Consider the following 72,089-nt stretch of genomic DNA (forward strand, 5'->3'; position numbering starts at 1 on the left):
GTATATTATACTGGAACTTTCCGCATGTTGGAGTTCCAGCATAATATGCTGGAAGTTCATACACAAGTGCACCGATCTCCAATATATTATGCTGGAACTTTTCGTATTGCAGCAAAATAGTGGCTATTTTTTAATGACTTTGCAAACGCTGACTATTTTTGAATGATCAGGCCGAAAACTGGCTAGCCCGTGCTATTTTTACGGAAAATTCTATCAAATTCAAAAAATTGCAATTTCTTTCTGGAAAGACCAAAAATACTAAAAAATGCACCTTAGAAAGCTTCACCAGACATTAAAAGACTCAAAATAGCAAACTCCAAATGTGAGTTCGCATTAAATATTTTTTATTTTATTTTATAATTTGAATTAAATTTAACAAGACCAAAATATTTCAATTTTGACAAACTTAAAGGAACAAAACTACTTAGGGTATATCTGGGGGGCTATTTTATACCGACCTCAAATTTATGGGACATAATATTAGACCAAACTCCAAAGGGATGTAGATTGTATTTTTGGACACATGAGAAGACAGTGTCCCTAAAGTATAATTCATTATTCCTTCTTATTTTTTGCGCATTAAAACTTAAAAATTTGTTGAAATGACTTCCAAGAGCAAATCAAAAGCCACAATCGAAACAACTATGCAAATCTGTTCAGTCTTGCGATAGATGTATTCGTTTGGTTGTGTACTTGTGTTACCCGGCAGGACTGTTGCAGTAAACATTGCTGCTTCCCCAGGTAAGAAATTCTTTGTTATGCAAGTATACACTTGAGATCGTTGTTGACTCCCAACTGTTTGTTAAAATGTCTCTGTTAAATTTGCGGCAGAAACACTCTTTTTTTTTTATGCATCCAATTCAGAATTTATCTCTCAGGTGAGATTTGTTTCAGGGCAAGTGACAGCAGCATTTACTTAGGTTCTAATAAGGATGTTGGTGTTTGACTTGACGTTAGTTCAGAATTTAGAGTCAGAGACTTTCAGAATGAGGGTGTATTTATTTATACACACATATATGCGCATTGTTGATGTGTATTTGAGATCCTTATTGTCGCCCAACTGTTTGATAAAATGTCTGTGTTAAATTTACGTCAGAAAGACTCCTTTTTTATGCATCCGATTCAGAATTTCTCTCAGGTGTGATTTATATTAGGGCATGTGATAGCAGCCTTTACTTGGGCTACTAATAAGGGTGTTGGTGTTAGACTTTACAGTCAATTCAGAATTTAGAGTGAGTGAGGGTCAAAATAAGTAAATATTTATATACAGATGTAGGTTCCGTTTAGCTATGTAATATTTTATAGTGCTAATGGTATGTATTTTTTTGAAGCAAAGTTGGAGGTTGTTCCTGCATGAGATAGGATTAGAAGTTGTAATGGTTAATTTGGATTAATCTTCTTGATGGTCACTCAACTTTCACTTTATTACACCAAAATCACTAAACTATTTTTTGTAATGAAAAAGTCACTCAACTTTACCTAAGATTAATGAAAATCACTAAACTATTTTTAAAAGTCACTCAACTTGGTTTAATGTATCATGGAAGGTCATTAGGAGGAAACAATGGGAACATTTTCTGGGATACTTAGGTAAAAATGAGGGACCTTTTGGTTACAAAAATTTGTTTAGTGATTTTGGTGATACTCATGTAAAGTTGAGTGACTTGCTTGTTACAAAAAATAATGTAGTGACTTTGGTGCAATAAAATAAAAGTTGAGTGACCACTCGCGAAATTACCCATGGTCAATATGTTTCGTCTAAATTATTTATTTTTTTAAAATTTATTTCAGGATTGCAAGATCCTCGGTGCAAAACATTGCAGACTCTTTCGGTTGTTCAGTACTATAATGGTAGGTGGAAACTTACTACTTTGAGGAATGAGAATAGGAAAAGGAATTCCAAAGGTGTATTTTGTATGATAGAAATTGGTTAACTTATATTATGGAACACCTTTTCTCAAGGGGAAGAAAAGATTTTCTTATTTGTGGGAGAAGTCATTTTTCCTTATCAATATCAAACTCCAACCCTATACCACTCACATCTGTTAACACTTAGACATTATTAGCAAACTTTTAGTGCTCTGTAATATCGTCAGAACATGATTTTTATAATATTCCTACAATTTGTATGATTACATGTCTTAACAACTTCTCATATCCGGCCGAGCACTTGAAAATGAATTTTAAGAAACACGATCTTATAAGGTAAAACATTTTCGAGGACAATTATTTTAAACATTTTCCTCCACGCCGACACACCTATGGTTGGTTGGGTAGTTAGTTTTGATATTTCAATAAGGGAAATGAACTAGTCTGACATATCAGAGATTTAGAATGCTAGTTGATCATCTGGCATATCACTGATATTTCAATAAGATGTTTAGTATACTTATTCTTTAAAGAGATTTTACAAGTTCTAATACTCCTTTCTGTGGGAGCGTTGGCATAACTGGTAGAGTTGCTACCATGTGACCAGGAGGTCACGAGATCGAGCTGAGGAAACAGCCTCTTGCAGAAATGCAGGGTAAGGCTGCTTACAATAGACCTTTGTGGTCCGGCCCTTCCCTGGACTCCGCGCATAGCGGGAGCTTAGTGCACCGGGCTGCCCTTTTTAATACTCCTTTCTGTAATTTTTATTTCTTTTGTTTTTCCAGCTAACAGCAGATTGGTCGAAGTTGCCAGTGGATCTTTTGGGTTTAATTGCTAGTCGTCTGCATTTTGCCGAAGACTGGGTTCGGTTTGGTGGAGTCTGTAAGTCATGGAGAACTGGTATTCTACAAAATGGCAATTCTTTGTGCTCTTTCCTTCCTTGGCTGATGCTTCCTCAGAGGACACATGAAAGCTCGCGCACGTTCTATAGTCCTTTCAAATGTAAGAGTTATGATATCTGTTTGTCAGGTGTTCTAGATAAACGCTGTTGGGGTTCTTCTCATGGTTGGTTGGTCACTCTAGGTGCCAATTTTGATATGCACTTGCTAAATCCACTATCAGGGGTCCAAATTTCACTTCCACCACTGAATAAGTGCCAAAATTTGAATACTCTGATATGTACAGGAAAGAGCTTTCGCGACTCGTTTGTTTCCAAAGTTATCTTATCTGCTAGTCCGTCTTCATCAGATTGTGTAATTTTTGCTCTCTATTCTGATAATTGGAAGATGGCATTTGCAAAGCCAGGTGACGTTGCTTGGACTCCCTTGAGTTCCATCCGTGGCCATGTTGATGATGCCATATGTCATGATGGAAAGTTTTATGCTATCGACACTTTTGGCGAAGTTCTGATTTGGGACTTCGCTGGCTTTTTCCTGAAGAAAATAGCTTTCACACCATCTCGCGATATGGATAATTTGGTGTATGTTACTACATATCTTGTCGAGCTAGAAGGTCAAATATATGCCGTAATGAGGCTTTTGTTTGATACACGAATCACAGATACTCCTTGCCTAAGCACTTGGAGTTTCAAAATTTACAAGTTGGATGTCTACAATGAGAAGTGGGAAGAAGTGAAATCTTTGGGTGATTGGTCTATTTTTGTAGGAAGCAATCATTCCTTCTCAATTTCTTGCTGTGCTTACCCAGAATGTGAGAGTAATTGCATATTCTTCACAGATGACTTCTCTGGAGTTTATTACAATGCAGTACATGGCTATGATATGGGTACTTACAATATTCAGAATGGCGGGATGCAACCTCTTATTCAGGAAAATGTATCTGCCTTTGCATTCTCTCAGCCACTTTGGATAATACCAAGTTTATCTTAAGGATTTCCAGTTGAGTGAGACGGTAATGTACATCATGTATCTGATTTTCTGTTAAATCTGATTTTTCGTAGCGATACTGCTAGATTAGTTCTTGTCCGGCCAATACAATGTGTTTTATTTGTATTTATAGTGTGAGCAAATGTTTGTTATGCTCTTAAATTGTAAATGCCTTGTAAGTTGAGATTTAACAATGGGCCGGCTCATGATAATACAAAATCTTCTCTCATTCGTTACCAAATCTTTCAAATTTCACTAGGTTGTAGGAAGTTTTACGCTGTTGAAAGTGTTAGCGGACACTGGGCACATTTTGGTTTGTCATTTCACTGGGTTTTTCGTTGTTGAAGAAAACAACTTTTATGCATTGCAGATATTGTGCGAGCTAGTTATGTTATAACATACCTAGTTGAGTTAGGGGTTCATATAGAGCAGTCTTTAGACTTTTGTATTGATACAAGAGTCTCAGATGTTCCTTGCCTAAGAACAAGGAAAGTCTACAAGGTGGAAATGTGCAATGATTACTGGGAGAAAGTAAAATCTTTGGTTAATGTTCTACCCTTGTCTCTACCAATAATTCCTTTCCAATCCTCAGGTCTGTTTGTAAAGTTTAAGCAAAGAATTGCCTTTGCCTCAAGGAGACATTCTTGAGTGTCTTATTATGCAATAAGTAGCTATTGGATTATCATATACAACCTCTTCTTCAGAACATTACACGTTGCCTTCGCGCAGCCAAGTATGACCGATCATTGTGAGTATATTGGTAGATGGCCGGGACCAAGTTATTGTTATTTTTTTCTGCTTTTATGTTAAGCTTATCAATTTTAAAATAAATTATTGGCTACAAAGAGATTTTTTTTAATGAACGTGTCACAAGCTTACTCTTTTTTTTTTTTTTTGTGAAGTTTTTGTAAAAACGTCTTAATTTTAAGGCTTTTAGAGTGAGCGAAACTGTATTGTTAAGGCATCATAAATGTAGTTTCTTGTTAGTATATCCGTCAACAGAATATACACATCTACTTTGTTTTGCTTTTATTCCTCTTCTCTGTACACTAATGGCATAAATATAAGACTTTTGGTAGGAATCATATAACTTTTTCTTTAAAGTAGAATGGCATGAGTTATTGTAGTGGCATATCTTAGTAGTTAGTACTGATGAATTTTAAGTGTCAGCCACTGTACAAAGGAAGGATGTTTTAATCCTTTGTTAAAGTTTTCTAACAATGTCCAGTACAGTACCTTGCAGTTGGCGAAATTGAAGATAACAACAAGAACAACAACATACTCAGTGTATTTCTATAGTGTAGAGTTTAGAGAGGGTAGTGTGTACACAACTTTACCCCTACCTTATGAAGATACAAATGTTGTTTCCAATAGATCCTCGACTCAAAAAAAGTAATTTTTGAAAATAAAAAATACTAGTGAAGAGGTCATGTCGATACTAATGAAAACAAGAACGGTAACAAAAGAAAAATAACAGAGCAATAAATTAAAATAATCGAAGCAAGGGAACAACATGTACTAATAGAAATTCGAAGAAATTTTTGCTATCGTCCAGCACTTTTACGAGGCAAAACAATTAATATCTGTTTACTCGACCATTCCATAGCAACATATTTTTGGTTAAAATAGTTGATTAGTGTAAAAACTTTTCAAAACCCATAAATATAAGTTAATACATGAGTTTAACTTTACATAGTTGTAGTGCAATTTTATATTATTAGGTCATTTTAAAGATAACTAAAAGTTAATATATTAAACTTTGGTAACTATTACAACGACTAAAATTGAAACTATTTTAACATGAGAAAGAAATAATTTTGTAATTTTACTACAATAATATATATAACGTTAAGTTCAGTCAATTTCGTGACTTTTAAGAGCATACGAATAGACTCATCGTTTGCTTGTGTTCCTTGTATGCTACAAAGGCAGCGATGATGAAAATTCCTCCAAAAAAGCCTCACTTCTTTAAGCCTATTTTGCCAGGTTTTAAGCATGGAATTGTGAGTATTAATTCTTTTTTTTCTTCCATTGTTTTACTTTCTTGTTTCTTGGTTTACATCTTTTTTTTCCATCTCATATGTCTACGTACAAAAAGCTCCATATTTCTCTCTCTTTATTTGTTACTTACTCTTTTCCTAGGATATAGCATGAACTTTTTAGTTTCCCCATTACCGCAAAAGTCCTCTTAAAGAAAGTTTAAAGGAAAAAATCCTACGTATGCATACTATAAGAGCTGGCAAGAAAAAGATTTGATTTTTTGGGGGTTGCTGTTGATTGTTGTTATTGTTATTTTATATAACTGGGGATTGTGGGATAAAGGGAAAAAGAATTTTTGAAATCTATCTTGTCAAAGCACTGTACAAGCAACGCAGAGAAGGTCAAAAGATGTGGTGGGATAGCGACGGAGTCGGGATTTTGGTTAAAGGGTGCTAAAATATAAAATATTGAACATTAAAATATTCCACATATGTATATATACATAAAAAATAAAATTTATCTAATTATATAGTGCAATTTTACATGTTCGAGTTACGGGAATAGAGAATTTTTTTGATATATAGTGATTTGGTAGGATGTGTGTGATCCTTCCACTGTTAAAATGTCTTGTGTTCAAGGCTTGTGAATGAAGAAATTCCTCTAGAGAGTGCGACTTCTTTTAATGGACCTTATACGGTGTGAATTTCGACAAAAAAGTAAAAGAAAAAAGAAAACACAGAGAAGGTGAAATTGAAAAGATGCCTTGACGGGATTCAAGTTATTAAAGTTAGAGTTGATAGAACTGATTTGTAAAAATCTTTGTTAGGGATTTGAATATTATTGTTAATAGCTTCAATCATTAGTTGCATAGGTTTTTTCAAGAGTGATAAAATACTAGTACTACTAAACTCTGTATTGAAATGCTTTAAATACTTAATAGTACTAATACTCCACTTTTGCAGAAAATCCCCATACCTTTTTCCAAGTATCTGAATGGATGTAATCAAGAACATGCAATACTGAGAAGGGCAGGTAAGAAGTCGGTGGTAAAAGTGAACGGACGGCTATTGGAAGAGGGTTGGGGAAAATTTGCAGAGGAACATGATTTGCAGTTGGGAGATTGTTTGGTGTTCAAACATGAAGGAAACATGGAGTTTGAAGTTTCAAACTTTGGTTCAAGTAAGTGTGAAAGAGAATATGAACAGCCTCTGCAAGGAGTTAGTGAAGGAGAAGAGGAGAGGGATCATTCTTGCAAGAAAATCACACCACTAAGGTTTGGTATTTGGTTTCTATTTCATGTCTCTTCTTATTTTCATTCTTAATTTCTTAAATTTTACCTTATGCCAAGAGAGTCAATAGTATTCGCACTCAGTGGCGAAGCTAGGAATTTTCCCAAGGGTGTTCAAATTTAAAAGAAGTAAAAATAATTTCCGACAAAGGGTATTCGATATGTGTTATATACCTCTAAAACGTAATATTTTACCTATATACACAGTACCCTTATCACTATGTGGCTTCGCCACTGTTCGCACTTAATAGACTCTAATATTTTTATGATGGTGGCGTCAGTGCTATCTTTCGTGCACCTCTACTATTTCAGTGGTTACCTGCTACCTCCCATCAACACAAGTACCAGATAACTCTACTCGTCAAAACTTAGGCAGATGGAAAAAAATCACTTTAGTGTTTTTTGGCCTCCGTTAGGATTTGAACGTGAGATCTGATGGTCATGTTTCTACTCCAACTTCATTGATCACTAGGCCATGTCTTTGGGCATTATAAACTCCGATTTCTAACATATTGATTGGCGGTGGAAGTGTTCTATCCCAATTTCTGATTGTAATACAAAAGCTAATACAGTCTCTTTTGAGGTTTCCTATAGATCTGATAGACTATGTGGATGATAATATGTTCTACAAGAAGGAGACTGCTCTAACACCACTAACAACAACCCAGTAAAATCCCACTAGTGGGGTCTGGGGAGGGTAGTGTGTACGCAGACCTTACCCTACCCCGAAGAAGTAGAGAGGCTGTTTTCGGAAGACCCTCGGCTCAAGAAAACAAAAAGACAAAAATGAGACAATATTAGTATCACCACAGAAATCGTAGGAAAAATTAGTACTCTAACACCACTAATTGAGTGTATATTGTGAATAAAGTAATAATCATAAAGTTAAGCACAATGAAAGTAACACAAATATAACAGAAGAAAAAGTAAAGATTTAGAGGTCTTCTTCAAGCTCCTTCGAGTCCAAGGCCTTTGGGCCTAAGGCAAAGAAAGAAGAGACTAACAAGATAAAAGCCGCGAAGCATGTGAAAAATTAGAAAAGGGAGGTGTAAGTTGCAGGGTGTGGCTAGCTTTAATTATATTAGCTCGTACCTAGTCATATTAGATTAGATTAGATCATATTTGATGCCCTCCCTCGAGGCGGAGGTGTTGCGGAAGCCAAATGTATAGAGTGTGAATAAGTCACAACTACTATACCAAAAATTATGACAGCCACCAAATAATAAATAAGACAATAAAGCAACAATAAAGGGAACACCAGAATTTACGAGGTTCGGCTAATTTTGCCTACTCCTCGGAGACAACCAAATATTTTATTCCACTCCAAAAATACAAGTGAAATAATACTAAAGAGAGAAGATACAAATGCCTTAAACAGATGAGAAGGCAAATGAGAGGTGTGTATAAATCCTAAACATTAGGCCTTCTTTTATAGGGGAAAATCCCCCCAAAATTCAAGAGCCCACCGATGTGGGACAAATTTGCCAAACTTCAACAAATCTCCACCTTGGCAAAATTCCACATCTTCAATTTTCTCTCAATAACAAATTTTGATTGTGTCTTCATCTTTAATCTTCAGTTTTCAACAATGTTGATCAAATCCAAACAATGTTGAAACTTGACCGCAGTCACCACCTTTGTCAGCATATCAGCAGGATTCTCTGTAGTATGAATTTTCTTCACCGTGACTCCACCTTCTTCTATGATTTCTCGTACGAAATGATACCGAACATCAATGTGCTTCGTCCTTGCATGATACACTTGGTTCTTCGCTAATTGAATAGCACTTTGACTATCACAAAAAATTGTGATACCTTTTTGTTCAACACCAAGCTCCTTTAGCAATCCTTGAAGCCAAATTGCCTCTTTCACAGCCTCTGTAATAGCCATGTACTCTGCCTCTGTTGTAGACAAAGCAACTGTTGACTGCAAAGTAGACTTCCAACTAACTGGTGCCTTTGCAAAAGTAAACACATAACCAGTAGTTGATCTTCGTTTGTCCAGATCACCCGCAAAATCTGAGTCACAATATCCAACTACAGACTGATTGTCTTCCTGCTCAAAAACTAACCCGACATCTACAGTATTATGAATATACCGTAGAATCCACTTCACAGCTTGCCAATGCTCCTTCCCTGGATTGTGCATATATCTGCTAATAACTCCAACAGCTTGTGAAATGTCAGGCCTTGTGCAAACCATTGCATACATCAAGCTACCAACAGCATTTGCGTATGGTACCTTTGACATATACTTTCGTTCAGCTTCATCCATTGGCGACATAGTAGTACTTAGCTTAAAATGGGAAGCAAGTGGAGTACTAACTGGCTTAGTCTTGTCATCTATGCCAAAACGTTGAAGTACTCTCTTCAAATATTCCTTTTGAGATAAACAGAGTTTCTTTGAACGTCTATCTCTAATTATCTCCATGCCAAGAATTTTCTTTGCCTCACCCAAATCCTTCATCTCGAACTCCTTCTTCAGTTGAATCTTCAACTTATCAATTTCTTCCAAATTCTTGGAAGCTATCAACATATCATCAACATATAGGAGAAGATATACAAAGGAACCATCTTTAAGCTTGTGCAAATACACACAATGATCGTATTTGCTTCTCTTGTACCCTTGCCGCAACATAAACTCGTCAAATCGCTTGTACCATTGTCTAGAAGATTGTTTCAATCCGTACAACGATTTTTCAAGTTTGCACACCATATTTTCTTTTCCAGCAACTTTGAATCCTTCTGGCTGAGTCATGTAGATTTCCTCCTCCAAGTTTCCATGTAAAAACGCAGTTTTTACATCCATCTGAACTAGTTCCAAATCCAATTGTGCTACCAAAGCCAACATAATTCTAATGGAGGAATGTTTTACAACTGGAGAAAACACTTCATTGTAATCAATTCCCTCCTTTTGAGCATATCCTTTGGCCACCAATCTTGCTTTGTAGCGAACATCTACTTGGTTAGGAAATCCTTCTTTCTTTGCAAATACCCATTTGCACCCAATTGCTTTCTTTCCCTTCGGGAGATTGGCCAATCTCCATGTATGATTCTGATGAAGGGACTGTATTTCATCATTCATGGCAATCCTCCACTTATCTTCTTCTGAACTTTGGACAACATCTTTATAAGTGGTAGGAACATCATCAGCTACAATTGAGGTTGCACAAGCAACTGTCTCTATGAGACGAACAGGTTTCGTTATTGTTCTTTTTGGCCTGCTGGTTGCTATTGATTCAAGTTGTTGTTGAGGTTCCTGAGTTGGAATCTCCTCTACTGGCTCTCCTTCCAGAGGGTAATCTTCATTTGTTTCCTCCTCTGCTTCTTGTGTAGGAAAAATAAATTTTCCCTCAAACTCCACCTGCTTAGAAGCACCTTTATTTTGTTTGGTGTCTTCTGTTACCTTATTTACCATAGCAGATTCATCAAAGGTAACATCTCTGCTGAATATTACTTTCTTTGTCATAGGACACCATAAGCGATATCCTTTGACTCCAGAAGTAATTCCCATAAAAATAGCCTTCTTTGCCCTTGGATCCAATTTTGACTCCGTCACATGATAATATGCAGTTGAGCCAAACACGTGCAAAGAGTTATAATCTACAGCAGGTTTTCCATACCATTTTTCAAGTGAAATAATACTAAAGAGAGAAGATACAAATGCCTTAAACAGATGAGAAGGCAAATGAGAGGTGAATACAAAAATGATCATTTCAATAAGGTCTGTGAAAATGATGGCATCGTCCGACACTTCACTGTTAGACATACACCACAACAGAATGGAGTGGCAGAACGTATGAACCGGACCTTGCTGGAGAAGGTACGGTGTATGTTGTCCAATGCTGGCTTGGGCAAAGAATTTTGGGCTGAGGCAATTACATATGCATGCCACCTCATTAATCGTCTACCATCTGCTGCTATTGATGGCAAAACACCATTTGAAAAATGGTACGGAAAACCTGCTGTAGATTATAACTCTTTGCACGTGTTTGGCTCAACTGCATATTATCATGTGACGGAGTCAAAATTGGATCCAAGGGCAAAGAAGACTATTTTTATGGGAATTACTTCTGGAGTCAAAGGATATCGCTTATGGTGTCCTATGACAAAGAAAGTAATATTCAGCAGAGATGTTACCTTTGATGAATCTGCTATGGTAAATAAGGTAACAGAAGACACCAAACAAAATAAAGGTGCTTCTAAGCAGGTGGAGTTTGAGGGAAAATTTATTTTTCCTACACAAGAAGCAGAGGAGGAAACAAATGAAGATTACCCTCTGGAAGGAGAGCCAGTAGAGGAGATTCCAACTCAGGAACCTCAACAACAACTTGAATCAATAGCAACCAGCAGGCCAAAAAGAACAATAACGAAACCTGTTCGTCTCATAGAGACAGTTGCTTGTGCAACCTCAATTGTAGCTGATGATGTTCCTACCACTTATAAAGATGCTGTCCAAAGTTCAGAAGAAGATAAGTGGAGGATTGCCATGAATGATGAAATACAGTCCCTTCATCAGAATCATACATGGAGATTGGCCAATCTCCCGAAGGGAAAGAAAGCAATTGGGTGCAAATGGGTATTTGCAAAGAAAGAAGGATTTCCTAACCAAGTAGATGTTCGCTACAAAGCAAGATTGGTGGCCAAAGGATATGCTCAAAAGGAGGGAATTGATTACAATGAAGTGTTTTCTCCAGTTGTAAAACATTCCTCCATTAGAATTATGTTGGCTTTGGTAGCACAATTGGATTTGGAACTAGTTCAGATGGATGTAAAAACTGCGTTTTTACATGGAAACTTGGAGGAGGAAATCTACATGACTCAGCCAGAAGGATTCAAAGTTGCTGGAAAAGAAAATATGGTGTGCAAACTTGAAAAATCATTGTACGGATTGAAACAATCTTCTAGACAATGGTACCTCTTTTATAGAGGCACAGATAGTAACGGCCAACAAGTAATGCAGAAATGGATCCTTGGTTCAAGGAATCTGTCGAAAGACGTGAAAGTTAAGGCCATTACATTTGACATAGTCAGAAGTGGTGGGGATGAAGTTGAGCGAGGTGGGTATGAAAGTCGCTTGTAAGGTAAGTCTGTCGAGTGCTGGGCACACGAGCTGCTAAGGCTGTCAGTCTTGTGGACTTTCGTGTCTAAGTCTTGTGGACTCGAGTGCTGGGCACACGGTGAAAAATATTATGCTAAGATCTGCTACATGCTGAAGCGCAATAAATAATATAGAGAACGGTACAAGGACTTTCCTCTTTTCATGAATGTTGTGTTACACAAGGAATGCTATGCACCTTGAATTTAATTAACACATGATCATGTAGTGTATTAGAATTTGAAAATAGTAGATTAATCAACCTCATAGATTGAAAAGCAACTTTACTAAGCAAAAATCTGCATATAGTAGGCAAGATGGACCTCAACACAGGTTTCGTCATTGAACTATTAATATGTCCTATTGTTACAATAGACCCTTGTGGTCCGGCCCTTCCCCGGACCCCGCACATAGCGGAAGATTAGTGCACTGAGCTGCCTTTTTTTACTGATAAACAAATATGTCCTTTTGTTCATAAATTATATCTAGTATTTTTCCGTATCTTTTACATATTCTTTTTGTGTAACTAGTCAATACAACAGAAAAATCAAAGCTCAACATCAAGTCGTCACACAAGGCTTTCCCCAATGTAGAAGCTGCACAGGACATGCCTCTTGATCGCCCTTATTTCATTTACACAATCAAACCATATTGCCTTTCAAAGAGTTTTCTGGTAAGTTCAAAGCTAATATATAATTCATTCGTTTCACTTGAAAAGATGAACTCATTTTGCTATGGTGAACTACTTTTTCTATAATAATATCAAAATGTGAAGCATGAAGATGAACTGTTTTTGTGCAATTGATTATAAACTGTTTCAGCAACTTCCGGGACCATTTGCACGAGAAAACGATCTTAGGAACAGGAAATGCACGATAAAAATAAGGGATGAACAAATGTCTTGGACGTTTAGTCTATATTCTTCTGGCTCACATACCTTCATTGGAGGTGTATGGAGTAAATTCTGCATCGCGAATGGCTTGAAGGAAGGAGATCAGATAATGCTCGAGATAGTTGCAAATGGAAAGAACCCTATACTGAAAGTTGACGGCAAGTTTCTTATCTAATCACTTCTCTTAAACTTAGTTCAACTTTCCCCTTTTTTTTTAATTTCATTATTTTATCATTTCTTTACCCTTTGAAATTTATCTTTTTTCTTGAATTATGCCTATAACGATTCTGTTTTGTTTCAATAATGTTCTTCTTTTGGTTTTAAATCCTCTTCATTTTCAGTGTCTGACATTTTATTTCATTTTAAAAACTAGATTTGATGGGAAATGCATCACTCCAGCCCAAAGGAAAGAAGACTAATTTTGATACTAAAAGAGTTTCCACTGAAGGTCTGAATTTCAAGAGCAAATCCTTGTTGCTATATGTTGTCTTTTAAATTCATCTCCAGTTTCAGTTCTGAAATTGTTGTTCCAATTTTTAAAACTAGATTTGAGAGCAAATGCATCACGTCAGCGCGAAGGAAAGAAGCCTAAGTTGGATGCTAGAAGAGTTTCCACTCGAGGTTTGGTTACAAGAGCAAATCCTTGTTTCTGTATCAAACACCCTATCTTTTCTTTTCATTTTTCTGATTCTAATGTTTCTTCTTTCTTTTCTTTTCTTGTGCTTTTTATTAAAGGAATAACAGGCCTAAGGATTAAGACCTCAGATATGCCTGCTACAAAAGCACGAGTCCGTGCTTTAACATCTGCTAATGCTAACCCTCATTTTATTTCTACTATTAGGCCTTATTTTATCAGCAGACCTTCCCTCGAAAGTAATTTGAATTAACTTTAGTTAAGCCCTTAATAGTTAAGATCTTCGGTAGTAGTTTTAGCAGAGGCGGAGCTAGGATTTTAATCTTTTAGGTTCGGGATTCTAATCCTTTTAAGTTACTCGATTCTAAATTAATAATTTGTACATATTCGATTAATTTTTGAAGATAAATACAAGGTTTAAATCAAAGCTATTGGATTCGGACGAACCCGCTCCCGGTACTCTAGCTCAGCCCCTGAGTTTAGAAGGGGAGCCTTGGAGTAACTGGTAAAATTGCTGTCTTGTGACTAGGAGGTCACGGGTTCAAGCCGTGGAAACAGCCTCTTGCAGAAATGCAGGGTAATGCTGCGTATTATAGACCCTTGTGGTCCAGCCCTTTCCCGGATCCCGCTCATAGCGGGAGCTTAGTACACCAGGTTGCCCTTTTTTCAGTAGTAGTTTCTCTTTTTTGTGATAACGCGGCATTGATCCATAACATACTGGGATAAATGTGAGCAGTATCTTCCAGCGGCTTTTGCAAAATCAAATGGCTTGGCGAATAAATGTCGTCAGATGATTCTCAGAGATGAGAAACAGAGATTATGGCCAGTGCAGGTAGGACCGCTGGGACATCACTTTGCAATTACCAGGGGATGGCGACAGTTCAGAGAAGCAAATAATGTCCAAGTAGGAGATACTTATAAATTTGAACTCATCGACAATGGCACAATACCTGTAGCGCATTTCTACTGTGAGTATATGTATTAGTTCCCTTTCATTTCATTACCCTCCTCCAACTTATACATGTCTTTTCTTCTTCTTTGCCACTTCGCCTATAAGGAATAGGTAGATATTATGGAACCATAAACAAGTTTATCTATAATAGTGATGGTATCATACTGTTGTGCCACTTATTGTTAGTGCTATTGAAATTCTTGAAAATGTTATTCAACTCTACTTTTGAACTTAAACAATGACAACAACAACAGCGGACCCAGTGTAATCCCACATGTGGGGTCTGGGGAGGGTAGTGGGTAGGCAGACCTTACCCTACCTTTAATAAGACAGAGGGGCTGTTTTCGGGAGACGAACTTGAACGAAAGCTTGAATATTTTTAATTGTCGGGATGTATTGCTTAATGAAGAAAATTTGCTTTAGATTGCAATGATCCTATAGTGGTTTTGTACAACGATTGAGTTTTCAAGATTTAAATTCACAGCAGAAAATGCCTTGGGTTGTTATAACATTCTGCAGGTAAATATTCTGGGAAGGATGCCAAGCATCAGAGAAGTCATTGACAATGTAAAGAAGCAGTTGGTGATTGGCAAGGAAAACGAGCATCGAAGAATATAATGTTCTTGGATCTAGTGTATATATTTAGTTAATATATCAACAAAAAATTCTGCAGACATTTTTGTTATAGTCAAATGCATTGTACAGTTCCAGCACCATCTGTGCTGGTTATGATGAATTGAGAAAAAACTTACTTTTGTGTGGAGGGGAAGATCTCTTTATATATAGTTCAAGAAAGAGTTGTATTTCTTTTTAATAGAATTTTCTTATCTGAAAGAGCCGAGAGTCTATTAATAACAACCTCTTTACCTTCACAAGATAAGGGTAATGTCAGAGGCGGATCCAGGATTTGAAGTTTATGGGTTCCTGTCGCAATCTCAAATTAATATACCATAATAACTGAGTTCATAGTTAGATATTTAGTAAATTTTTTAATAAAAATATAGGGTCTACGCAAAAGTTACTGGCTTTGCGGGAACCCATACACTATACTGTAGATACGCCCATGGGTAAGGTCTGTGTATACACTATCATTCCAAGACTCCAGTTGTGAGATTTCACTAGGTATGTTGTTTTTGTATCAAAGGGGAGCCCGGTGCACTAAGCTCCCACTATGCGCGGGGTCCGGGGAAAGATCAGACTATAAGGGTCTATTGTACGCAGTCTTACCCTGCATTTTTGCAAGAGACTATTTTCACGACTCAAACCCGTGATCTCCTAGTCACATGACAGCAACTTTACCGGTTACGCCAAGACTCCCTTCATTGTTGTTATATCAGAAGAAAAAAAAAACAAAACAAAAAAACACATGTACATTTGGTTTTTGATTATTCAAAAAAGAAACCTACTTTTGTATGATGCATTCTACTTCAGTTTCAAATGTTAACCTTTTCGTTTTGGATTTATAGTTAGATACATTGATAGTACAAAATTGTTTTGCACTATTCATGTAGGTTAATAGTGATGTCAAGTTAGCTAACACTGTTACCATGTTACTAATTAATACTACTTATTATCGAAATTTACTCGTACTTACCTCAAAAGTTAGCTGTTTGTGTAAGTATTTGTCATATCGACAGCCCATAAAACTTAGACTTGTTAATACTAGTTTAATATGACACCAGAAAGGTATATTTGGTATTTTCCCAGTAATATAGCACAAGCAACACACATCTCTCGCTTTTATTTCTCCCCCTCTCTCTCGGTTTTATTCTCTTTCTTCCCCAAATTTTACTCCCAATTTTTTCAATCCCCCAAATCTCTCTCTCAATTTTTCTTCTCTGGTAATTACTCTATTAGGTTTCCACTATCTTTTTCTTGGGTAATTTACATTGTATCTATAATCTTTTATAGCAGATTAGTGATTTTTCTAACTTGAAAGATGGGGGAAAAATCAACCTCTAAGAAATCAAAATCTAAAGTTACAGTGGTCAAATCTTTATCGCTTCATGTAGATGAGGACTCTGATTTCGAAGTTTTGATGTTAACGGATCGAATTCACCACATGCAATAGTATTCGACACCAAAATCAAAGCAAAAAGGGTTGATTCTGTGTGTACAAAAGGTAAAGGGAACAAATGGCAAATGAGACTGGTTTACAGCGAAATGTTATTGTTAAACACAAAAATAAAGAGTTTTCGCAAGGAGGAGGTCGAACGTGATAAACATCCTTTGAAGGTATTTTTTCATCTCATTCGATTTAATGTATCTTTTTGCATCCAAGTAATCATATTTATAGGGTTAGCATCAACTTTCATATTATACCTGATTCTAACTGATGATCGTTAGAATATGTGATAAGTATTAAAAGTTGGCTTGGTAATACAGTTTAAATTAAAATTTAGACTAAAACTATTTTGATAACTATCAAGAAAACGAATAAAAATAAATTAACTCTTAGTAGCGGTGAGATTTCAACTACTAGAGTGTCAATTGGGTTGATTAGAGTGGGCTAGTGCTATTCAATAGCACAAAATAATACCTTTTTATTTGTCAGTCAATCTTTTGTTAAACCAGGCTATTGCCCTATCTAGGCAAGTTAAATAATTTCACTGTGAATGCATCAAATATTTGTAACATATACATATTATTGAGTAGCGAAATCGAGTATTTCGTCATATTTTTATATCACGCAATTATAATTGTATATTACAATGTATATCATACAATGCTTATGGTTCTTTAAAGTTTTGACATGTTATTGAGTAGAGTAATCTAAGTAAAAGGCTAAATAATTACATGCCTTGTTTATATATCACGAACTTACAATCGTAAATCATATTGTATATCATATTGTAACTATGGTTCTTTTAAATTTTGAATGAGTTATTTTTACTGGAAACATATATCGCTTAGGATTATTCCTGTTTATTTTTATGTTATGTAAAATGGGATTTTTATGTTGCATTGGATACAAAATTATCCACTTCTCGTTGGATCTCACATACCAATATTCATATTGTTAGATGACTTAAAGTTAAAATTGACTGATAGACAGATTCAAAAGTTTGAAAAAATATGTTTCGGATATTTTCTCGATTTGCATTATGTTATGGTTTAGAACTAAGTCATACGGTTCTTAATGTCGTGGGGGTTGGTTCAAGATAGGGATCATGAGTTTTATGTTAAAGATTAATCATAGTACCCTAGTACCCTGTGTTTTGGGATAAGAAAATTTGCAAATATCTGGTCAAAGGTGTATTGGTGAGGTCAAGGATGAGGACACTCATAGTAGATCGAATAAGCTCAAGGATGCTTATTTTTCCAATCGTGCTAGAGTATCAAAGGACGACCTAATTGATTGTTTTATGAAAAAGAGATGGCAGTCTAATAATAACGCTCTAAAGATTACATTATTGTACTTCTTATACACTTTTTTATTTTTCGTAATTAGTGAAAGATCCTTTACAAGTAATCAAGATTTTTATTTGATTAGGATTGGGAAATACGAGTATTTTCTATGGGAGAATACTATATTTGAAGCGTTGATTGTTTCGGTGAGAAATAAGTTTAGATTCGTGAAGACGTTTCATAGGTTTGGTGGTACACCACTTGTGCTGTAGATTCAGATTTACGAGTGTTGTTCTGAAGCAAATCCAAATATTATCACTCGTGTTGCGAACAGAGTGCCATGGATACTAAATTAGAAAGCAACCAAAAGGCATAGCTTTGAGAAATTACGTAACGGCATACAAGGAGAATCAGGGAACAAGGTAACATTTTAAAGTTTAAATTTGCATTGACAAGTATTTGTATATATGCTCAAATAACTGTGATGGTTCTAGACATAAAAAGACAATAGTTTATGATGGTAACTAAATAGATGCTGCAAAAAAATTATATATCAATGATCATACCATGCATACTATTGTATATAGGAATGTATATCATTACAAGTTATTATAAGTCTAAAATCATCACAATTATTTTAGCATAAGTACAAAATACTTGACAATGCAAATTTAATTTTTAAAACGTTACCTTGTTCCCTGATTCTCCCAATATGCCGTTGCGTAATTTCCTAATGCTAGGCCTTTTGTTGCTTTCCAATTTAGTATTTGTGGCACTCTATTTGCGACATGAGTGGAAATATTTTGGTTTGTTTCAGAACAACACTCACAAATATAAATATGTAGCGCAAGTGGTAAACTACCAAACTTATGAAACGTCTTTACGAATCTAAACTTATTTCTCGCTGAAACGATCAAGGGTTCAAATACAATATTTTTTCATGGAAAATACTCGTATTCCCCACTCTCAATCACATAAAAATCCTGATGACTTATAAAGGAACTTTCATTTATTGTGAAAAATAAGGTGTATATGAAGTACAATAACGTAATTTTCAGAGCGTCATACTGCCTTCTCATTTTATAAAACAATCAATAAAGTAGTTCTTTGATACTCTAGCACAACTGGAAAAGTAGGCATCATTGAGCCTATTTGATCAGCTATAAGTGTTCTCGTCCTTGACCCCATCAACACACCATAGACCAGAATAATTGCAAATTCTCTAATCTCAAAACACAGGGTATTATGATTGATCTTAACGTAAAACTCATGATCCCTATCTTGAACCAACTCCCTCGACATTAAGAACTGTATGACTCGGTTCTGAACTATACATGGGGCAAATCGAGGAAATACCCGAAACATATTTTCTAAACTTTTAAATTTGTCCATCAGTCAATTTTGACTTTAAGTCATAACAATATGAGCATTGGTATGTGAGCTTTGATGAGAGGTGGATAATTTTGTATCCAATTCGACATAGAAATCCCATTTCTATATTACACTCCAGAAAAATAGAAATTATACTAAGCCATATATTTATCCAGTTAAAATGATCCATCCAAAACTTAAAGGAACCATAATAATATGATATACAATTGTCAGTTCGTGATATATAAACATGGCGTGTACTTATTTGGTCCCTACTCAATAACATGTCAAAACTTTAGAGAACCATAAGTATATGACATAAATATTATAAATATACAATATATCACAATGTCAAATCACACAAAACCAACATGGTTCGATCTAGCCATTTAGACTATGATGCCTCTCTAGTCACTAGTAAGTTCGATTCCATCTTTTTTTAAGGAAGCAGTCATTCCATGTCAGAGTGAATATTATTAGCTCTGAACAAAATAACCACTTTAACTATTGTGAAGAGTCTATATGAGAAGTCAATCAAACAAAATAAGGTTCCACAATTTCATAGATAAGCTTCAAAACGCGCAGATGTCTCACTAAATTGTACTCATAGTTCAACGTAAATTATCTTGACAGTGAAAAATGCAGAAATACTTCTCAAACTTATTTCAAAAATAAACTAGCAACAGTTAGACTAAAGAACCAATATCATGTCGCCTACAGAAGCATATTGGTATACATTCGAGCAGGAATAATAACTATATTACCAAATTAACTAAGAATTAGCTAAAATCAGCACATAAAAGGGCAAACTTGGTACCATAAAAAGCAATAAGAATGTATTTGAAAGAGCACCAACCAGCTTTAACCTAAAGAATGGCAAAAGAACAGAAGGAAAAGAGATCATTCGCAAATTCTGGATATATGTGCTTAACTTTTTGCCACGTGAAGTTTCAGTTGCATAATGGAGTGTGAAGCTTGACAAGAATCAATCTTGTTAACAGCATCGAGAGCTTCAAGAAGGCACTCTATTAGTCTAATATGCTTTTCCAGACTGAGCTCTATTGACAAAAGATAGAATAACATTTTCTTTTTGATAACCAAGAAATCCCCGAGAACACGTAGTGCATGTTTCAAAACTCGGTGGACAACCCCCCCCCCCCCCCAAGCCCACCTTCTCCACTTAAATAACCAGTATTTTTTTTATTTGCGGCAAGGATCAAACCCGTATGGCACCCCTAACCCAAGCTGAGCTCTATTAATAAAAGATAGAATAACATTTTTGGTGATAACTGAGAAAGTCTCGAGGACCTGGGGCGCAAGGTTCGGTACTCGATGGATAACTGGGCCCGTCCCTCTTAATACCAGGCGTTTGTCTGTGGCAAGGATCAAACCCGTGACATGAACCTAATCCACACAGTAGCAACACTCTTACCAGTAGACCAAAGCCCGGGGGCGTAAAAGATACAATCACATTAGACCAATTTCCTCACAAGTTGTTAAAAGACTTGCGCACCTAAGAGTGTATCCTATTGGTCAATAAAGTGGGCGGAGAACCATGAGTTCTCAAGTTCAAATTCCTCAAAGACAAAAAACACTAGTTGATTTCTTCTCATCTGTCTAAGCCCCGGTACATGTGCTGAAGGGAAGTACCAGATACCCGGTGAAAATAGTCGAAGTGGGCACAAGCTGGCCCCGAACAGTAAAAAAAAGCTCTCTTAAGCTTAATGATTATATTTCATTTCGGAATGGAAATGCATTTTTATTCATCAATTTCACAGAGGAAGAGAGAAGATTCATTTCAGTTAAACCCATCGTGAAATCCCTGCTATTACACGGTAGGTCGAAATTGCAAAAACCCAACTCAATATAGTTACAGATTTCAATCTAAAGGTGACAAAATTGGAACAATAAAGGCCAACAAAATAGAGGATAAAACTAAACTTTGAACTACGCCAATACCTTGAATGATAAGATTCAGGTGGGAAATTCGGTCGCCAAAACCTCAAAATCTCCGACTTCTTCGAGTTTCCAGCACATATTGAAGCTGTATTAGGTTGTCGAAATAACTACGAATGGAACAAAGCCAAATGACTTTGGGTAACCTCTTCTCAGAATGACATAATCAGCAAAAATAAGGGCATAATAGGAATTTGTCAGAGGTGGTAAGAAATTCTGTTTGCAATATTAATTATTAAGGCCATTCTAACTTTAATCAATAGAGCAGGCTTATAAGTAACATTGTGAAACATTTGCCAGAAATCTTCTTAAGGCGTAACAAAGAATGTATTTCGTTCTTAAAAACATTGCAAGTATACAGAGAATCAACTCAATACAAATACAATTAGCAATAATATATACAAGTAAAAAAATTTTGAAAGATCAATTTATAGAGCCACAAGAAGTTCTTATGATCCCATTTTGACCAGTTAAGAGCCCGTTTGGATTAGCTGATTTGAAGTAGCCGATAAGTATTAGGTGCTGAAAAGTACTTTAAAGTGCTGAAACTGATTTAATAAATAAGCAGTTATGTGTTTGAATACAAGTGCTCAAATTGATAAGAAATTGTTGCAGTATTTGATAAAAAAAAGTGTTGATAAGCTCTTTTTATGTTAAAATGACTTAAATAACCTTAGAACGGTTTATACTTATAAGGGCATAATTTCTTCAAAATTTTAGATTCCATATCGATTCAAATACAAAATATTCTATTTGTCATTTTATTTTAAATACAATTGTGATTAGATAAGATAATTTTTATGATAAATATAATTTATTTTATAATAAGCATATAATCATAAGTTATAATAATTAATAAATTGACAAAAATTTCTCAGTAAAAAAATAAACCTAAATAAGATAACATATTTGAAGAGAAACAAACATTGTCTTCATTACCACAATACTTAAAAAGTAATACACCAAAAATTTGATATATCTTTGTTTAATACACAATCATATAAATACAAATATGCAAAGGAATAGAGAATTTGCTTACCTTAAATAGTCAATGAGAATTGCAGGCTTAAAAAGGCGGGGAGTTTAGGTTGAAAGAATATGTGAGGCAGTGAGTATCAATGTAGGAATTTTGTTGTAAAATGGAATATTTTAGGGATAAAATAGTTAAATTTTGGTCAAACTTAAAGTGCTTATAAGCTAAAAATCATAAGTTGGGGGTGACTAGCTTATGATTTTTTGGCTTATTTTTGACTTATAAGCACTTTTAACTTTATCAAACGCGTACAAGCCGAAAAGTGCTAATAAGCTGGTTTGACCAGTATTTACCCTAAACACAGATAACAATTGAATTTATATTGTAGTTTTAAGGACGCGTGATTTTGCTCATAAACTGAGAAAAAAATGCAAATTGATATTGAAATTAACTGCAAATAAAGATAAAGTAAGCTTTGATCCTCAAGCTAGGTTGCCTTCGAATCAAACAAGTATTTCACTGAAAAATATAAACAGAGTATTGAGAGTTTAAGAGAAAGATAGTATATTGCTTTATGTAGCGTGCATGATCCTGTTTACAAATGATCAGACCCCCTTTATATAGTAGGGGAGTCCTACTCTTGATACAATTCTAAATACAGTAAGAAATCCCATGATTGGCTAATTAATCGACATCTTCTTGATACGTGCTGAGATTCGCGTCGTGATCCTCGCCTGATCGCGGATATTTTGTCTTTTCGTTATTCGACTCAGTAAGCTTCCCTCGGTCTCCAGCTTATTCGGTCTCGATCTTGGTCGATCTCGATCTTGGTTGATTTTGATTTTGGTCTGCCTCGATCATAATCAGTCTCAGGGTCTCGAGCTCGATGATCTATCTTTACACCGCGGTTCGATATAGCATGAGATCGAACCTTGTCCTATCACATTCCAGGGCAAGCCCGATTTTGGCAGTATACAGATAGTCCCCTTATTTTTTGGAAAGTAATGACAAGAAACGATATGAGATCTCGATCTTTACTCCGATAAATAATGACGTAAGCAGCTAAAGGTCATCGAAACGCCCCGTCGGTGCAGTTTCTCGATCGGGAGAAGCTAGTCACAGAGCTTGAAGCGGCCAAATCAGAGGTCGAAGCGACCAAGGCCAATGCTGATGCAGTGGTGGCTATCTACTGGGTTGATGCTGAAGCTACTCAGGTTCGAGCAGAGGGGATTGCCAAGCACCCCAAATGTCAATCTCGAGGGGAGACCCTTTGAGGAAATCCATGTTCGGGGCTTTGATCTTTCAACCGAGATCGAGAACGTTAAGAAGGTTGAAGCTTGAAGCTTGAAGCTGAAGCTGGGAAATTAGCTTATCCCGATGATGATGACGAATTTGAAAGCTTGAGCAAACCCGAAAGTGGAGAAGACCCCGAGGGTTGAGATGCCACTCCCCGAGATGACCAGGCCACTTAGGATTTTAAATAGTTTATGTATTTCTGTTGAGGCCGTTTTGGCCTTTTGTAAAGAACTTCCATCGGGTCGTGTTGCCTTTGTAAAAACGTTTTGATGAATATATAAAACTTTTTCCCTTCCATGGCTTCTGAATCTGTTGTCTTTTTTTTCTAAATTTATGTAAGGGTCAAAGTGCCTTAGCATGAAATTATGAAGTTGTATTTGAAGGTCCAAGGTTTGAGATGGTAGGGACCGATAGTAGGTACTGCCCTTGACCGTTTCTGACCGGTAATCCCTGAGTGAATGTTCGAAATAGGGTAGCCCTTAGGCTTAACAGTCGAGTGAGGATTTGCTCAAACTCAAAGTAAAAGTAGCCCATAGGCTTTATGGTCGAGTGAGGACTTGCTCGAACTCGAGATAAGGTAGCCTTTAGGCTTTGTAGTCGAGTGAGGATTTGCTCGAACTCGAATTAAAAGTAGCCCTTAGGCTTTATGGTCGAGTGAGGACTTGCTCGAACTCGAGATAAGGTGGCCTTTGGGATCGATAAATAGCCCCCAAGCGAGAATTTGCTCGAACTCGGGTTAAGGTAGCCCTTGGGCTTTGTAGTCGAGTGAGGACTTGCTCGAACTCGAAGTAAAAGTAGCCCTTAGGCTTTATGGTCTAGTAAGGACTCGCTCGAACTCGAGATAAGGTGGCCCTTGGGCTTTGGAGTCGAGTGAGGATTTTTTCAAACTCGAAGTAAAAATAGCCCTTAGGCTTTATGGTCGAGTGAGGACTTGCTCGAACTCGAGATAAGGTGGCCCTTGGGCTTTGTAGTCGAGTGAGTATTTGCTCGAACTAGAAGTAAAAGTAGTCGTTAGGCTTTATGGTCGAGTGAGGACTTGCTCGAACTCGAGATAAAGTGGCTCTTGGGCTCGATAGATAGTCCCCGAGTGAGAATTTGCTCGAACTCGGGTTAAGGTAGCCCTTGGGCTTCGTAGTCGAGTGAGGATGATTTCTCGAACTCAAAGTAAAAGTAGCCCTTAGGCCTTTGTATTTTTGCTTTCTTTTGTGTCTTTTCCGAGGCCATTTGGCCGTTGTAAATTTTGTATTTGGCCGATCTAGCCTTTGTACAAGGATTATATATATATATATAGTAAATTTTGTATTTGGCCGATCTAGCCTTTGTACAAGGATTATAAGTCAAAAATAAGCCAAAAAATCATAAGCTAGTCACCCCCAACTTATGATTTTTAGCTTATAAGCACTTTAAGTTTGACCAAAATTTAACTATTTTATCCCTAAAATATTCCATTTTACAACAAAATTCCTACATTGATACTCACTGCCTCACATATTCTTTCAACCTAAACTCCCCGCCTTTTTAAGCCTGCAATTCTCATTGACTATTTAAGGTAAGCAAATTCTCTATTCCTTTGCATATTTGTATTTATATGATTGTGTATTAAACAAAGATATATCAAATTTTTGGTGTATTACTTTTTAAGTATTGTGGTAATGAAGACAATGTTTGTTTCTCTTCAAATATGTTATCTTATTTAGGTTTATTTTTTTACTGAGAAATTTTTGTCAATTTATTAATTATTATAACTTATGATTATATGCTTATTATAAAATAAATTATATTTATCATAAAAATTATATTATCTAATCACAATTGTATTTAAAATAAAATGACAAATAGAATATTTTGTATTTGAATCGATATGGAATCTAAAATTTTGAAGAAATTATGCCCTTATAAGTATAAACCGTTCTAAGGTTATTTAAGTCATTTTAACATAAAAAGAGCTTATCAACACTTTTTTTTATCAAATACTGCAACAATTTCTTATCAATTTGAGCACTTGTATTCAAACACATAACTGCTTATTTATTAAATCAGTTTCAGCACTTTAAAGTACTTTTCAGCACCTAATACTTATCGGCTACTTCAAATCAGCTAATCCAAACGGGCTCTTAACTGGTCAAAATGGGATCATAAGAACTTCTTGTGGCTCTATAAATTGATCTTTCAAAATTTTTTTACTTGTATATATTATTGCTAATTGTATTTGTATTGAGTTGATTCTCTGTATACTTGCAATGTTTTTAAGAACGAAATACATTCTTTGTTACGCCTTAAGAAGATTTCTGGCAAATGTTTCACAATGTTACTTATAAGCCTGCTCTATTGATTAAAGTTAGAATGGCCTTAATAATTAATATTGCAAACAGAATTTCTTACCACCTCTGACAAATTCCTATTATGCCCTTATTTTTGCTGATTATGTCATTCTGAGAAGAGGTTACCCAAAGTCATTTGGCTTTGTTCCATTCGTAGTTATTTCGACAACCTAATACAGCTTCAATATGTGCTGGAAACTCGAAGAAGTCGGAGATTTTGAGGTTTTGGCGACCGAATTTCCCACCTGAATCTTATCATTCAAGGTATTGGCGTAGTTCAAAGTTTAGTTTTATCCTCTATTTTGTTGGCCTTTATTGTTCCAATTTTGTCACCTTTAGATTGAAATCTGTAACTATATTGAGTTGGGTTTTTGCAATTTCGACCTACCGTGTAATAGCAGGGATTTCACGATGGGTTTAACTGAAATGAATCTTCTCTCTTCCTCTGTGAAATTGATGAATAAAAATGCATTTCCATTCCGAAATGAAATATAATCATTAAGCTTAAGAGAGCTTTTTTTTACTGTTCGGGGCCAGCTTGTGCCCACTTCGACTATTTTCACCGGGTATCTGGTACTTCCCTTCAGCACATGTACCGGGGCTTAGACAGATGAGAAGAAATCAACTAGTGTTTTTTGTCTTTGAGGAATTTGAACTTGAGAACTCATGGTTCTCCGCCCACTTTATTGACCAATAGGATACACTCTTAGGTGCGCAAGTCTTTTAACAACTTGTGAGGAAATTGGTCTAATGTGATTGTATCTTTTACGCCCCCGGGCTTTGGTCTACTGGTAAGAGTGTTGCTACTGTGTGGATTAGGTTCATGTCACGGGTTTGATCCTTGCCACAGACAAACGCCTGGTATTAAGAGGGACGGGCCCAGTTATCCATCGAGTACCGAACCTTGCGCCCCAGGTCCTCGAGACTTTCTCGGTTATCACCAAAAATGTTATTCTATCTTTTATTAATAGAGCTCAGCTTGGGTTAGGGGTGCCATACGGGTTTGATCCTTGCCGCAAATAAAAAAAATACTGGTTATTTAAGTGGAGAATGTGGGCTTGGGGGGGGGGTTGTCCACCGAGTTTTGAAACATGCACTACGTGTTCTCGGGGATTTCTTGGTTATCAAAAAGAAAATGTTATTCTATCTTTTGTCAATAGAGCTCAGTCTGGAAAAGCATATTAGACTAATAGAGTGCCTTCTTGAAGCTCTCGATGCTGTTAACAAGATTGATTCTTGTCAAGCTTCACACTCCATTATGCAACAGAAACTTCACGTGGCAAAAAGTTAAGCACATATATCCAGAATTTGCGAATGATCTCTTTTCCTTCTCTTCTTTTGCCATTCTTTAGGTTAAAGCTGGTTGGTGCTCTTTCAAATACATTCTTATTGCTTTTTATGGTACCAAGTTTGCCCTTTTATGTGCTGATTTTAGCTAATTCTTAGTTAATTTGGTAATATAGTTATTATTCCTGCTCGAATGTATACCAATATGCTTCTGTAGGCGACATGATATTGGTTCTTTAGTCTAACTGTTGCTAGTTTATTTTTGAAATAAGTTTGAGAAGTATTTCTGCATTTTTCACTGTCAAGATAATTTACGTTGAACTATGAGTACAATTTAGTGAGACATCTGCGCGTTTTGAAGCTTATCTATGAAATTGTGGAACCTTATTTTGTTTGATTGACTTCTCATATAGACTCTTCACAATAGTTAAAGTGGTTATTTTGTTCAGAGCTAATAATATTCACTCTGACATGGAATGACTGCTTCCTTAAAAAAAGATGGAATCGAACTTACTAGTGACTAGAGAGGCATCATAGTCTAAATGGCTAGATCGAACCATGTTGGTTTTGTGTGATTTGACATTGTGATATATTGTATATTTATAATATTTATGTCATATACTTGGGACCATGTGTTGATCACAATGATGTTGTTTCTAGGTTCACCAAATTTGATATTTTTGCTTTGATTGCTTCGTTTGGGCCTTTTGAAGTTCTAACATGTAGCAGAAGTGGGTCAATATTAGTTGTTTTTTGTTGTTGTTGATGAAGTAATAATAGATTTCATTGCTGGCATCAAGAAGATGCATAATAATACAAAAGTTATGGAAGCAAAAAAGACTTTGTTAGCTCATTTACAAAGAGACTATTCTAGTACTAGGGAGCTAACGAAGTTCAAAAAGTTGTCAGGAGAATCTAAGGGGGAAAGGTAATGCCAATTATAAAGATACAAAAGACATCTAGCCTCGAGGGAATGATTTGGAGTTGATAAACCTTCAAATACCGTAGTAATTTGTTTTCTCTTAGAGATCTAGCTAATGCAATCTCCACATCAAAGTAACTAATTGTTATATTGATATTAGAATGACATAATTTCATTTTACAGGGTTTACATGAAAAGTTAGCTACTGGAGAAGTGAAGGACGGTAAATTCAGCCAAGGGACGCAGCACAAACAGAAAAATGGGATTTCAGAAATTTCTCAGATCCATTCCAAAACAAACCGCTTCTGATCGGACTTCACTGTTACCTCTTGCATTGCGAACTATAGATTCCTCAGTGTGCACCACCAACAACCTCACCCCTGTTGCCCAAAACCAACTGAACCAACTCATGGAAATCCACCTTAAACCTTCTTTCACAGCCAAAGATTTTCTCTCTTTCCTCAAGAATCATGTCCATTACCACCCTGTCCTCGCTAACCTTGACTTCTACCTCTTTAACTATGCTGCTTCTGTTGATTCTTTCCGCCATGATCACTCCACCTTCGAGTGGATGGTCCGCACGCTGGCCATCACCCACCGCCTCCAATTTCTTACTTCTCTCCTCCAATTTGTTGCTTCTAATCCCTGCCCGTGTGCTGATGGTATTTTCTCTTGCCCCAAAACTGAACCTATTTTTCGTTTTGCCATTAATGCTTATTGCAAAGCTGGTAGAATTGATGATGCATTGTTAGCTTTTGACACAATGAGAAGATCGATTGATGGGAAGCCTGATGTTGCTGTTTACAATATAATAATTCATGGATTTGTGAAGTTTAAGCATTTTGATAAGGCTCTGGAGTTCTATCATAGGATGATAAGAGAACGAGTGAAGCCTGATGTAATTACGTTCAATACTCTGATTGCTGGGTACTGTAAGAACTCGCAATTGGGCTTGGCTTTGCAAATGTTTAAGGAGATGAAAACTCATGGATGTGCACCAAATGTAGTCAGTTTTAATACTTTAATTAAATGGTTTCTTTTGGATGATAAGTTTGAAGAGGGGATTGGGATGGCCTATGAGATGACTGAGATGGGATGGGAGATTTCGGCAGTGACTTGTGAGATTTTGGTTGATGGTCTTTGCAGGAAGGGAATGATGTTGAAAGCGTGCGATTTATTGGTTGACTTTTCAAGGAAAGGGTTGCTGCCAAGAACATTTGATTATTTTGGGTTACTTGAGAGGCTTTGTAGTGAAGGGAATGTGGCTAGAGCAATGGAATTGGTGAATGACTTATGGAGGAACAGGAATTCTCCAAGCTTAATCGCTTGTACAACCTTGATTGAAGGTTTAAGGAGAACAAGAAGGATTGATGAAGCATATGAAATTATGGAGAAAATGCTACAGGAATGTATGCTTCCGGATAGTGTAACCTTTAATTGTCTACTTAGTGACATGTGTGATGCACAAAGAGCGAAGGAAGCGAATAAGATGAGGTTATTGGGTTTAAACAAGGGTTTGGATCCGGAGGCTGTGACGTACAATATTTTGATATCAGGTTTTAAGAGGGAGGGTAAAAAGAAGGAATCGGAAGCTCTGGTGGAAGAGATGTTGGATTTGGGGTTTATACCTGATATTGCTACTTATAACAGGTTGATTGATAGACAAGCTAAATCAAAAAGTTAATTTTCCTTGCACCTATTATCATCAAGTCGAGAAAACTTGTAAGGTTGCAATTTATCGGTCCATGTAGAAACAGGAGACATGCATATTAGGGAGTGCCAATGGATAAAGTCAATGATTTTCCTTCTTTTACTTCCAATCATCTCCAAAGAATATTGGTGAGTTATGTATTGTCTATATCTTTTTGAGAGTGAGTCGACTGAAGCAGCAGCTTGGAGTTCTCATGGATTGTAATGACACAAAATTTTGTCACCAGCAACTCTTCTATTTCTGAATTGCAACACATCATAGCAGATATGCTGGTTATTTTCTTAACTAACATGGATACAGTAAACTCTTCTGTGCACATTGAAGGAAGCTCTGCTATGCTGGAAAGAGATTCAACAAATGAAAAAAAAAGATTGGTTCTTTTGGATCCTTCCTTTCTTCAAACAAAACGAAAGAAGATAGAATCAGGCCGATTCACGAAATGCCTTTCTGTATATTTCTCAATGTCCCAGCTATTCATTGAATGCGAGATGCAGATGATTAGAATCAGGCCGATTCCTGAAACGCCTTTCTGGATATTCTTCAATGCCTCGGCTATTCGCGGAAAATGAGAAAACAGACGATTAATCATATTTTTCAGAAGAAATCGAATAATTTCTTGGGTATCCTACAAGATCTATTCGTTCATTTTTCTCTGATAGATGGCTAGTACTTCATCTAGGTTCCCTACTGTAAAGAAGCAACTTAAGAGAATATGGAGAACAGTACTCTTGTGTATTCCATGGTCAGTTTATCGGAGAGGAAACACACATGTTTTGGAGCCACTGAAGAAGCAATTCTTTAACTGAAATAACAGAGAATCTGTGATGGATCTGATAGGCCCTGTACATGCTAATGGAGTCTTGCCCTGTACCTGTACATAATTATTGAGCACCTACCTGGTGTTTTCATCTAATGAAACCTAGCTACGTATAAAAAGTTTGTTCGTCGTCATATTAATTACTTGGGATTCTTGTCTTTTATTTTGGTTGCATGAGTTACAAGCTACAGATTTCACGAACCGTTTAATTTCTCAGCATCTTCTCTCTTTGAGTTGAGGAAACTTAAATGGTTGCAATCTATTGATCCCGCTGTAGACAGGTGATTGTTATGAACAATGTACAGATCATTGTGTGATTAATCCTCCTTTTTACTAATGACAAAAAAGGGGAGAGAAGTGGACACATTATCTAATGTCCAGGATAGACACAGTTTATACATCAACAGAAAAAGTCAGAGACACATGTATATATTTAGGGGGAGAAGCATCAACTCAGAGCAAAGTTTCGTCAACTGCTCTCACCAATCACCACTCCTCAATTGTTTCTGAAGAAGTTTTGTCATCATAAAAAAGGTGTAGATTGTTAACCTCTGAAGTATTTTGATAATGATAAAAAGAGATATTCTAATATTTCGAAAAGACTAACATTATTTTCTCTTGACAGGAAAATCTGTTTGGATAACAAGCTAACTCACAAAGGAACATGAATCACTTGGATAGATGATGAAAATATGTCGAGCTGAATGAGAGACTCTGTAAACCACGTCAGATGACAAGAAAAGAAGATTGGTTCGAATAGTTTGGTAAGGACGAGCAAGATGCAGCTTCATTAATTACTCGAAAGAAATAATCAAGGGAATATATGAAGATACAATCAGCACGTGACAAAGAACATTACTAAGGCACCCAGACAACAGTACAGCCAAGTCAGCAAGAAGACCCAAGAGAAGGACTGTTCACATGCAAACCTAGTTCAGATATGCAGGTTGTAATCAAAGTGCATTCAATGATGCCGTTAGAGCTTAAGAAGTTCACGACACGAGAAGGCATGCAAGAAAGCAAGAGTTTAAATTTCATTAATGAAGAGGAGCATGTTTACAAGTTATGAAGGAAGAGAATATTGTCAACTAAGCTGATTCCAAGAAAAAATGCCCGAAGGACGAGGAAGACATTTCAAAAGCTGCAGAGAGAGATTGAAGGCTTTCGAGTATAAAAGGGAGCAGATCAAACTCTGTAGTTACTTTTGCAGATATGAAAGGTTTCTTTCTATCCTCTTGTATATCTTTGTAGAGATTGTACATTCTGAGTTTATTCACAATGTTCACCATAACCTTAATGTTGTAATGCTGTAAGATCGAAACTCGGTTGTTGAATTTAACTGGCTGTGAAACTCCCCTTCTTCTTTCTACTTCTTGTAATTGTTGGGTGCTGAGCGAGTTAAAACTGTCAGAGAATTTCGTTGTTGGTGAGCAAGTACAAACCAACTTGTAATCGTTCTGGTGTGCAAGTAAAAACCACACATTTGTGGTGACCATGTGAAACCACTTGTTTCTTGTGACTGAGTAAAACAGAGGAGTAATACAACTCCCATGGGAGTCAAAGGAACTGGAATAGGCACCACATTGGTGATCCGAACCAGTATAAAATTTCTGGTGTCACCTTTATTTTATTTCTGCATTTCTGATATTGGTCTTTATCTATAAATCAAATCTTATTGAACTATCCCTCTGAAAATTATTGGAAAAAGATTTAGAAAGAAGTGTTTTTTAAAACTTCGTCAAAGTGGTCCACTGAGACCTTATAGAAAACCGGTGACACTGAATAAGAATTTGTTTGTCATATATATATATATATAGAAGAAAAAGCATATTTGCAAAGTAAGAAAAGCATTCAATATAAAGAAAGTGGTGTGTGAACACATAGACTCTATGTATTGCATATTTGCCTCCTCTTTTGTTTGTTTTTGTTATTTTCTTTTGCCATGTCCACACTGTGCCAATGACTTGCAGAAAGCTTCATTTAGGACATAAGATTCTCAAGTCTTCAGCTTTTGAAATGAAAGATCAAAACCAAGAAAAAGTCACTGCCCAGCTCTAGGAAACTTAACAATTGTTTTGAAAAACCACCTATATTGACTACAATGTAATTAGTAGTACGGGTCTCCTCCTATTTATTATACTTTAGTGTTTCCAGTGTGAAAATTGCTTCCATAATAGAAAACTAGAGTAAAATTTTCAAGAAGTATTTAACAATTACTGACCACCTCTTGATATACTTAGCTGTAGTCAAACTTATCATTTTTGAGAGCCAATTTTCTGCAAATTTCTTCATTCAAAATCTTGTGAAGATCTCTGAAGGTACGTCCCAGAGTAGCAAGAGAGATGGCTGCTTATGCTGCTGTAACTTCTCTGTTGGGAACAATACACCTGATTTCACAATCCAGCTTAAAGCTTCAAGAGGGTCACAAAGAGCATTTGAGATTACTCTACAAGAAGGTTAGATCTTTGCAAGAGCTTCTTGACAATAGTGATGATGAACCAACAAAGGATTTGCAAGAAAAAGTAAAAGATTTAGCACAAGAAGTAGAAGACAAAGTTGAGTCGCGCATTCAAAGAGAGGCCCAGAAGACGCTTCTTAAAATGTTGCAACGAGTCTTCAACCTTCCAACAAAGGCCCATGGGAGGCTTCTTAAGATCATGCAACAAGCTATAAAAGACATTGATTCTGTTAAGGAGTGGTTCATCAAGCAGCGGGAAAATAATATTTCAGCTGGTGCTTCCAGTTCAGCACAATATCATGTTTCAACCATCGAAAATGATATGGTGGGGTACAACATTGAACAAGAGCTCATGCGGGATCAACTTAGGGGACACTCGTCTCAACTGGAAGTCATCTCCATTGTTGGTATGGGTGGCATAGGTAAGTCAACTTTTGCCAAAAAGATGTTTTCTGATCCCTCAATTATGAGCTTTTTTGATGTTCGAGGATGGATTACTGTGTCCAAGGACTACAGTTTAAGAAGGATACTTCTAGGCCTCCTTCAAGATGCTATTGGGGTGAAAGAAATGCTTGATAAGGTAAGCGATGATGCACTTGCAGATCGCTTGCAGAAAAGCTTAAAGGGTAGGAGGTATTTGATTGTTGTGGATGACATATGGAGCAGGGAAGCCTGGGATGGGATTAGACTATGCTTTCCAGAATATAGTAATAAAAGTAGGATATTGTTGACTACTCGAGACATGAAGGTTGCTCAGTATGCTAGCTTTCCTAAGGATCCTTTTCCAATGCGTTTCCTGGAGCTAGAGGAAAGTTGGAATTTGTTTTGCCAAAAGGCGTTTGACCAAAAAGTCTGTCCGATTGGATTTGAAGATGTCGCAAAGGAAGTTGTGGAAAATTGCAAAGGATTACCACTAATGATTTCTGTGGTTGCAGGGACTCTCTCTAGCAAGAGGACACTGGACGAGTGGTGGAAAGTAGCTCAAAGCGTCAGCTCATTAGTAAACCTTGATGATTATCAACGTTGCTCAGGAGTGCTTTCTTTGAGCTACAATCATCTTCTGTCTCATTTGAGAGCTTGTTTTCTGTATTTTGGAGTTTTCCCAAAAGCTAGTGAGATTTCTGTGAAGAAGTTGATTAGATTATGGGTTGCAGAAGGATTCTTAGAGCTGAAGGGGCTTGAGGGATTGGAAAAAGTAGCTGCTAATCTGTTACATGATCTTATTGATAAAAGTCTAGTTGTTGTTAGCAAGCAGAGTTTGGCTGGCAAAATCAAGACATGCAGGATTCATGATCTTCTCCATGATTTATGCTTGAGAGAAGCTGAAAGCGAGAATCTCTTGTACATGGCAAATCCAGTTACTTATGAAGGACCCAGAAGGGTTTCCTCTCAAGGTCGTCGGTGGGTGTCAGTTCATCCTAAGCGAGGTTGTTTTTCTTTCATTTTTTTTGATGATCTTACTCACAACAAAACACGTTCTCTTCATATTTCTTCCAACATAACAGAGTGGCATCTTGAATTAGAACTAGACCATTTCATACTTCTTAGAGTATTGGACTTAGAGACATTGAGATTCGATTATTTCCCTCGTGAAATACTACACTTAGTTTCTTTAAGGTATTTGGCTGTGACAGCCGTTGAGATTCCAGAAGATACATCAATTTCCAAACTTTGGAACTTACAAACTTTTATTTTTCGCCAATATATTCCAGAACTCAGTGGGACCATATATTTATCAAATGGAATTTGGAAGATGTCTCAATTGAGACATCTCCACTCTACAAGGATGTATTTATATTCTCCTCCAAATGTATCAGCCAACGATGTTAAGTACTGTTTTTTGGAAAACTTGCAAAGTGTTTCTGGGATGAGTCCTCGTTGTTGCACCAAGAAAACATTTGAAGGGATTAAGAAAGTGAAGGAATTGGGAATTGGTGGCAATACAAGCGATTTTTACAAGAAGCCCAAATGCCTAAATAATCTTATATATTTACATGAGCTCGAGGCACTAAGTATTGCATCGTACAACTCTGAACCAGATGGTTTGTTTCTTAGGCTTTCATGTCCGGGTTATTTCCCACCAAATCTCAAGAAGCTGACACTTTGTCGCACTTTTCTACCATGGGAGGACATGGCAATCATTAGCAAGTTGCCCAAACTTGAGGTGCTCCAATTGAAGGCTCGTGCCTTTGCAGGTATTGACATTGTAGGAGAAACTGTCTGGGAAGTAACAGAGATTGGGTTTCTTGAATTAAAATTCTTGCTTCTTGAGAAGTTGCATCTTGACTATTGGAGAGCCACTGATGATTATTTCCCATGCCTTGAGCGCATAATTATCAAAAATTGCAGTTCCTTACAAGAGATTCCTAAAGGATTTGCAGATAGTATGACACTGCAGCTCATTGAGTTACATCAATGTTCTCATTCCCTTGTGAATTCTGCTGAGCTGATCCGGAAAGAGCAATTAGAGAGTCTGGGAAACAACATGCTTAAAGTTTATGCCTTTGACAAAATTAGAGGTAAGTAAAATAATTTTGAATGAATATTCAACAGCCATTATAAGTTTGACTCTGATGAACTGTGTTAAATCAATAGATAAGAATTAAACTGTTGATTGTGATAAGTTTTTCTGCGCATAACTACTATATTGTTGAATATAATAATGTAAGGAAATCGAATAGTTCATAACATCTGTTATATGTGATTGTCATGTTAGGGCCTTTTATTATGATATATAGATTCATTGAAATGGTGTATAACAATCGTTGCATGTCTTATCTAATATTTATATCAAACTTGTTTACTTTATGAATTTAGCTATTTACTTATTCATTCATGGCAATAATGAAGTTCATTACATATCTAAGTTCATAGTCTTACCTGTATATTTAGAGGCTTTGCCCATTAACCATATCGAAAGGAAGCATCCCGACGCATTATGAGAAAATAAGTGCAAATTTAGCTCAATAGTGACTAGGAAGGCTCAAGATCTACATATGCAAGAGAATTAAATACCCGGGATTACAGAGGCGTATCCACCTTGAGCGATATGGGTTTCACGTGAAAGCATACTTCTATAATGTTATATTTATTCAAAATTACTTAAAATATGTATGTGCATCCATTCTCAAAGACTCTCATGGTGTAACTATTATTGGGTGGGTGCACCATTACAAGTGAAATTGGCGGTTCAAATCTCCCCTCGAACGGTCTTATTTCCAGCATAGAGTATAAATATATGTGAAACCTACTAAAATTTTAAATATATATATATATAAAATTTTGAACCTATAATTTTAAAAGTATAGTGGGTTCATGGTAAGAGACTAAAGTTAAACGTGTCAAAAGTAAATTCTAGATGCACCTTTTTACAACAGTGCACTTATCCTCTTGAAATCCTGAATCCGTCTCTGCGCAGGAAGTAAGTTTTCAGGGGCCAAATGTCTTCTATGGTAACATAATCGAAAACAATCAAATACTTTGGTCGAAATATTTGTTCTTTCAATGCGCATAATTTAAGTATTGCACCTTTTCATTAAGATAGCAATAACAACAACAACAAGCCCAGTGAATCCCACAAGTGAGGTATGGGGAGGGTGAAGTGTACGCAGACCTTACCCCTACCTAATGAAGGTAGAGAGGTTGTTTCCGAAAGACCCTTGGCTCAAAAGAAGTGAAAATGAAGCAATAAACAGACAGTAGCAACAATCAGGTAATTAGACATGGGCACAAATGAAGATACGTGAAACAACATATATCTAAGAATACGACACTATAAAAATAGATCCAGTCTTGTTGGAAAGTGGAAATATTGACACAATATGAAATAGCAAGGGGCTAGGCATAGAAAAATACGAGACTAGTACTAATACTACTGGGATGCCTAGACGAAACTCTAGACTGCCTGTCAACCCACAACCCTAATCCTCGACCTCCACGTCCTCCTATCGAGGGTCATGTCCTCGGTAAGCTGGAGTAACACCATGTCCTGCCTAATCACCTCACTCCAGTACTTCTTAGGTCTCCCTCTACCACTCCTCTGACCCGCCATGGTCAACCTCTCACACCTCCTAACCGGGGCATCATAGTCTCTTCTCTTCACATGCCCGAACCATCTCAGCCTCGATTCCCGCAACTTATCTTCTATAGGAGCCACGCCACCTTGTCCCTAATATACTCGTTCTTAATCTTATCTCTCCTGGTATGCCCACAGATCCATCTCAATATCCTCATTTCTGCTGCTTTCAACTTCTGAACATTAGATTTCTTGATTGGTCAACATTCGGCATTAAGATAGCAATGAGATATTATTTTATCATTTCCAATAGATTTTCTCAATTTTAACTTAGTTTTAAACTACATTGTGTATTTTAAGTTGAAAAATGGGAGAATGAAGGCTAAATTCAAATTGTTGGGACATTTTCTGATAGAAATATAATAGAAACAACAACCCTTTTGAAAGGGTGCTATATGAACTGTTGAAATTAAAAAAAATCAGTCTCCTACATCTATGATAATCAGGGGACATTCTGACCAATATATGTTTGAAGTTAGATATGTTAAATATTTTTAAAAATATGTATGTGGTATAATGAGTTTCCAACTCTGATTATATCTCACCTTTTCACTTTACACTTACTGAAAATTCACTTGTAATGGCCATTGTATAGAGAGAAATTCTGATGAAGATTCTGGAGAATCAACAGAAGAAGTTATGGAAGAGACTGATGAAGATTCAGAGGAAGATTGAGCAAATCGGTTTTAAGGTAAACTTGTGTCATAGATGTGTCATAGCCCGTGCTTAATACGAGCCCAACAACTTGAAGTAATGCAATATAGTTGAAATGCAATACGCCTTAGCTTGGTCTGATTTGCATCCTCACTTGTTTATCGTCATGGTTGAATTAGATGTGCTAGAACATATTGCATGTTTGTATTAATCACTGAAGCTAGAGAAATATCCCAAAACAGCGTCTTCTTCAAAATTAACTTCATTGACTAAAACTTCGTCTAGTAACACTAATTAGCCAGAAGGCGTTTCATGTACAATTTTGTTACAGTTACATCAAGTTACAGTAAAATGTCGGTGCAACTACTGCTTTTTCATCATCAATCTCTTTCACACTACCGCTCAGCCATTAACCAGCTAACAAAGATTCTTGATGTCAAAACTTAAAGTAACCACAACCTTTTTTCACAAAAGTTGGTTGATATTCATATGTAGGGGTGGCAAACAGGCGGGCCGGGTCGGATATGAGCGGGTCAAAAACGGATAATTTTTTTAATAAAAAAACGGATAAATTATCCGACCCGACTCATATTCGAGACGGATAAAAACGGGTTTATCCGACGGATAATATGGGTATCCATATTATCCATAGCTTCTTAAATATGATCACTTATGAGAGAATTCCTAATCTTCCAGACTTAAGAAACTCCAATTTGAGACTTTACAAATTTGAAAGTTAAACACATTAGTTATCCATTGGTTATCTATTTTCTAAGTGGATAATATGGTTCTTTATCCATATTCGACCCATTTTTAAATGGCTTATTATCCAATCCATTTTTTGATGGATAATATGGGTGGATAATTGTTTTCTTTTAACCATTTTGCTATTCTCTATTCATATGCGATGAATGTTTTTTAGTCTTTGAGAACCTATTACCCCAACACTTGAAGAAGCTCTAATCCAGCTTGTCTCCACTTGCTTTTCTAGATGCATTTATGAAAGTTTAGTTAGCAATGAACTTACTCGAGGCCTGCTACATATATACCCTGTCTCAGCCTGGGGTGCATTCGTTTTTCTATGGGGATGGTTGATTTTATAGTGTTTTTACAGCCTTTAAATCCTCGGAACTTTATATTATATTTAGGTTTCTTTTCATTGTATAAACTACATGAACTATTACTTTACTATGACAGTCACACATGATCTTTTCTATTTGCATCTGCAGGTTACCCTAAATGCTCACTTCTTGAATCACCTTGGTTTAGATAGTTTAGACATATTGATGGCCCCTTGAAGAAGAGTTTGGGTTTGAACTCCTGACAATTAAACTGACAAGAGCAGCTCCACATGTTTGTTATAGTTGTTCTCTCTGTTCAAGAATGTTAACATGTGGTTAAATGTATGATTTCTGCTGTGCTTTTTTGAGTTTTGGATAATACTTAATTATACAATTACTTTCGCCATTTGGTTCGGAACAAAGATATCCTGAGATTATAATTATGGGGAGAATTATAATGCAACATCCTATATGGGATAGATAGTACCAAGATTTTGGTATAAAAATTATGCCGATTTTAGCTACTACCTATAACCAAATACGGGAAAAATATAATTGTAAATTTTGTAAGTCTCACGGCGGGGTGATTCATTGGGATTTGAAATTCAGGAGGAACCTACAAGATTGGGAGATAGAAGAATATTACATTTTGATGAGTCGTTATATGAGCTGGGTATACGGGATTATACTTGTATACGGGATTTCCTCATAACTGTTAATAAATTTTTTTACTTTATTAAAACAAAAAAGAGTTACACTTTTTGAAATAATGCCTCTCCTCTGAAGATAAAAAAAATAAGAACCACTAGGAAAATTCAGGAGAAATTCAAAAAAAGCCAGATTTACAAGTGATCATTCAAAAATAGTCACAGTTTTAAAAATAATCGAAATTTAGCCACTTTTCACGTAAAGATAAATCTAAACGAAAACACTGTTCAAAATCCGGAAAAATACTCCAGTATATTATACTGGAACTTTCCGCATGTTGGAGTTCCAGCATAATATGCTGGAAGTTCATACACAAGTGCACCGATCTCCAATATATTATGCTGGAACTTTTCGTATTGCAGCAAAATAGTGGCTATTTTTTAATGACTTTGCAAACGCTGACTATTTTTGAATGATCAGGCCGAAAACTGGCTAGCCCGTGCTATTTTTACGGAAAATTCTATCAAATTCAAAAAATTGCAATTTCTTTCTGGAAAGACCAAAAATACTAAAAAATGCACCTTAGAAAGCTTCACCAGACATTAAAAGACTCAAAATAGCAAACTCCAAATGTGAGTTCGCATTAAATATTTTTTATTTTATTTTATAATTTGAATTAAATTTAACAAGACCAAAATATTTCAATTTTGACAAACTTAAAGGAACAAAACTACTTAGGGTATATCTGGGGGGCTATTTTATACCGACCTCAAATTTATGGGACATAATATTAGACCAAACTCCAAAGGGATGTAGATTGTATTTTTGGACACATGAGAAGACAGTGTCCCTAAAGTATAATTCATTATTCCTTCTTATTTTTTGCGCATTAAAACTTAAAAATTTGTTGAAATGACTTCCAAGAGCAAATCAAAAGCCACAATCGAAACAACTATGCAAATCTGTTCAGTCTTGCGATAGATGTATTCGTTTGGTTGTGTACTTGTGTTACCCGGCAGGACTGTTGCAGTAAACATTGCTGCTTCCCCAGGTAAGAAATTCTTTGTTATGCAAGTATACACTTGAGATCGTTGTTGACTCCCAACTGTTTGTTAAAATGTCTCTGTTAATTTTGCGGCAGAAACACTCTTTTTTTTTTATGCATCCAATTCAGAATTTATCTCTCAGGTGAGATTTGTTTCAGGGCAAGTGACAGCAGCATTTACTTAGGTTCTAATAAGGATGTTGGTGTTTGACTTGACGTTAGTTCAGAATTTAGAGTCAGAGACTTTCAGAATGAGGGTGTATTTATTTATACACACATATATGCGCATTGTTGATGTGTATTTGAGATCCTTATTGTCGCCCAACTGTTTGATAAAATGTCTGTGTTAAATTTACGTCAGAAAGACTCCTTTTTTATGCATCCGATTCAGAATTTCTCTCAGGTGTGATTTATATTAGGGCATGTGATAGCAGCCTTTACTTGGGCTACTAATAAGGGTGTTGGTGTTAGACTTTACAGTCAATTCAGAATTTAGAGTGAGTGAGGGTCAAAATAAGTAAATATTTATATACAGATGTAGGTTCCGTTTAGCTATGTAATATTTTATAGTGCTAATGGTATGTATTTTTTTGAAGCAAAGTTGGAGGTTGTTCCTGCATGAGATAGGATTAGAAGTTGTAATGGTTAATTTGGATTAATCTTCTTGATGGTCACTCAACTTTCACTTTATTACACCAAAATCACTAAACTATTTTTTGTAATGAAAAAGTCACTCAACTTTACCTAAGATTAATGAAAATCACTAAACTATTTTTAAAAGTCACTCAACTTGGTTTAATGTATCATGGAAGGTCATTAGGAGGAAACAATGGGAACATTTTCTGGGATACTTAGGTAAAAATGAGGGACCTTTTGGTTACAAAAATTTGTTTAGTGATTTTGGTGATACTCATGTAAAGTTGAGTGACTTGCTTGTTACAAAAAATAATGTAGTGACTTTGGTGCAATAAAATAAAAGTTGAGTGACCACTCGCGAAATTACCCATGGTCAATATGTTTCGTCTAAATTATTTATTTTTTTAAAATTTATTTCAGGATTGCAAGATCCTCGGTGCAAAACATTGCAGACTCTTTCGGTTGTTCAGTACTATAATGGTAGGTGGAAACTTACTACTTTGAGGAATGAGAATAGGAAAAGGAATTCCAAAGGTGTATTTTGTATGATAGAAATTGGTTAACTTATATTATGGAACACCTTTTCTCAAGGGGAAGAAAAGATTTTCTTATTTGTGGGAGAAGTCATTTTTCCTTATCAATATCAAACTCCAACCCTATACCACTCACATCTGTTAACACTTAGACATTATTAGCAAACTTTTAGTGCTCTGTAATATCGTCAGAACATGATTTTTATAATATTCCTACAATTTGTATGATTACATGTCTTAACAACTTCTCATATCCGGCCGAGCACTTGAAAATGAATTTTAAGAAACACGATCTTATAAGGTAAAACATTTTCGAGGACAATTATTTTAAACATTTTCCTCCACGCCGACACACCTATGGTTGGTTGGGTAGTTAGTTTTGATATTTCAATAAGGGAAATGAACTAGTCTGACATATCAGAGATTTAGAATGCTAGTTGATCATCTGGCATATCACTGATATTTCAATAAGATGTTTAGTATACTTATTCTTTAAAGAGATTTTACAAGTTCTAATACTCCTTTCTGTGGGAGCGTTGGCATAACTGGTAGAGTTGCTACCATGTGACCAGGAGGTCACGAGATCGAGCTGAGCAAACAGCCTCTTGCAGAAATGCAGGGTAAGGCTGCTTACAATAGACCTTTGTGGTCCGGCCCTTCCCTGGACTCCGCGCATAGCGGGAGCTTAGTGCACCGGGCTGCCCTTTTTAATACTCCTTTCTGTAATTTTTATTTCTTTTGTTTTTCCAGCTAACAGCAGATTGGTCGAAGTTGCCAGTGGATCTTTTGGGTTTAATTGCTAGTCGTCTGCATTTTGTCGAAGACTGGGTTCGGTTTGGTGGAGTCTGTAAGTCATGGAGAACTGGTATTCTACAAAATGGCAATTCTTTGTGCTCTTTCCTTCCTTGGCTGATGCTTCCTCAGAGGACACATGAAAGCTCGCGCACGTTCTATAGTCCTTTCAAATGTAAGAGTTATGATATCTGTTTGTCAGGTGTTCTAGATAAACGCTGTTGGGGTTCTTCTCATGGTTGGTTGGTCACTCTAGGTGCCAATTTTGATATGCACTTGCTAAATCCACTATCAGGGGTCCAAATTTTACTTCCACCACTGAATAAGTGCCAAAATTTGAATACTCTGATATGTACAGGAAAGAGCTTTCGCGACTCGTTTGTTTCCAAAGTTATCTTATCTGCTAGTCCGTCTTCATCAGATTGTGTAATTTTTGCTCTCTATTCTGATAATTGGAAGATGGCATTTGCAAAGCCAGGTGACGTTGCTTGGACTCCCTTGAGTTCCATCCGTGGCCATGTTGATGATGCCATATGTCATGATGGAAAGTTTTATGCTATCGACACTTTTGGCGAAGTTCTGATTTGGGACTTCGCTGGCTTTTTCCTGAAGAAAATAGCTTTCACACCATCTCGCGATATGGATAATTTGGTGTATGTTACTACATATCTTGTCGAGCTAGAAGGTCAAATATATGCCGTAATGAGGCTTTTGTTTGATACACGAATCACAGATACTCCTTGCCTAAGCACTTGGAGTTTCAAAATTTACAAGTTGGATGTCTACAATGAGAAGTGGGAAGAAGTGAAATCTTTGGGTGATTGGTCTATTTTTGTAGGAAGCAATCATTCCTTCTCAATTTCTTGCTGTGCTTACCCAGAATGTGAGAGTAATTGCATATTCTTCACAGATGACTTCTCTGGAGTTTATTACAATGCAGTACATGGCTATGATATGGGTACTTACAATATTCAGAATGGCGGGATACAACCTCTTATTCAGGAAAATGTATCTGCCTTTGCATTCTCTCAGCCACTTTGGATAATACCAAGTTTATCTTAAGGATTTCCAGTTGAGTGAGACGGTAATGTACATCATGTATCTGATTTTCTGTTAAATCTGATTTTTCGTAGCGATACTGCTAGATTAGTTCTTGTCCGGCCAATACAATGTGTTTTATTTGTATTTATAGTGTGAGCAAATGTTTGTTATGCTCTTAAATTGTAAATGCCTTGTAGGTTGAGATTTAACAATGGGCCGGCTCATGATAATACAAAATCTTCTCTCATTCGTTACCAAATCTTTCAAATTTCACTAGGTTGTAGGAAGTTTTACGCTGTTGAAAGTGTTAGTGGACACTGGGCACATTTTGGTTTGTCATTTCACTGGGTTTTTCGTTGTTGAAGAAAACAACTTTTATGCATTGCAGATATTGTGCGAGCTAGTTATGTTATAACATACCTAGTTGAGTTAGGGGTTCATATAGAGCAGTCTTTAGACTTTTGTATGATACAAGAGTCTCAGATGTTCCTTGCCTAAGAACAAGGAAAGTCTACAAGGTGGAAATGTGCAATGATTACTGGGAGAAAGTAAAATCTTTGGTTAATGTTCTACCCTTGTCTCTACCAATAATTCCTTTCCAATCCTCAGGTCTGTTTGTAAAGTTTAAGCAAAGAATTGCCTTGAGTGTCTTATTATGCAATAAGTAGCTATTGGATTATCATATACAACCTCTTCTTCAGAACATTACACGTTGCCTTCGCGCAGCCAAGTATGACCGATCATTGTGAGTATATTGGTAGATGGCCGGGACCAAGTTATTGTTATTTTTTTCTGCTTTTATGTTAAGCTTATCAATTTTAAAATAAATTATTGGCTACAAAGAGATTTTTTTTAATGAACGTGTCACAAGCTTACTCTTTTTTTTTTTTTTTGTGAAGTTTTTGTGAAAACGTCTTAATTTTAAGGCTTTTAGAGTGAGCGAAACTGTATTGTTAAGGCATCATAAATGTAGTTTCTTGTTAGTATATCCGTCAACAGAATATACTGATGGCATGAGTTATTGTAGTGGCATATCTTAGTAGTTAGTACTGATGAATTTTAAGTGTCAGCCACTGTACAAAGGAAGGATGTTTTAATCCTTTGTTAAAGTTTTCTAACAATGTCCAGTACAGTACCTTGCAGTTGGCGAAATTGAAGATAACAACAAGAACAACAACATACTCAGTGTATTTCTATAGTGTAGAGTTTAGAGAGGGTAGTGTGTACACAACTTTACCCCTACCTTATGAAGATACAAATGTTATTTCCAATAGATCTTCGACTCAAAAAAAGCAATTCTTGAAAATAAAAAATACTAGTGAAGAGGTCATGTAGATACTAATGAAAACAAGAACGGTAACAAAAGAAAAATAACAGAGCAATAAATTAAAATAATCGAAGTAAGGGAACAACATGTACTAATAGAAATTCGAAGAAATTTTTGCTATCGTCCAGCACTTTTACGAGGCAAAACAATTAATATCTGTTTACTCGACCATTCCATAGCAACATATTTTTGGTTAAAATAGTTGATAGTGTAAAAACTTTTCAAAACCCATAAATATAAGTTAATACATGAGTTTAACTTCTACATAGTTGTAGTGCAATTTTATATTATTAGGTCATTTTAAAGATAACTAAAAGTTAATATATTAAACTTTGGTAACTATTACAACGACTAAAATTGAAACTATTTTAACATGAGAAAGAAATAATTTTGTAATTTTACTACAAAAATATATATAACGTTCAGTCAATTTCGTTACTTTAAGAGCATACGAATAGACTCATCGTTTGCTTGTGTTCCTTGTATGCTACAAAGGCAGCGATGATGAAAATTCCTCCAAAAAAGCCTCACTTCTTTAAGCCTATTTTGCCAGGTTTTAAGCATGGAATTGTGAGTATTAATTCTTTTTTTTCTTCCATTGTTTTACTTTCTTGTTTCTTGGTTTACATCTTTTTTTTCCATCTCATATGTCTACGTACAAAAAGCTCCATATTTCTCTCTCTTTATTTGTTACTTACTCTTTTCCTAGGATATAGCATGAACTTTTTAGTTTCCCCATTACCGCAAAAGTCCTCTTAAAGAAAGTTTAAAGGAAAAAATCCTACGTATGCATACTATAAGAGCTGGCAAGAAAAAGATTTGATTTTTTGGGGGTTGCTGTTGATTGTTGTTATTGTTATTTTATATAACTGGGGATTGTGGGATAAAGGGAAAAAGAATTTTTGAAATCTATCTTGTCAAAGCACTGTACAAGCAACGCAGAGAAGGTCAAAAGATGTGGTGGGATAGCGACAGAGTCGGGATTTTCGTTAAAGGGTGCTAAAATATAAAATATTGAACATTAAAATATTCCACATATGTATATATACATAAAAAATAAAATTTATCTAATTATATAGTGCAATTTTACATGTTCGAGTTACGGGAATAGAGAAATTTTTTGATACAAAGTGATTTGGTAGGATGTGTGTGATCCTTCCACTGTTAAACAGATGTCTCGTGTTCAAGGCTTGTGAATGAAGAAATTCCTCTGGAGAGTGCGACTTCTTTTAATGGACCTTATATGGTGTGAATTTCGACAAAAAAATAAAAGAAAAAAGAAAACACAGAGAAGTGAAATTGAAAAGATGCCTTGACGGGATTCAAGTTATTAAAGTTAGAGTTGATAGAACTGATTTGTAAAAATCTTTGTTAGGGGTTTGGATATTATTGTGAATAGCTTCAATCATTAGTTGCATAGGTTTTTTCAAGAGTGATAAAATACTAGTACGATTAAACTCTGTATTGAAATGCTTTAAATACTTAATAGTACTAATACTCCACTTTTGCAGAAAATCCCCATAGCTTTTTCCAAGTATCTGAATGGATGTAATCAAGAACATGCAATACTGAGAAGGGCAGGTAAGAAGTGGGTGGTAAAAGTGAACGGACGGCTATTGGGTTGGGGAAAATTTGCAGAGGAACATGATTTGCAGTTGGGAGATTGTTTGGTGTTCAGACATGAAGGAAACATGGAGTTTGAAGTTTCAATCTTTGGTTCAAGTAAGTGTGAAAGAGAATATGAACAGCCTCTGCAAGGAGTTAGTGAAGGAGAAGAGGAGAGGGATCATTCTTGCAAGAAAATCACACCACAAGGTTTGGTATTTGGTTTCTATTTCATGTCTCTTCTTATTTTCATTCTTAATTTCTTAAATTTTACCTTATGCCAAGAGAGTCAATAGTATTCGCACTCAGTGACGAAGCTAGGAATTTTCCCAAGGGTGTTCAAATTTAAAAGAAGTGAAAACAATTTCCAACAAAGGGTGTTCGATATGTGTTATATACCTCTAAAACGTAATATTTTACCTATATACTGTTATACACAGTACCCTTATCACTATGTGGCTTCGCCACTGTTCGCACTTAATAGACTCTAATATTTTTATGATGGTGGCGTCAGGGCTATCTTTCGTGCACCTCTACTATTTCAGTGGTTACCTGCTACCTCCCATCAACACAAGTACCAGATAACTCTACTCGTCAAGACTTAGGCAGATGGAAAAAAATCACTTTAATGTTTTTTTGGCCTCCGTTAGGATTTGAACGTGAGACCTGATGGTCATGTTTCTACTCCAACTTCATTGACCACTAGGCCATGTCTTTGGGCATTATAAACTCTGATTTCTAACATATTGATTGGTGGTGGAAGTGTTCTATCCCAATTTCTGATTGTAATACAAAAGCTAATACAGTCTCTTTTGAGGTTTCCTATAGATCTGATAGACTATGTGGATGATAATATGTTCTACAAGAAGGAGACTGCTCTAACACCACTAGCAACAACAACCCAGTAAAATCCCACTAGTGGGGTCTAGGGAGGGTAGTGTGTACGCAGACCTTACCCTACCCCGAAGAAGTAGAGAGGCTGTTCCGGAAGACCCTCGGCTCAAGAAAACAAAAAGACAAAAATAAGACAATATTAGTATCACCGCAGAAATCGTAGGAAAAATTAGTACTCTAACACCACTAATTGAGTGTATATTGTGAATAAAGTAATAATCATAAAGTTAAGCACAATGAAAGTAACACAAATATAACAGAAGAAAAAGTAAAGATTTAGAGGTCTTCTTCAAGCTCCTTCGAGTCCAAGGCCTTTGGGCCTAAGGCAAAGAAAGAAGAGACTAACAAGATAAAAGCCGCGAAGCATGTGAAAAATTAGAAAAGGGAGGTGTAAGTTGCAGGGTGTGGCTAGCTTTAATTATATTAGCTCGTAGCTAGTCATATTAGATTAAATTAGATCATATTTGATGCCCTCCCTCGAGGCGGAGGTGCCTCTTTTATAGAGGCACAGATAGTAACGGCCAACAAGTAATGCAGAAATGGATCCTTGGTTCAAGGAATCTGTCGAAAGACGTGAAAGTTAAGGCCATTACATTTGACATAGTCAGAAGCGATGAGGATGAAGTTGAGCGAGGTGGGTATGAAAGTTGCTTGTAAGGTATGTTTGTCGAGTGCTGGGCACACGAGCTGCTAAGGCTGTCAGTCTTGTGGACTTTCGTGCCTTCACGGTATGTCTATTCGTTTGGTCTGTCATGCTTCCATGGTTATGACCGAAATTTGCCACCACTGAAGTTTACACGGTGAAAAATATTATGCTAAGATCTGCTACATGCTGAAGTGCAATAAATAATATAGAGAACGGTACAAGGACTTTCCTCTTTTCATGAATGTTGTGTTACACAAGGAATGCTATGCACCTTGAATTTAATTAACACATGATCATGTAGTGTATTAGAATTTGAAAATAGTAGATTAATCAACCTCATAGATTGAAAAGCAATTTTACTAAGCAAAAATCTGCATATAGTAGGCAAGATGGACCTCAACACAGGTTTCGTCATTGAACTATTAATATGTCCTATTGTTACAATAGACCCTTGTGGTCCGGCCCTTACCCGGACCCCGCACATAGGGAAGGTTAGTGCACTGAGCTGCCTTTTTTTACTGATAAACAAATATGTCCTTTTGTTCATAAATTATATCTAGTATTTTTCCGTATCTTTTACATATTCTTTTTGTGTAACTAGTCAATACAACAGAAAAACCAAAGCTCAACATCAAGTCGTCACACAAGGCTTTCCCCAATGTAGAAGCTGCACAGGACATGCCTCTTGATCGCCCTTATTTCATTTACACAATCAAACCATATTGCCTTTCAAAGAGTTTTCTGGTAAGTTCAAAGCTAATATATAATTCATTCGTTTCACTCGAAAAGATGAACTCATTTTGCTATGGTGAACTACTTTTTCTATAATAATATCAAAATGTGAAGCATAAAGATGAACTGTTTTTGTGCAGTTGATTATAAACTGTTTCAGCAACTTCCGGGACCATTTGCACGAGAAAACGATCTTAGGAACAGGAAATGTACGATAACAATAAGGGATGAACAAATGTCTTGGACGTTTAGTCTATATTCTTCTGGCTCACATACCTTCATTGGAGGTGTATGGAGTAAATTCTGCATCGCGAATGGCTTGAAGGAAGGAGATCAGATAATGCTCGAGATAGTTGCAAATGGAAAGAACCCTATACTGAAAGTTTACGGCAAGTTTCTTATCTAATCACTTCTCTTAAACTTAGTTCAACTTCCCCCTTTATTTTTAATTTCATTATTTTATCATTTCTTTACCCTTTGAAATTTATCTTTTTTCTTGAATTATGCCTATAACGATTCTGTTTTGTTTCAATAATGTTCTTCTTTTGGTTTTAAATCCTCTTCATTTTCAGTGTCTGACATTTTATTTCATTTTAAAAACTAGATTTGATGGGAAATGCATCACTCCAGCCCAAAGGAAAGAAGACTAATTTTGATACTAAAAGAGTTTCCACTGAAGGTCTGAATTTCAAGAGCAAATCCTTGTTGCTATATGTTGTCTTTTAAATTCATCTCCAGTTTCAGTTCTGAAATTGTTGTTCCAATTTTTAAAACTAGATTTGAGAGCAAATGCATCACGTCAGCGCGAAGGAAAGAAGCCTAAGTTGGATGCTAGAAGAGTTTCCACTCGAGGTTTGGTTACAAGAGCAAATCCTTGTTTCTGTATCAAACACCCTATCTTTTCTTTTCATTTTTCTGATTCTAATGTTTCTTCTTTCTTTTCTTTTCTTGTGCTTTTTATTAAAGGAATAACAGGCCTAAGGATTAAGACCTCAGATATGCCTGCTACAAAAGCACGAGTCCGTGCTTTAACATCTGCTAATGCTAACCCTCATTTTATTTCTACTATTAGGCCTTATTTTATCAGCAGGCCTTCCCTCGAAAGTAATTTGAATTAACTTTAGTTAAGCCCTTAATAGTTAAGATCTTCGGTAGTAGTTTTAGCAGAGGCGGAGCTAGGATTTTAATCTTTTAGGTTCGGGATTCTAATCCTTTTAAGTTACTCGATTCTAAATTAATAATTTGTACATATTCGATTAATTTTTGAAGATAAATACAAGGTTTGAATCAAAGCTATTGGATTCGGACGAACCCGCTCCCGGTACTCTAGCTCAGCCCCTGAGTTTAGAAGGGGAGCCTTGGAGTAACTGGTAAAATTGTTGTCTTGTGACTAGGAGGTCACGGGTTCAAGCCGTGGAAACAGCCTCTTGCAGAAATGCAGGGTAATGCTGCGTATTATAGACCCTTGTGGTCCGGCCCTTTCCCGGATCCCGCTCATAGCGGGAGCTTAGTACACCAGGTTGCCCTTTTTTCAGTAGTAGTTTCTCTTTTTTGTGATAACGCGGCATTGATCCATAACATACTGGGATAAATGTGAGCAGTATCTTCCAGCGGCTTTTGCAAAATCAAATGGCTTGGCGAATAAATGTCGTCAGATGATTCTCAGAGATGAGAAACAGAGATTATGGCCAGTGCAGGTAGGACCGCTGGGACATCACTTTGCAATTACCAGGGGATGGCGACAGTTCAGAGAAGCAAATAATGTCCAAGTAGGAGATACTTATAAATTTGAACTCATCGACAATGGCACAATACCTGTAGCGCATTTCTACTGTGAGTATATGTATTAGTTCCCTTTCATTTCATTACCCTCCTCCAACTTATACATGTCTTTTCTTCTTCTTTGCCACTTCGCCTATAAGGAATAGGTAGATATTATGGAACCATAAACAAGTTTATCTATAATAGTGATGGTATCATACTGTTGTGCCACTTATTGTTAGTGCTATTGAAATTCTTGAAAATGTTATTCAACTCTACTTTTGAACTTAAACAATGACAACAACAACAGCGGACCTAGTGTAATCCCACATGTGGGGTCTGGGGAGGGTAGTGGGTAGGCAGACCTTACCCTACCTTTAATAAGACAGAGGGGCTGTTTTCGGGAGACGAACTTGAACGAAAGCTTGAATATTTTTAATTGTCGGGATGTATTGCTTAATGAAGAAAATCTGCTTTAGATTGCAATGATCCTATAGTGGTTTTGTACAACGATTGAGTTTGCAAGATTTAAATTCACAGCAGAAAATGCCTTGGGCTGTTATAACATTCTGCAGGTAAATATTCTGGGAAGGATGCCAAGCATCAGAGAAGTCATTGACAATGTAAAGAAGCAGTTGGTGATTGGCAAGGAAAACGAGCATCGAAGAATATAATGTTCTTGGATCTAGTATATATATTTAGTTAATATATCAGCAAAAAATTCTGCAGACGTTTTTGTTATAGTCAAATGCATTGTACAGTTCCAGCACCATCTGTGTTGGTTATGATGAATTGAGAAAAAACTTACTTTTGTGTGGAGGGGAAGATCTCTTTATATATAGTTCAAGAAAGAGTTGTATTTCTTTTTAATAGAATTTTCTTATCTGAAAGAGCCGAGAGTCTATTAATAACAACCTCTTTACCTTCACAAGATAGGGGTAATGTCAGAGGCGGATCCAGGATTTGAAGTTTATGGGTTCTTGTCGCAATCTCAAATTAATATACCATAATAACTGAGTTCATAGTTAGATATTTAGTAAATTTTTTAATAAAAATATAGGGTCTACGCAAAAGTTACTGGCTTTGCGGGAACCCATACACTATACTGTAGATACGCCCATGGGTAAGGTCTGTATATACACTATCCTTCCAAGACTCCAGTTGTGAGATTTCACTAGGTATGTTGTTTTTGTATCAAAGGGGAGCCCGATGCACTAAGCTCCCACTATGCACGGGGTCCGGGGAAAGATCAGACTATAAGGGTCTATTGTACGCAGTCTTACCCTGCATTTCTGCAAGAGGCTATTTTCACGACTCAAACCCGTGATCTCCTAGTCACATGGCAGCAACTTTACCGGTTACGCCAAGACTCTCTTCATTGTTGTTATATAAGAAGAAAAGAAAAACAAAACAAAAAAACACATGTACATTTGGTTTTTGATTATTCAAAAAAGAAACCTACTTTTGTATGATGCATTCTACTTCAGTTTCAAATGTTAACCTTTTCGTTTTGGATTTATAGTTAGATACATTGATAGTACAAAATTGTTTTGCACTATTCATGTAGGTTAATAGTGATGTCAAGTTAGCTAACACTGTTACCATGTTACTAATTAATACTACTTATTATCGAAATTTACTCGTACTTACCTCAAAAGTTAGCTGTTTGTGTAAGTATTTGTCATATCGACAGCCCATAAAACTTAGACTTGTTAATACTAGTTTAATATGACACCAGAAAGGTATATTTGGTATTTTCCCAGTAATATAGCACAAGCAACACACATCTCTCGCTTTTATTTCTCCCCCTCTCTCTCGGTTTTATTCTCTTTCTTCCCCAAATTTTACTCCCAATTTTTTCAATCCCCCAAATCTCTCTCTCAATTTTTCTTCTCTGGTAATTACTCTATTAGGTTTCCACTATCTTTTTCTTGGGTAATTTACATTGTATCTATAATCTTTTATAGCAGATTAGTGATTTTTCTAACTTGAAAGATGGGGGAAAATCAACCTCTAAGAAATCAAAATCTAAAGTTACAGTGGTCAAATCTTTATCGCTTCATGTAGATGAGGACTCTGATTTCGAAGTTTTGATGTTAACGGATCGAATTCACCACATGCAATTGATATTCGACACCAAAATCAAAGCAAAAAGGGTTGATTCTGTGTGTACAAAAGGTAAAGGGAACAAATGGCAAACGAGACTGGTTTACAGCGAAATGTTATTGTTAAACACAAAAATAAAGAGTTTTCGCAAGGAGGAGGTCGAACGTGATAAACATCCTTTGAAGGTATTTTTTCATCTCATTCGATTTAATGTATCTTTTTGTATCCAAGTAATCATATTTATAGGGTTAGCATCAACTTTCATATTATACCTGATTCTAACTGATGATCATTAGAATAAATGATAAGTATTAAAAGTTGGCTTGGTAATACAGTTTAAATTAAAATTTAGACTAAAACTATTTTGATAACTATCAAAAAAACGAATAAAAATAAATTAACTCTTAGTAGCGGTGAGATTTCAACTACTAGAGTGTCAATTGGGTTGATTAGAGTGGGCTAGTGCTATTCAATAGCACAAAATAATACCTTTTTATTTGTCAGTCAATCTTTTGTTAAACCGGGCTATTGCCCTATCTAGGAAAGTTAAATAATTTCACTGTGAATGCATCAAATATTTGTAACATATACATATTATTGAGTAGCGGAATCGAGTATTTCGTCATATTTTTATATCACGCAATTATAATTGTATATTACAATGTATATCATACAGTGCTTATGGTTCTTTAAAGTTTTGACATGTTATTGAGTAGAGTAATCTAAGTAAAAGGCTAAATAATTACATGCCTTGTTTATATATCACGAACTTACAATAGTAAATCATATTGTATATCATATTGTAACTATGGTTCTTTTAAATTTTGAATGGGTCATTTTTACTGGAAACATATATGGCTTAGGATTTTTCCTGTTTATTTTTATGTTATGTAAAATGGGATTTTTATGTTGCATTGGATACAAAATTATCCACTTCTCGTTGGATCTCACATATCAATATTCATATTGTTAGATGACTTAAAGTTAACATTGACTGATAGACAGATTCAAAAGTTTGAAAAAATATGTTTCGGATATTTTCTCGATTTGCATTATGTTATGGTTTAGAACTAAGTCATACGGTTCTTAATGTCGCGGGGGTTGGTTCAAGATAGGGATCATGAGTTTTATGTTAAAGATTAATCATAGTACCCTAGTACCCTGTGTTTTGGGATAAGAAAATTTGCAAATATCTGGTCAAAGGTGTGTTGGTGAGGTCAAGGATGAGGACACTCATAGTAGATCGAATAAGCTCAAGGATGCTTATTTTTCCAATCGTGCTAGAGTATCAAAGGACGACCTAATTGATTGTTTTATGAAAAAGAGATGGCAATCTAATAATAACGCTCTAAAGATTACATTATTGTACTTCTTATACACTTTTTTATTTTTCGTAATTAGTGAAAGATCCTTTACAAGTAATCGAGATTTTTATTTGATTAGGATTGGGAAATACGAGTATTTTCTATGGGAGAATACTATATTTGAAGCGTTGATTGTTTCGGTGAGAAATAAGTTTAGATTCGTGAAGACGTTTCATAGGTTTGGTGGTACGCCACTTGTGCTGTAGATTCAGATTTACGAGTGTTGTTCTGAAGCAAATCCAAATATTATCACTCGTGTTGCGAACAGAGTGCCATGAATACTAAATTAGAAAGCAACCAAAAGGCATAGCTTTGAGAAATTACGTAACGGCATACAGGGAGAATCAGGGAACAAGGTAACATTTTAAAGTTTAAATTTGCATTGACAAGTATTTGTATATATGCTCAAATAACCGTGATGGTTCTAGACATAAAAAGACAATAGTTTATGATGGTAACTAAATAGATGCTGCAAAAAATTTATATATCAATGATCATACCATGCATACTATTGTATATAGGAATGTATATCATTACAAGTTATTATAAGTCTAAAATCATCACAATTATTTTAGCATAAGTACAAAATACTTGACAATGCAAATTTAATTTTTAAAACGTTACCTTGTTCCCTGATTCTCCCAATATGTCGTTGCGTAATTTCCTAATGCTAGGCCTTTTGTTGCTTTCCAATTTAGTATTTGTGGCACTCTATTTGCAACATGAGTGGAAATATTTTGGTTTGTTTCAGAACAACACTCACAAATATAAATATGTAGCGCAAGTGGTAAACTACCAAATTTATGAAACGTCTTTACGAATCTAAACTTATTTCTCGCTGAAACGATCAAGGGTTCAAATACAATATTTTTTCATGGAAAATACTCGTATTCCCCACTCTCAATCACATAAAAATCCTGATGACTTATAAAGGAACTTTCATTTATTGTGAAAAATAAGGTGCATATGAAGTACAATAACGTAATTTTAAGAGCGTCATACTGCCTTCTCATTTTTATAAAACAATCAATAAAGTCATTCTTTGATACTCTAGCACAACTGGAAAAGTAGGCATCATTGAGCCTATTTGATCAGCTATAAGTGTTCTCGTCCTTGACCCCATCAACACACCATAGACCAGAATAATTGCAAATTCTCTAATCTCAACACACAGGGTATTATGATTGATCTTAACGTAAAACTCATGATCCCTATCTTGAACCAACTCCCTCGACATTAAGAACTGTATGACTCGGTTCTGAACTATACATGGGGCAAATCGAGGAAATACCCGAAACATATTTTCTAAACTTTTAAATTTGTCCATCAGTCAATTTTGACTTTAAGTCATAACAATATGAACATTGGTATGTGAGCTTTGATAAGAGGTGGATAATTTTGTATCCAATTCGACATAGAAATCCCATTTCTATATTACACTCCAGAAAAATAGAAATTATACTAAGCCATATATGTATCCAGTTAAAATGATCCATCCAAAACTTAAAGAAACCATAATAATATGATATATATTATGATATACAATTGTCAGTTCGTGATATATAAACATGGCATGTACTTATTTGGCCCCTACTCAATAACATGTCAAAACTTTAGAGAACCATAATAATTGTATGATCTATGTTGTGATATACAATTATAAGTGTGTGATTAAAAATATGGCGCAATGTGCGATTCCGTTACTCAATAACTTGTATATGTTAGAAATATTTGATGCATTTAGAGAAAGTTTATAACTTGCTTAGATAGTGCAATAGTCCGATTTAAGAAAAAATTAACTCGCAAATAAATAAGTATACCTTTATGCAATTGAATAGCTTCAGTTCCCTCTAATCAACCCAGTTGCCACTCTAGCAGTTGGAATCTCACCGCTACTAAGAGTTAAATTTATTTTTATTTGTTTTCTTGATAGTTATTGGAATAGTTTAGTCTAAATTTTAATATAAACTGCATTACTAAGTCAGCTTTGAATACTTATCATATATTCTAACAAACATCAATTAGAATCAGGTATAAAGTGAAAGCTTATGCTAACCCTATGAATATGATAATCGGATACAAAAAAGAAAATACGTCAAATTGAATGAGATGAAAAAAACACCTTCAAAGGATGTCTATCACGTTCAACCTCCTTTTTGAGAACACACGTTCTCTTTATTTTGAATAACAAGATTTTGTGGTAAACCAATCTCGTTTGCTACTTTTTCTTTTGTTATACATAGAAACAATCCGTTTTTTGCTTTGATTTTCATATCGAATATCTATTGCATGTGGTGAATTCAATCCGTTTAACACCTAAATTTTGATATCAGAGTCTTCATCTACATGAAGATTTGACCACTATAGCTTTAGATTTTGATTTCTTAGAAGTTGATTTTGTTTCATCTTTTAAGCTGGAAAAATCATCGATGTGTGATCACGCCCAACTATGCCTTATAAAAAGGACCCTGCGGACGTTGCAAATATAACCTGAGTATTCTGCCCAGAGTCGAATCCACAGAGAGTTAACCTATCAATCACTATCTTTAGACCCACTAAACTCTTGAGAACCAATTTCCCCAAACGTTTGAATCACAGTTGATGGTGTCTTCAATAACTAAAATTGCAAGTAAATAAACAGCTGTAAACTAAGGATGCTAAGGTTGTAAACAATAATGAGAAAACGCTAAGGTAATGACTTCCCCTATTGATGGAATCCCTTCTGTTTATGCTTCATACAAATTGACCAACACCTCTCTATCAATCATGAACGCTCATCTTACCGTAAATCTCTCCCGAGTAATCACAGTAATATACTCAATGCACTCTCCCGAGATACACCAGCTAGCTCTAATTAACACGGTTCACTTTAGATTGCACTCAAGGCTTCGTTATCCCTAATCCCGCCTTTAAACCCGCAGTTATAGATCCCTCTTATACTTTGGGAGTGGTGTTGTTCAACAATAACCTAAATATGCACTCTCTCCCGAGTTATGCACACTAAATAGGCACAGCTAATTGAGGATCCTGTCAATTAACTACAACATGCACAAAGTTGAACAAATAAAGATTGAGACTAGCAATTTGTATTCACATAAACAAGAAGTTCATCCCCCAATAGGTTCCATCAAAACCTTAGACAAAGGATTTAGCTACTCATAACTATGGGTAAACAAACTAAAACAATATTCATTATAAAACTTGCAAGAAAAATCAAAGAAAAGAAGAAAGATGTTTTGGGTGATCTCTCACAATTGTTTTTCCTTGCCAAAATACTCTCCAAATCAATACATGCCTCTCTTGGGCGAAGTCTAGTGTTTAAAATAGGGTTTTGGGCTAAAATTCCCGTGTTTTGCACTTTAGTCCCTGAAGTTCTCCGCCTCCGCCGCGGTTCTGCCGTGGTCGCGGTGGAACCGCGACAGTCCTCTTTCGGTATGACTTGAGCTGTTTCGCGTGGTTTACTTGACGGAATTTTACGATCGGCCTCTTTTTTTCCATATTTGATCCCAAAAGTACTCCATAGCCTTCTCTGGTCATATATAACCTGCAAAGCATGAAAAACACTAATAAGAGCATTTTGTTATCACTTTTATCATCCAAACTATACAAAAAAGTGGTTATTTAGGGCCTAATTATAGTTAAATTCACCTATTATCAACACTTTACACTTAAACCTTTGCTCGTCCTCGAGCAAGTTAAACCACACTTCTAGGCCTAATCATTCGATGCATTACCCAATTTTTATGCCACACCCGCCATTATGAAGGAACAACCTAAGCAGTGCAACAGTCACGCCTCAGATGAAGACTCTAACACCATGACACACTCATGCTCACTCTAGTTACTCTAACAGAGGTGAAAACTCACTTTTTCTTCCTGAGTCACATGCCCTCACATCATAATTCTAAGAGAAGTTCCACACACATAAAATTCAAGCAACAAAGAACCAAAGATAGGAAGAATTCACTCACTCTCAGCAAAGAACATTCACATGCCACACAGACACACCATAAGCTTGCCCCTAGTGTAGTACTCTACTAATCGAGCTATTCTGTCAAAGATCAAGAGGTCTTTATTTGGTTGTAATGTAGGCTAAGAGACGGGTAGGATATATTTGGATATAGCGACTAACCTCCCTAAGCACTTTTAATACACACTTCCTTTTATTTCAATTTCCATGTTCAGCCCACTCGTTCTTCCACATTTTAGTTCATAGGTGACCCCCACTTTTCTTTAGGTGCAACTGTTTTTTTTTACAAATCCATTGCACCATTCAAGTATTTCTTTCCTGATTCCCCTTTTTCTTACTTCCTTACCACCCCACACTTTGACTTTTGTATGTTCTTTAGTAATTCAAGTGCTTCTAGGAGGTACAGGTTCAAATAGTCAAACTATTCAAACTATTCAAACACAGGGATATAACTCATCATAAGGTTATCAAAGAACAGGCTTCAGGCTCAAAGGGGTTAACTATAGCAATATATACAGGTGGATTCACAAATATACAGGCTACTCAAAGAATTGCCTCAATCATCTCTAAAACCAAACAGCTTCTATTTCGCTTTGCAAACACACATGGCAAATTCTAGGTATCACATGCAAGCACATAATACAAGTAATAACTCACACACATTTGGCATGTAACTCATTCCGAATCAGTTTATCAACACACTCATACGAGCGTTCAAGCAAGACAGGATGTGCAAAATTAAGGCATAGATTTACGAGTCTACAAACGAGCCTAGACGTCGCACTCTCATGTTCATTTTTGTTATTCTCAGGTGTGTACATCAAGGGTTGCATTCTAGCCTTCACCCATTTTGGTCCTAAAACTACAAACGAAAAATCTACCTAAGCCGGTTCAAGGAAAGCCCTTGGAAAAGAACCGTGGTCAAAAGAAAAACCAAGGGAAAATTACTACACTACCTAAAAAAGAAAAAAAGAAAATAAAATAAAGAAACTACATGGACTACTTCCCTCAAGAGTATTGTCCAAGTGGTCCGTCCTCAGGAAGAGTCCTCTATATATATTTTTTATTTATAAATCCGACTTTGACCCTCAAGAGACCCGTCGACAAGTGTTCATCGTTGGGCCAAGTCAGTTACTTCTAATATGAGTACAGTCAATTATACACAACAACACCAATCAAATACTACAACATACACCATGTCTATATACACTACAATACATTACCCGAGCAAGTCTCCCACCCCACACTTAAAAATTATGGCATGTCCCCATGTCATATCAAAAATAATGAGCAAAAGGGTAATAAGACTTCCCTGAGCCTCAATCAGAGTCGGAGACGGTGCTGGGGTCCACATGGCAAGCTCTCCCCAAAGCACGGAACCAGGATATAAACCGGCTCTCAGACCTAGCCTGCCGCTGAGACATGGCATCCATACGCGTGTGTAGGCCCTCCACCGAGGTGCGAAGATCCGCGACCTCTTCCTCCATAGTACGCAACATAGGCTGGGTGGACTATGATCTGGATAAGCCTGCCCTAGCATGGGGGAGCCGAGAGGGTCCGACACTGTCATAGGATCTCCTGGATGGTGCCATGGGAACCGGGTCATCATCCTCATCATCGATCTGAATGGTGGTGCGTGCACTCCTGCCCACTCTGATGCCCGAAGCTCGGAAAACTGCTTTAGGGGGCAACTCTCCATCAGTAGGATGGGTGGGGACATTCTTCTGCAGGCACAATGTAGTCACCAGGGAGGGGAAGTAGAATCCCTTTGACCTCAGCGGGGACCGTATGATCATTTAATCACCAATAAGTCTTGCCGCATCAAAATCTTTCTTTGTGATGAAGCACCACGTCAAGAGGGCTCTTTGGAAGTTCACGTTAGTCGTGTTGCCTGAGGGCAAAAACCGGCTGCAAATGACAGTGAGCCAACATTTAGCCAAATGGGTGAATGAATTGGAGTTCAGGGTGATATGGTCACGTATCCAAATTGGTTGCCCCCCCTGTGCAGAGTGCATCAGTCATAATATCCCAAGTGACTCCTGGTGCGTCCTGGTAATAGTCGACGTCACCAGTAAACCGGGGAAGCCACAACACCTGTTGAATAGTTTCAACTGAGGCATCTACCCATTTTCCCCGCACAGTCACCTCCCGCAACGTATGTGATGGGCAGTTCGCGTAGAACTCTCTTACAAGCATCCTGTTCACTGTTTCAGGTTCATCAAATAAGAACTCCATTTCCCTCCGCCGAATTTCCTCATACATCTCCTCCTTTTCTGCACGGAGGGCTGCCCTGTCAATCGGAATCTCAGGGATGAAGCTCTTTGAGGCCTTGGCATGAAAGTCGTCCTCTGCCAATTCTGATTCGAACCTTGAGGCATCATATGTAGGCTGTTGGGACGTGCCTGCCGATCTCTTTTGCTTCTTACGAGCCATATGACCTGCAAAGAATACAAGAGAACCATCAAAGATATCCTACATGTGTCAGCTGGATGGTTACTCAGACTTCACCACCCGATGGCACCAAATAATAACCCCCATTTATTCCATTCATACACTATGCCAAACCCCCAACTAGTGAGGTGTTCTATGTTACAATCTCCACAATGGCCCCACAACTTTCTTACAAATTCTGGCATACAACACCCCACACTTACTCCCTCAAGTGATTCACGTTAAATATAACACCACCATGCACCAAATACAACACCACCACAACCTAGGATAGGCACAAAATACCTCAAAATAGCACCACAAGCCCCAAATTTTCGGCCAAAGAGGGCCCTCCACCAAACTACACCGCAGAAATTATTTCTAGGCCTCCAAATCATCGAAACAACCCCCACAATCGAAGTATAAGAAAGACCCAACCATGTTAGCACCAAACAAATCCACAAGAAGCAAATACAACAATAAAAACAGAGAAGAAGCAAAAATTGAAAGAAAATCTACACTATTTCTACCTAGGGTTTAACTAAACTAGTTTAGACTAAATTACACTAATTAGAAGAAGAAATAGAATCAAAAAGAAGAGAACACTTACTTGATGAAGGTAGGAAGGGGTGGGTAGTGGTGAGAGGAGGTGTGGAGAAGATAACAATGGCGGTTTTTGGGAGTGAGGGAGGGATTTGAGAGAGAAAGAGAAGGGATGGATTCTGAATAGGGAGGGGGAATAATTGTTTTGGGGTGGGTGCAGGGTTAGGTGAATTAGAAAGGGGAGGGGGATTTTTTTTTTTTTTTTTGCATACCTGGGCCCGACGGGGTCTGCCGCGGTCGCAGTTGAACCGCGATAGACGAAGTTCAGAGAGGGGTTCCCACTGCGGTTTGACCGCGGTCGCGGTGGAAATGCGGCGAACAAAGTTCAGAGGGGGTCTCTGACCGCGGTTTGACCGCGGTCGCGGTGGAACCGCGGTCTGGGCAGTTGTCTGATTTTTTTTATATATATATAATGTGTTACACTTACAATAATTTCGTGGGTTGCCTCCCATGCAGCGCTTGATTTAACGTCGCGGCACGATGCAAGATGAGCGCATTTAAGGCTCGCTCGACCTCTGTGGTTCAGTCAGGTGCAGCTCAGACACTTCCTTTTTCTCGCTCATGCCCACATATGGCTTCAATCTCTGACCATTGACTCTGAATGTACGAGAGTCATTCTCTATGGCAATCTCAACAGCTCCTGAAGGGAAAACTTCAACTACTCGAAATGGTCCAGACCATCGTGACTTAAGTTTACCTGGGAACAGACGTAGTCTTGAGTTGTATAGCAATACCATGTCCCCGGGTTTGAAATTTCTCTCAACAATGTTCTGGTCGTGCAACCTCTTCATTCTCTCCTTGTACAATTTTGTGCTCTCAAAAGCAAGATATCTGAACTCCTCGAGCTCATGCAATTCAGTGACTCTTGACGTGCCCGCAGCTTCCATGTCTAAGTTCAGCTGTTTCAATGCCCACCACGCTTTATGTTCATGTTCCACTGGCAGGTGGTAGGCCTTCCCAAACACCAACTTGTATGGTGACATACCAATTGGAGTTTTGAAGGCAGTTCTGTAAGCCCAGAGTGCATCATCTAGCTTCCTCGCCCAACCAGTTCTTGTGGCGTTCACAGTTTTGGTTAACACACTCTTGATTTCTCTGTTGGACACTTCAACCTGTCCACTAGTTTGCGGGTGGTAAGGAGTAGCCACCTTGTGGCGCACATCGTACTTAGCAAGCAACTTTTCAAAGGCCCTGTTGCAGAAATGAGTGCCTCCATCACCAATAATTGCTCGTGGTGTCCCAAAGCGGGTGAATATGTTCTTCTTTAGAAATCCCACCACCACTTTTGTATCATTGGTGTGTAACGCCGCAGCTTCCACCCATTTGGACACATAGTCTACAACAACAATAATGTACTTATTGCCATAGGAGCTGACGAAGGGACCCGTGAAGTCAATCCCCTAGACGTCAAACACTTCCACCTCTTGAATTGGGTTCATGGGCATCTCGTGGCGTCGAGTGTTCCCGGTCCGCTGACATTCATTGCAGCCCTTCACCCATAGGTGCGCATCTTTAAACACTGTCGGCCAGAAGAATCCAGCCTCTATCACCTTTGCCGCTATCCTAACCCCTCCAAAGTGTCCACCATACGCTGATGCGTGACAAGCCTACAAAACAGAAAATTGCTCTATCTCGAGGACGCATCTCCTGATCATATTATCCGGGTATATTCTAAACAAATAAGGTTCATCCCAGTAATACTGGCGGCTTTCACGAAAAAATCTTTTCCTTTGGACCGATAAAAGGTCGTGAGGAACTATACCACTGGCCAGGTAATTAGCAAAGTCTGCATACCATGGCGCTTCATGATGAGTGGTAGCGAGCAACTGCTCATCTGGAAAAGTTTACAGTATTTCCTCAACCTCAACTACATTTTCAGCTCCCTCAAGTCGTGATAAATGATCAATGACTTGATTCTCAGTGCCCTTACGGTCACGAATCTCAAGATCGAACTCTTGCAATAGCAACACCCAACGAATCAGGTGTGGCTTAGATTCTTTCTTTTCTATTAAGTACCTGAGAGCTGCATGGTCAGTATATACAATTACCTTGGACCCTATCAGGTAGGATCGGAACTTGTCAAACGCGAACACTACAGCCAACATCTCCTTTTCAGTCACAGTGTAGTTCAACTGGGCTCCACTCAGCGTTCTACTAGCATAGTAGATTGGGTGCATCAGTTTGTCTTTACGCTGGCCCAGCACTGCTCCCACTGCATAGTCACTGGCATCACACATTAGTTCGAACGGTTGCTCCTAATTGGGGGCAACAATGATGGGTGCTGTGACCAGTTTCTTTTTCAACTCCTCAAATGCTACCCTACAATCATCAGAAAACAAAAACGGGTGATCTTTTTCTAACAACTTACAGAGAGGGTTGGCGATTTTGGAGAAGTCTTTTATGAACCTCCGGTAAAAACCGGCATGTCCAAGGAAGCTTCTGATGGCTTTGACTGAAGTGGGTGGAGGCAGCTTTGCTATTACATCAACTTTCACGCGATCCACCTCTATTCCCTTGCTTGACACCCGGTGCCCCAAGACTATGCCTTCTTATACCATGAAATGACACTTCTCCCAGTTTAGAACCAAGTTAGTCTCGATGCACCATTTCAGCACACGCGTCAGATTTATCAAGCACTCATCAAATGAAGTCCCCACCACTGAGAAGTCATCCATGAACACCTCCATTATGTCCTCAACCATGTCAGTGAATATGACCATCATGCACCGTTGGAATGTGGCAGGTGCGTTGCATAGGCCAAAGGGCATCCGTCTAAAGGCATAAATGCCATATGTGCATGTGAAGGAGGTCTTCTCTCTGTCCTCCGGTGCAATGGAGATTTGATTGTACCCTGAGTACCCATCCAGAAAACAGAAGTGTGACCTCCCTGCCAATCTGTCCAACATTTGATCAATGAAGGGAAGTGGGAAGTGGTCTTTCCGGGTGGCTAGATTCAACTTTCGATAGTCCATACAAATTCTCCAGCCTGTGACGGTTCTTGTTGAGATCAATTCATTGTTGTCATTTGTCACAACCGTCATGCCACCCTTTTTAGGAACACATTGCACCGGGCTCACCCAGCTGCTATCAGAGATTGGGAAAATAATTCTCGCATCCAACCACTTTATCACCTCCTTCTTCACCACTTCCTTCATGTTGGGGTTCAGCCTCCTCTGAGGTTCCCTGGAAGGTTTGTGCCCCTCTTCCAGCAGAATCTTGTGCATGCAGTAGGCGGGGCTGATCCCCATGATGTCTGCCATAGTCCACCCCATGGCAGTTTTGCACTCCTTTAGTACCTGTAAAAGTTTTTGGACCTGCACATCTAACAAACTAGATGAGATAATAACAGGTAATGTGGAGTCAGGTCCCATAAATTCATACCTGAGGTGGGCTGGCAATGGCTTTAACTCCAGCTTTGGTGGTTCTTCAATGGATGGCTTAGCTGGAGGAGTTTCTCTCTTTTCTAAGTGCAAGGGCTCAAACTCTAGATTTCTCTCCCAGAACCCTCTACCTTCCAATGCCAACACCCATTCCGCCAAATCCTCACCATTCACTTCATCTAAGTTCATCAAACATGCAGCAAAGGGGTCCTCAATTGTCAACACCTCATCATCAGGCTCTACAATTACATCCACGGCATCAATAAGAGAGCAATTGGCGAACTCGCTTGGTTGCCTCATAGACTTCTGTACATTGAACGTTATTTCCTCATCATTGAGTCTCATTTTGAGCTCCCCAGTCTCACAGTCAATCAGAGCTCTCCCCGTGGCCAAGAATGGTCTTCCTAAGATTATAGGAATCTCTCCATCCACTTTGCAATCCAAGATCACAAAATCTGCAGGGAACACAAATTTCCCCACCTGAATAAGCACATCATCAAGGATACCTAATGGACGCTTCACAGTCCTGTCGGCCAGCTACAACAACATGGAGGTGGGTCTATCTCTCCCAATGCCCAACCTCTTATAGATAGCCAGGGGCATAAGATTAATGCTGGCCCCTAAATCACAGAGCGCCTTAGCAAAGGCGAAATTCCCAATAGTGCATGGAATTGTAAAGCTACCTGGATCAGACAGCTTTTCAGCAATAGGTCTCGTCACCACTGCACTAAGGTCTGAGTAAGTGTAACTGTAGCCAAGTCTTGAAAATCAAATTTTCGGGACATCAAGTCCTTCATCATTTTTGCGTACCCAGGCATCTCCTTTAAAGCTTCAACCAGTGGAATATTTACCTAGATTTGTTTGAGCATTTCAAAGAACTTTTTATACTGCTCCTCCTTTTGATGCTTGGCCAGCCTCTATGGAAAGGGTGCAGGAGGTCTCTTCTTCCCAATCACTTGGGACTTCTCTTTATCAGATTCTATTTCAACTAATGGCTCTTCAACTGGCTCAGCTACTTTCTCGGTCTCCTGCTGAATGTTCTTTTCTTCCTGAGTAGGCTGGACTGTCACCTCTGTCAGTATCGTAGACTCATCCATCTCAATGGGCACTGGAATGAATGTCTCAGCCTGTATATTTTCTCGAGCTCTCTCTTGTTTTACATCTAGATCCCTGCCATTACGGAGACTCACCGCCATCAGCTGCTTTGGGCCCTGATCTTTTGGATTAATCTGGGTGTCTGCAGGTAATGTCCCCTGAGGACAATTGTTCAGAGACATTGAAATTTGGCCCAATTGCACTTCAATATTTTTGATTGCTACGTCATGTGCATCTACTCTTTCATTTATTTTTGCATTGGACCCAATAACCTGCTGCATCATTGCTTCAAGTCTCGTGAACCCATCTTCTTGCCTTCCACCATGCTGTTGCTGAGGTGGGGGATACCCTTGCTGCTGATTGTTGTACCCCTGTGGCCTTGGATAAGGTGCCATATTGTTGGGAGGTCTCATACCTCCCATGCTTCCAGCGTTGTACTGTGGCTGAGGTGGTCTGTATGGCTGCTGAGTTTGCTAACCCCAATTCTGATTGCCCTGTCTCTGGCCTCCATAGTTTGACACATAGTTCATGTCTTCAGGGTGCTGATGATGATGATCATGTTCTGCATTCCAAGGATTACCAACTGGCTGACTAATGCAAGATGTGCACAAGCCCCCATTGGTAGTATCTACAATGTGCACTTGCTGTTTCTGCCCTGATTCCTCTACCTTTTTGGTGAGTATGCTCATCTGTGTCAAAAGGGTCACCATATTTTCAGCCATGGAATTTGATGGGTCAAAAGGCACTGAGTGTACCACTGGAGTGATAGGTGCATTCCTCATCGTCCACCCCGAATTCTGAGCCATTTTGTCAAGCAGACTCTGACCTTCTCTCCAAGTTTTGCTCAAAAATGCCCCACCAGCTGAGGCATCTACAATGTTCTTCATGCTATCTGACAGTCCCATGTTCCCAACATCTGATCTGGAATACCATGGTGTGGACATATAACCAACATTCCCTTAAACCGGCTCCATGTCTCATGCAGTGTCTCCATTGGTTTCTGTTTAAAGCTCACGATCTCATCAATTTGTTGAGTTGTTTTGTTGGGAGGGTGGAACTTGATTTGAAATTGCTTGACTAACTCATCCCAAGTTTCTATAGAGTTTATGGGGAGTGAGTTTAGCCAGACCTGAGCAGCTCCTGTCACCGAAAATGGAAATAATAATAGCCTGATTGCTTCCGGAGTTACGTTGGGTTGCCTTTGAGTTTTGCAAATCGACAGGAAGTTCTTCAAGTGTTGCTGAGGATCTTCTGCTGGTGTCCCAGAAAAAGTCCCTTGTTTTGCAGCAAGTGCAGCATGTTGTTCGTGATCTGGAACGATTCAGCTTGTATCGCGGGCACAACAATGGCAGTGGCCAGATTGTCAGTTGTGGGTTGTGCCCAGTCATATAGTGCAGCCTCAGGCACAGGAGGTGCAATATCTATGACATTTCCGTTGACGTTGTCTACGTCACCCATGTCAATTTCGAGTGTGTGTTTGATGAGGTTGTTGAAGTCTTTTGTTGGTACGGTTCAATATTCGGAATATTTTCTCGGGGTCTGAGAGTCCTTCAAGTAATTTTCCAGACCTCGTAGAGTTTCTAGGCATACACCTGTGCAACCACGTCAACAACCGTCAAAAATTTCAATCAAAACTTGGTGTAGAGAAAACTGACTACACTAAGAATTTTTGTATTTCTATCAATGGTAATTGATAATTTCGTTAACTCCCCGGCAACGACACCAAAATTTGATCACGCCCAACTATGCCTTATAAAAAGGACCCTGCGGACGTTGCAAATATAACCTGAGTATTCTACCCAGAGTCGAATCCACAGAGAGTTAACCTATCAATCACTATCTTTAGACCCACTAAACTCTTGAGAACCAATTTCCCCAAACGTTTGAATCACAGTTGATGGTGTCTTTAATAACTAAAATTGCAAGTAAATAAACAGCTGTAAACTAAGGATGCTAAGGTTGTAAACAATAATGAGAAAACGCTAAGGTAATAACTTCCCCTATTGATGGAATCCCTTCTGTTTATGCTTCATACAAATTGACCAACACCTCTCTATCAATCATGAACGCTCATCTTACCGTAAATCTCTCCCGAGTAATCACAGTAATATACTCAATGCACTCTCCCGAGATACACCAGCTAGCTCTAATTAACACGGTTCACTTTAGATTGCACTCAAGGCTTCATTATCCCTAATACCGCCTTTAAACCCGCAGTTATAGATCCCTCTTATACTTTGGGAGTGGTGTTGTTCAACAATAACCTAAATATGCACTCTCTCCCAAGTTATGCACACTAAATAGGCACAACTAGTTGAGGATCCTGTCAATTAACTACAACATGCACAAAGTTGAACAAATAAAGATTGAGACTAGCAATTTGTATTCACATAAACAAGAAGTTCATCCCCCAATAGGTTCCATCAAAACCTTAGACAAAGGATTTAGCTACTCATAACTATGGGTAAACAAACTAAAACAATATTCATCATAAAACTTGCAAGAAAAATCAAAGAAAAGAAGAAAGATGTTTTGGGTGATCTCTCACAATTGTTTTTCCTTGCCAAAATACTCTCTAAATCAATACATGCTTCTCTTGGGCGAAGTCTAGTGTTTAAAATAGGGTTTTGGGCTAAAAATCCCGTGTTTTGCACTTTAATCCCTGAAGTTCTCCGCCTCCGCCGCGGTTTGACCGCGCGGTTCTGCCGCGGTCGCAGTCAAACCGCGGCCAAACATGCTTTCTGATTCTCACTTTGTCTGCAGCCCTCTTCTACCGCGGTTCTGCCGCGGTCGCGGTGGAACCGCGACAGTCCTCTTTCGGTTCTGACTTGAGCTGTTTCGCGTGGTTTACTTGACGGAATTTTACGATCGGCCTCTTTTTCTCCATATTTGATCCCAAAAGTACTCCATAGCCTTCTCCGGTCATATATAACCTGCAAAACATGAAAAACACTAATAAGAGCATTTTGTTATCACTTTTATCATCCAAACTATACAAGAAAGTGGTTATTTAGGGCCTAATTATAGTTAAATTCACCTATTATCAATGTGCTATAAAAGATCATAGATACAATGCATAGAATTACCCAAGAAAAAGATAAAGAGGAATCCTCACAGAGTAATTATTGGAGAAGAAAATAGAGAGAGAGAGATTTGGGGGATCGAAAGTAAATTTAAGAAAGAAAATAAAACCATCTATACTATATTAATAGCACGAAGGCCCTTAGCGAAATGTCGTTCGCCTTTTTTACCCTCTAAAAATAGAATTTACATTAGACAAAAAAGTTTTTTAGTTATTTTTCTAATATTTAGGACTTTTAAACCAACTATAATCTTTACTATTGAATTTATTTCCTTATTTAAATTATGTAAGAATCCTAAATATTTAAGAATTTGAAATCAACTAAACTTTTCCATATTAAACTTTTACTTATTCCAACTATAACCAACTATGCACTAACACGCTTTGGCCTAAGTATTCTCATACCAAATAGAAAATTTTCCCTCTTTCTTCCGTTTCCATTTGAAATGCTTGGACTAAAATAAATTAAAAGATAAATTAAAATTAAAGAATTTATTTAATCTATCTATACTATATTAAAAGCACAAAGGCCCTTAGCGAAATGTCGTTTGTCTTTTTTATCCTTTTAAAATAGAGCTCACACTAGACAAAATAGTCATTTAATTATTATCTTAATATTTAGAACTTAAAGGAAACTAAAATTTGATTATTAGATTTTTCCTTATTGAATTAAATAAGAAACCCCAATATTAAGGACTTTAAAATAGATATTATTTAAGAGAATTAATTAAGAGTATTACGTTTCTTTTCCTTGTATACTCACGTGATTTTCATAGAAATATGTTTACATTGATTCCTCTTATTAGGGAACCTATAATTCTAACATTACCTAATTAAATATTTGTTCTAATTATTAAATGTAGTTTTCAATATTACATAAAATCGATAAAGAGAATAATATTATGCTCGAGTAGGAGAATAGTTTGAAAATAATTTGTATCTTCTATACTATCAAAAAAGCATAAAATCTCAACAAATAATTAAGTCTTTGAATTAATAAAGCAACGGAAAAGTCAATTCAATTTTGTTTTAAAATTATTATGTAAGTAAACTTATTTGTCAAGTTGATAAAACTCTTAAGGTACACAAATTATTTTACACAATAAGAGCAATTGCCGTAAAAGAAATAAGAAAATAGAGAAAAATTTATTATAATATAGTATTAAAAGTTAAATTGCTAAAATGTTAAGTTGAAGCAATAAGGATATAACCCAAGACAAAAAAAAAATCACAAAAATTACCCTTATCATTTTTCTTTCTTTTTATATTTATTTTAATAAATGTAGCTCCCTATATTTTTCATATCGTATTACATCATTTTTTATAATTCAATATTAGCTATTTCATACTTTATATTGTTATTTATCTATGGGTTTCTAGGAGCTATAGTTCTATCTCTACGCTCACAAATTTCTAAAAGACCCAAAGATTCAAATTCTTCAATTTATTTTATTATCTTTGAATAATTATTTTAAAGTATTTTTTTGTTATTTGTTTATAGTATTTGGTAATAAAGATAACAATAATTTTCATAAGATATATATTATCTCATAAATCATAATAAGATATATAAAGACTTATGTGGCGTAGCATTTCTTTGTTTAATGAGCTAGCTTAGTGAGATTAACATTCATTATATTTAGAAACTTACATTTTCTTTCTTTGATATTTTTTCAATAACTAAAACACATTATTGAATAATATATATATAATTTTAAAATTATATATTTATTGATATAGGTACACGCGCAAAGCGCGTACCCTAATACTAGTTAAAGTATATATAGCGAGAGAGAGCGGGGGAGAGATGTGCGTTGCTTGTGCTGTATTTCTCGAAAAATAATTTTGGCTACAAAAATCAAATAAATATAGGATAAACTTAATGTTCGGCTATATGTTGCCAATATCTGTAAGTAGAGCTATTTCCTACCAATTCTTTTTATACGTAGTTAAACCATGACATTTTCCCTTTTCAATTGTTAGGATCCCGCTTTTCACTTAAAGCGATAAAATTGTACTCCTTCCGGTCCATAATAAGTGACCAATTTGCTTTGGGCACGCCCATTAAGAAAATACTAAATTCTATACAAAAATATCCAGTATGACTAAATTACCCTTAATTAAATATTTAATGTGAAGAGTAAGAAAACTTTTTTGGGATATGTATATAAGGGTAATTTTGTAAAAACAATTTGAATTTTTTCTTAATTATATAAATAGACACTTATTTTGGACTAAAATAAAAAAACAAATTTGTCACTTATTGTGGACCGGAGGGAGTAGAGTTTACATAATCTGGCCTCCTTCGAAGAAAAACCGTAAGCAGCAAAGAGGAGCTTGACCATCGTCTGCAAATATTTTTCAAGTGTTTAAAATAATTAATTAGTGAGACTTAGACTAGTATTTTTATGTAATTTTTAAATACATATAAATTTTATTGTTAAAAAATCTTAAAGATTTTATAATCTAGTTTACATTGAAAATTAAGCAATTTGACTCTTGTAAGTCGTACCATATAATACAAAATGAAATTAATAGTATTATTCTTTATAAATTTTACTAACGATTCAAATATATTTGTACTCTAGCAGATTATTTGGTTATGAGAAAAGTTATGCAAGCATTAATAATGTAGGGCTGCAATGTAAAAAAATGATGCAAATATTAATAATGTAGGACTGCATGGTAGAGATTAATAAACCAGGGATTGATAATGCATGAATAACTTTTCTTGGACAACGTATAATTTGGAACATGTGTTTGTTCATCTTTTTTTTTTTTAAAGCTGCTTAATACATGAGGGCTATTCTTGATATTTTAGATGTTTGTTTTGATGCATATATTACTAATTCTCCTATTCTTATTCTAATTTTTATTTTGTATAAATAATACTCCCTGCGGTTCACAATAAGTGACTTTTTGGCCTTTGGCACACCCCTTAACAAAATACTAATTTCTAGAAAAAAAAAGTATCTTGACTATATTACCCTTAACTAAAATTTGTATATTGTTAACTTGACACATTGGGATACGTAAATAAGGGCAAATTTGACAAACTAAAGTTAATTTATTCTTGATTATGTAAAAAGGACACTTATTTTGAACCAAAATAAATAGGCGAAAAAGTCACTTATTATGAACCGGAGGGAGTATATAGATTTTTGGCATAATTTATAGAACTATTATTTAGGGTGAAGTGCAACAATAACCACTTTTAACCCTATTATTTAAAATATCTCCACAATTTATAATGTATTTAAACATTAGTCATTTCACCAATTTAGGACTTAGTGTCCTGAATTTTTGAGCTGCTAATTTGACAGGACACTTGTGTCCTGAATTTCTGAACTACTAATTTAAATTTCATGACATAAGATTCGAACTCCAGGACACAATTTTCGAACTTTAGGACACAACGTCCTAAAATTTGAATTTTGAGGTTTAAACTCTAGAATGTCGTGTCCTGAAGTTTGAGCGAAATTGACTAATCTTTAAATACATTGTAAACTATAAATACATTTTAAATAACATGCTTAAAAGTGGTTACCCGG

At 36.7% G+C, this 72,089-nt stretch overlaps 6 protein-coding genes across 8 annotated transcripts; all 6 read left to right on the forward strand.

Annotated features, from left to right (window-relative positions):
- Window positions 1-449: 449 nt before the first annotated feature.
- Window positions 450-3,989, forward strand: LOC104216439 (F-box protein At2g26160-like). Its single transcript, XM_009766471.2, has 3 exons — window positions 450-741; window positions 1,792-1,851; window positions 2,655-3,989. The coding sequence occupies exons 2-3, from the start codon at window positions 1,849-1,851 to the stop codon at window positions 3,756-3,758; spliced, it is 1,107 nt and encodes a 368-aa protein (XP_009764773.2). The 5' UTR covers window positions 450-741; window positions 1,792-1,848; the 3' UTR covers window positions 3,759-3,989.
- Window positions 3,990-4,262: 273 nt separating this feature from the next.
- On the forward strand, window positions 4,263-12,105 carry LOC104216440 (B3 domain-containing protein REM9-like). The gene is made up of 4 exons (XM_070163345.1): window positions 4,263-4,347; window positions 4,984-5,042; window positions 6,698-7,008; window positions 11,952-12,105. The coding sequence occupies exons 1-4, from the start codon at window positions 4,263-4,265 to the stop codon at window positions 12,103-12,105; spliced, it is 609 nt and encodes a 202-aa protein (XP_070019446.1).
- A 4,213-nt stretch (window positions 12,106-16,318) lies between these two features.
- Window positions 16,319-31,939, forward strand: LOC104234767 (pentatricopeptide repeat-containing protein At2g36240). Its single transcript, XM_070165115.1, has 3 exons — window positions 16,319-16,833; window positions 28,256-31,134; window positions 31,226-31,939. The coding sequence occupies exon 2, from the start codon at window positions 28,332-28,334 to the stop codon at window positions 29,754-29,756; it is 1,425 nt and encodes a 474-aa protein (XP_070021216.1). The 5' UTR covers window positions 16,319-16,833; window positions 28,256-28,331; the 3' UTR covers window positions 29,757-31,134; window positions 31,226-31,939.
- A 611-nt stretch (window positions 31,940-32,550) lies between these two features.
- Window positions 32,551-39,195, forward strand: LOC104234230 (putative late blight resistance protein homolog R1A-10). Of its 3 annotated transcripts, XM_070165274.1 has the most exons (3): window positions 32,551-35,577; window positions 37,729-37,824; window positions 39,017-39,099. In XM_070165274.1, exons 1-2 carry the CDS (start codon window positions 32,943-32,945, stop codon window positions 37,806-37,808), a joined length of 2,715 nt encoding a protein of 904 aa, XP_070021375.1. In that variant the 5' UTR covers window positions 32,551-32,942; the 3' UTR covers window positions 37,809-37,824; window positions 39,017-39,099. The 3 variants fall into 3 exon arrangements, with proteins under 3 accessions (XP_070021375.1, XP_070021376.1, XP_070021377.1); XM_070165275.1 differs by lacking the exon at window positions 37,729-37,824 and having other exon boundaries at window positions 39,017-39,195; XM_070165276.1 differs by lacking the exon at window positions 39,017-39,099 and having other exon boundaries at window positions 37,731-37,800.
- A 1,056-nt stretch (window positions 39,196-40,251) lies between these two features.
- Window positions 40,252-43,790, forward strand: LOC138884402 (F-box protein At2g26160-like). Its single transcript, XM_070165611.1, has 3 exons — window positions 40,252-40,547; window positions 41,598-41,657; window positions 42,461-43,790. The coding sequence occupies exons 2-3, from the start codon at window positions 41,655-41,657 to the stop codon at window positions 43,562-43,564; spliced, it is 1,107 nt and encodes a 368-aa protein (XP_070021712.1). The 5' UTR covers window positions 40,252-40,547; window positions 41,598-41,654; the 3' UTR covers window positions 43,565-43,790.
- Window positions 43,791-44,067: 277 nt separating this feature from the next.
- LOC104220229 (B3 domain-containing protein REM5-like) lies at window positions 44,068-50,907 on the forward strand. The gene is made up of 8 exons (XM_070163346.1): window positions 44,068-44,152; window positions 44,672-44,730; window positions 45,366-45,440; window positions 46,382-46,685; window positions 48,617-48,759; window positions 48,908-49,136; window positions 49,352-49,426; window positions 49,525-50,907. Exons 1-8 carry the CDS (start codon window positions 44,068-44,070, stop codon window positions 49,863-49,865), a joined length of 1,311 nt encoding a protein of 436 aa, XP_070019447.1. The 3' UTR covers window positions 49,866-50,907.
- Window positions 50,908-72,089: the final 21,182 nt, after the last annotated feature.

The sequence above is a fragment of the Nicotiana sylvestris genome, chromosome 12 (assembly GCF_000393655.2).
Source record: "Nicotiana sylvestris chromosome 12, ASM39365v2, whole genome shotgun sequence".
Taxonomy (NCBI): domain Eukaryota; kingdom Viridiplantae; phylum Streptophyta; class Magnoliopsida; order Solanales; family Solanaceae; genus Nicotiana; species Nicotiana sylvestris.

Excerpts from the sequence above, each read along its gene's own strand:
- LOC104216440 (XM_070163345.1), top strand. The coding sequence starts at position 4,263 with ATGTGCAATGATTACTGGGAGAAAGTAAAATCTTTGGTTAATGTTCTA. Across the intron at positions 5,043-6,697 it reads AGAACAACAACATACTCAGT|AAAATCCCCATACCTTTTTC; the intron begins GTATTTCTATAG and ends CCACTTTTGCAG. Across the intron at positions 7,009-11,951 it reads AAGAAAATCACACCACTAAG|AGGCACAGATAGTAACGGCC; the intron begins GTTTGGTATTTG and ends CCTCTTTTATAG.
- LOC104234230 (XM_070165274.1), top strand. The coding sequence starts at position 32,943 with ATGGCTGCTTATGCTGCTGTAACTTCTCTGTTGGGAACAATACACCTG. Across the intron at positions 35,578-37,728 it reads TGCCTTTGACAAAATTAGAG|AGAGAAATTCTGATGAAGAT; the intron begins GTAAGTAAAATA and ends GCCATTGTATAG.
- LOC104220229 (XM_070163346.1), top strand. The coding sequence starts at position 44,068 with ATGTGCAATGATTACTGGGAGAAAGTAAAATCTTTGGTTAATGTTCTA. Across the intron at positions 48,760-48,907 it reads GCCTTTCAAAGAGTTTTCTG|CAACTTCCGGGACCATTTGC; the intron begins GTAAGTTCAAAG and ends AAACTGTTTCAG. Across the intron at positions 49,427-49,524 it reads TAAAAGAGTTTCCACTGAAG|ATTTGAGAGCAAATGCATCA; the intron begins GTCTGAATTTCA and ends TTTTAAAACTAG.
- LOC104234767 (XM_070165115.1), top strand. The coding sequence starts at position 28,332 with ATGGGATTTCAGAAATTTCTCAGATCCATTCCAAAACAAACCGCTTCT.